Below are 72,089 nucleotides of genomic sequence, written 5' to 3' on the forward strand. Positions count from 1 at the left end.
GCTTTGTCTGATTTTTCACTATAAATCCACCCCCGTCGTTTCCTTAAAACTCACACCTTCTATTCTTCCTCCCTGAACTCATACTTTAAAGCATTCATGAATATGATCCATCCAGTACTGATTTTTGATATACCCCTAACTTTCGTATCTATCGTTCTTCTTTTTCATCTACCACCGAAGGAAATTATTTTCTTCTACCATTACCTTGGGGTTATAGTGTTTTTAATTCTCCCGTGTCTTTACGTTGCGATACGTATTGATATACACGGTTTGTAATTTAGATGTTGTTGTCGAGCTTTATATTTTCTTTTATTACTCACAGCTCTTTGCCTTTTTATCCTCTTCTCGACTCTAAGTACTACAAGTAATGGTCCAGAATTCGTAGGTATGGAGTTTCGAATGAACATGACTAATTTTCTATGAGAGAGATTGTTATAGTACGATCTTGGTTGGTTAAATTACCAGGATTCAAGGAAAAAAAGATAGAACTATCAAGAAGATATATCCTTGATATGTTTGGAGATTAGATAGAATGTAAGAGTCGTGTAACATGGCACATGATGATGGTACTGTGAATCATCACATTCCATTAGAAACTCAGCATGAATTACTGTAATATAATGACGTTGATCAAGTGTCATTATTTTATACTAACTCACGCATCAATTCCCAACACTTCTTCAACAACATTCATAATTTAAACTCAAATTTTAAAGAAATTTAGAAACTAAAGTAGTTTCCTTTATGATGTAATATAGATAGCACGAAGAGATAAATAATTTCGGACGAGAATATTTATGAAAATATCCTTAGAAATATCGAAGATATTTATGATGATATAGTTCGATGGTTGATGGAGAAAGATTTTCCGCAAGATTTTCACATGACTTCGGAGCAAGATATTCTCTAAAGATTTCAACGGATCCAGAATTACCAGAATCCTTTGAATATAGGGTTTGGTCCTTGTATTTGTCCTTGGTCTTCTTCATGGTTAGCTCAATTTGTTTTTCAGTACCAAATTTTTATCGAGCGTTCCCAACACTCCTTTCTTTATCATCAAACTTTTGACGGTTTAGACCACTTAAAATTTTTCTGTTTCCTCTGCATTTAATGCTACGATGTCTGAATCATCGGTTATCAATCCGAGGTGGTTTCAAATGAATTGTGTTTTTAGGTGTTTAAACGCCGATGGTAATATGGTGGAATATAAAAGGTTCTCCGGTAACGATAAAAGAGCACGCATAAATATCAAGGTTATAATAAGGTTGTTTCGTACAAAAAGTCAAAGTTGTCTTGCTGGAGCTGTGACAAAAACTGGCTATCTCGAACAGCAGATGCAAAATTATTTTCGGTAGTAATAACGCTAAAGGAACTAGCACAGCTACGTGTTAAACGTTTACTCAGGTTCCGAGTGTTTTCAGGTGCATAACTATATGCATCAATCTTTTCTCCTGTAAATGAAGTGTGGTTGGTTCATCCTATCGATTGAGGTGTTTTCAAGAATCATGAAAGGTTTGAACACAGAATGTAATCGTCGAGATACAATGAGGTTTAAGATGAAATTAAGTGGCAACTTGAAGAATTGTTTAGTTTCATATGTTATAATCAATATTTTAATTCATTTTAATTGTCCAATGTTGGTAGACCTCAGTCGATAATTCACAGTTAACAGTTCAAAAATTTATATATAATTTAATATATAATATTCGAATTAATTAATACGTGTCGTGACCCGTATATGTCTCAGACTCGATCACAACTCAAAGTACATATATTATTATAGAATAAACCTCAACCCTGTATGGAGAACTCGATCATTACTGCATATAGAGTGTATATGGTTATTCCAAATAATATACATAGATGCGTCGATATGATATGTCAAAACCTTGAATACGTGTCCCGATATTTAAAGTGCGTAAAATAAATACAGAAATTAAATGACAATTAATAAAATGCGTAAAGTAAATAACAGAAATTAAATGACGATAAATAAAATTGCGAGAATGTAAATAGCGATAATTAAATTACGATAAATAAAGTGCAATCAGTTAGCTGGGAACAATTAGCTAGGAACAGTTAGCGTGAATTCTTAACAAAATTTCTCATAGCTAATTTGTTTGTTTCTAACAAATTTTATTATGTCAAATGTTTTCTTCATTATGCCACTTGTTGGATTATGATAGGTCAAAATCCAAATATGAAATTGAATGAAAATGGTTATTCTGTGGTGAACAGATTCGTATATCTGTGGATGTAAGTAGAATAGTAAATAACTTTTGAAACATATTCGAAGAACGTACAATGTAACTTATTAATGTGAAATTTAAATAGTCCTCGGGTATTACCTACCCGTTAAAATATTTTCACCATTAACAGTTTGTACAAGAGAATTTTTAATTACAATCTTTATGAAAACATATGTACATATATATTTTCTTCAGATGTATTCATGGATTTAATGAGTTACTATGATATTAAACTCATTTGCTTTTCGGTTGGAACTGGAATAAATAATCTTTAAAACTTTAGAGATTACATATTCGCCATGTCGAACGAAGATAAATGAGGTAGAACGATACGTAGAATGAAGATCATACTCAAAGTACATATGATGATATTGAAGCATGGATTGTTGATGGTACTGGTGCTGTTATTGATTGTACTATTGGTGCCGGTGATGTTGCTGAAGCTGGTACATTTTGCACCATATTCTCCGAATTGATTATTCGAGTGCGAAGTTCGTTGACTCATTACTCCAGGACGATTGTCGGTCGAAACGAGCGGATGAATAAGGTTCAGAATTGTGGATTGAATATAATCTTGTCGAGTTACCCTGGAAATGAGACTGAAAATGGTGTTTCGAACAGGTTCGTCGGTAAACGCTTCAGGTTCATTGTCAAGAGATGAATTCGGTTGGTGGAAGGGATTGCGTTCTGCGCGTTTCCATTAATTAAGTCGACTACGAACCCATCAGATGAATTGATAATGGCTGATTGGTTGATTCATGCCGATGACGCTGTTTTCGGACCTTAGGTGAACATCTATGTCGGAATAGCTGTCGGAATAACTATCGGAATAGCTATCGGAGTCTGAGGGACTCGAACTGGTTGCAGGATTCATCTCGTACGATCAGATGAAGGATTTTCGATAAGAAATAGATTATAGGATGTAGATTAGTACCCTGCAATACATAATTTACATATGCATATATAATACTAAAATCCCATAAGTTACGGAGGAATCTACGGAATATGTCAGTCAAAGTTACAGTAACAGATACGCTAAGATATGAATTTTGTCTATACACTATTTATGCAGTCAAGGCAGTAAAACGTGTCTAGACTAAGAATGATAAGCAAGTGATTCTCTAAGAATGATAAGCAGATAATTTTCGACACGAAATGATAAGCAAAACTTTTGACATGCAGACACGGTCGAAGTCCAGACTCGCTACTGCATCCTAACGACTACTAGTTAGACATACTAATGCAAGACCTGGTTCGCTAAGACCACCGCTCTGATACCAACTGAAAAGACTCGTCCTAATCCGTCCGGACGAAGTCCATATCGATTATAAACGATTCACAACAGTTGATTACATCGCGAGGTATTTGACCTCTATATGATACATTTTACAAACATTGCATTCGTTTTTGAAAAGAGAATCTTTCATTACATCGAAAGTTGACAACATGCATACCATTTTGTAATATATCTTAGTATAATTGACTTAATAATAATCTTGATGAACTCAACGACTCGAATGCAACATTTTTTGAAATATGTCATGAATGACTCCAAGTAATATCTATAAGATGAGCAAATGCACAGCGGAAGATTTCTTTCGTACCTGAGAATAAACATGCTTTAAAGTGTCAACCAAAAGGTTGGTGAGTTCATTAGTTTAACATAAATAATCATTTCATAATTTTAATAGACCACAAGATTTCATATTTCCATTTCTCATAAACATACGTCCCATGCATAGAGATAAAAATATCATTCATATGGATTGAACACCTGGTAACCGACATTCACAATATGCATATAAGAATATTCCCATCATTCCGGGATCCTCCTTCGGACATGATATAAATTTCGAAGTACTAAAGCATCCGGTACTTTGGATGGGACTTGTTGGGCCCGATAGATCTATCTTTAGAGTTCGCGTCAATTAGGGTTTCTGTTCCCTAATTCTTAGATTACCAGACTATATAAAAAGGGGCATATTCGATTTCGATAATTCAACCATATAATGTAGTTTCAAACACTTGTGTCCATTTCGTAAAACATTTATAAAAAACAGCGCATGCATTCTCAGTCCCAAAAATATATATTGCAAAAGCATTTAAAAAGGGATTAATGAAACTCACGCATATAAATATTGTAAAACAGTTAATAAAGCATTTGCATGTATTCTCAGCCCAAAAATGTAATGAGTAAAAAGGGAGTAAATGAACTCACCATACTGTATTTTGTAGTAAAAATACATATAACATCACTGAATAAGTGTAAGGTTGGCCTCGGATTCACGAACCTATAGTAATTATATGTATATTAACACATATAATGAAATTCGAACAAATTTAGGTATTATTATTAATTATTATTTAATAACTTCTACGATTCATTAATAACTAAATTAATTATATTTATTCTTTATATACAATAAATAGATAATTAATATTTATTACAAACATTTTTCATATAGTTATGTTTTATGTAAATAATATATTTTTTATATAGAAAATCTTTATTTGATATATTAATAATTAATAACACTAATAGTAATAATGATAAGAATAATAATATTAGTGTTAGAAATAATAAAAATGATAATAAAAATAATAATGATAAAAATAATGATAATTCTAATAATAATAATAATAATGATAGTTCTAATAATAAAAAATGATAATTTTTATATAAAAATTTAGTTTCAATAATAATACTACATACTTTAAAAATGATAATAATAATAATAATAATAATAATAATAATAATAATAATAATAATAATAATAATAATAATAATAATAATGATAATAAAAATGAGTAATAAGTAAACTGAAAGAGCCCTTAAAAATAATGCCCAAGTCCGGGTTTGAACCCGCGACATCCCGTTAACCCGATAACACCCAAACCATGGATCCGTCATTATCATAATCCCTTTGTCATCTCACTTATTATCATCACCTAGTTCATCATTTTCACTATCGTCAAACATAATTCATTATGATCATTATGATCTTACCTCACTACCATCATCTATTCACATCATCATAACACTATTATCATCATCATCCTAATCATACGTAACGATTACCATAACGAATTTCTTTTCGTCATAATAAATATCATCACCATCTCGCTATACATCATGTCATACCCATTTCATTATCAATATCACAACCATGATACGCATCATCATCGTTCCCATCATTTCATCAATATTATCCTAATTTTATATATGAACAACACTATAAAATCATAATCTTAATATTGTCTAACATCATCAAATCATCGATTATGGTTTCGTACAACAAGCGTGTTCAATTGAATGATGTGTGGGTTTTGTATATTGATTAGTCCAAACTTAAATGAACCCATTTAATAGTCCATTAGTTTAAATAATTGGATCCACCATCTATCCCAAGAGTAGCCCAACACCATAAAAGACTTCGGCCCATATTCCATGTTTAGATCATGCAGAAACAAAAAATATATATATATATATATAGTTCAGTATTACTCTAAACCCAACGGCCCCAAATAGTTTCGCAAGTCCCACATGATCGATGCAATTTGCTGGCAATTAAAGTTACTTGACAAGATGTGGTGGGTGGGGTTTCTTGTGGAACAAATAAACATGTATCAATAATTTCAATCACTTAATATATTATTACTATAATCACACATGTCTTCCACATTTAACTAATTATTGTTGCAGAGAAAAAGAGAAATGGGTAGATGAAGTCCGATGGTTGTTGGAAGCTAAACAGAAGCAAAACTAGCGACAATAATGGTGTGGTGGTATATCTGGATCGAAATAGAAAAATACTGCAGCAGTATAATGGAGGGTGAGGGTTCTTCAGTTTTGCTCGACATCAACAGAAACAGAAACAGAAAGTTAAAGCGAGTAAAGATAAATGATTCAAGTAAAACGATTTTATATGTTTTGGGTTTGGTTCTCTAAACCGAATAGAAAGATTGTGCAGGTTTTGGTGTTTTGCTCGATGAAACATGAAAGAACAGAATTTAGTATATATGATGGCGAAAAAAAATTATTGTCGTTCTTGGTTTTGGGATTCATCGAAGGCATTAAACAGTAACGAAGGTAGTTCTAAGGGATTTCAAGGGTATTAGTTGTGGTGGTTATTTGATGATGTATTAGTGTGGATGGTGACTGTTATGGGTTCGAACAAGATATAAAAATGCAAGTGGTTTTCAGTTGTTAATCGAATGGGTGGTCTAGTGATGGTGGGTTTCGAACGTGATCATGTTTTGTGGTTCGAGGTGATGACAGTTGGCGAATAGAAGGAGGAAGAAGATGAATAATAAGCTACAATTATTGTAAAAATAGATACAATAAAAACTGTTGAGGTAACATATATTTGATACCTTATGTATTTTGAAGTAGCTAAGTTTGATATAGGTGGCTCGATGGATGTATATGAGAGTAATTATATGTGTTGGTCGAATATGAACACGAACAGAAACAAAGGACAGCTGCAAAGCAACCAGTTGACTTCTGTGATGGGTTTGATGATGACTCTTGGTGATTCGAAGGTTGAAACAAAAAGAAAGACAAAAGGAGGTGATGGAGATATGATAGTTGAGGGCTGTAGTGATGGTTTGATGAACCGAATGTGCTGTGTTGTGGTTGTAGTTTTGACGAATCATTAGAACAAAATAGAAGTAGGTTTACTTTGATTATGTTAGTGGTCTTGTAGAACACTAAATAGAAATAGAGATATAGTTAAAGACATATAGATTATAGAAAAATAGAGAATAGATAGATAATGATAGATGTACATAGCTAACAGAAAGTAGAAGAGTAATTCACTTGATTTCCTCTTTGTCAATATTAGTCACAAGTGGAATAGGAAGAAGAAAACGATTTAAAGGTTGATAATGAAAGGAAACAGATTCCACATATTTATTTATCTTTATAATTTATATTTAATTTATATTATTAATTTATAAATACATTAATAATAATAATAAAGATACTAATAATAGTAATATAAGTAATGATATTAATAATAGTAGTAATAACAATAATAATTAATATTAATATTACTAATATTAACATTAACAATAATAACGAAAATAGTAATAATAATATTAGTGTTAATACAACTATATTTGTAATTATTTACATATAACTAAATATTATAAATTTCTACATATAACGTTTATTACATTTATGTTTAGAAATTGTAAGTTTGAATTAAACTGATTAAGTATCAATCGAAACGACACCCGAGTATTATATTCATTCAATATTTATTTATTTTTTAATATACTCTATTAATTATATATATATATATTAAAATATATATGTGTCTCTTTATTTACAAGTAATAGTTCGTGAATCGTCGAGAATAGTCGAAGGTCAAATGTATATATTAAACATAGTTCAAAGTTTTTAAGATTTCAACATTACAGACTCTGCTTATCGTGTCAAAATATTAAATCGTATCGAGAGTTTGGTTTAAAATTAGTCGAAATTTTCCGGGTCACTACAGACATCTTGAAATTAAGGTAGATTTAGTAAAGATTCGATATTACACAAATCTAGGATGAAAAATCACAATAATCTAACAAAAATGTCAGATTCGGTATCTGATTCGGTACTGTAGCAGATTCGGTAGATATTCGGTAAACCAGATTCTGTATCAGAAACTGATCAGTAACATAAGTAACACACCCAGATTCTGTATGGATTCGGTAACCACAAGATTTAAAGCCTTAGAACACTTAAAACCAATGAATTAAGTGATACCGAGACTCTGGTTTGGTATTTGACTCGGTAGTCAAATTCTGTATGATTTTGAATGTAAACACTATCCAATTTTTTTGAATTAGATTCGGTAACCTTGCTGCACAAGGAAACAATTTAGTATCACACAAAATATTAAAGATACCGAATGTATTAGATACCGAATGTCAACTGTAGCAGTTGACAATACCGAGTCTAAGTATGAAAACTTAGAAATTCAATCAAATCCTTTCTCAAACCACACCAATTAGCTGCGTATGATCAAACCGAATGTGATAGAATCACAAACACACCACAATCTGCAACACTTAATGAGAATTAACAACTTTGAAGCAGATCCGGTATGGCAGTTACGATACCGAATGTAGATCAACTCTTCAAAACTTGAAGAATCGATGAAATTAAACCGTCAGAAATGTGATTAAACACCTCACGATCACAACTGAAACCTCAAACCTTTACTAAAATACAGAATCAAGCTGGAATTGATCAATACCGAGAGTTTTAGCCACGAACTCTAAAAATCAACTTGATTCTTCATGATTGATGTTAAAAAGCTGTAATGATGATCGAAACTCTTTCTAACCAACCTAATACACCTTCGCTGAACTTATCACAAGAATCTGAACGCCAGATTATCAGATTCGAATATACCGAATCTAATTCAATATACCGAGAGTGCTCAGATTTTGTAATCTTCAATCTCTTGATCAATCTAGTGATGTAATATCACTCCCTAGAAGCTCTGATACCATATAATAGGTCAGATCATGTTGAGATTAGAAGAAAAGAAAAGTTAGAATGAGATTCGGTAAAAGTGAAAGAGACTCGGTATGAGAGAGAATCAACAAGATTTACATTCCACAGCTTCTAGAACTCATTTACAATGCAATGGCTATCTAATTAGGACTACTTAGGTTCCGTATATAGCCCTCTTCTAAGGAACCTTCATTTAAGCATATTTTACATTAACACTATACAACTTCGGGGTCCTAACAGTTTTACATGTTTTTAACTCGGGTCCATAGAGGTATTGCTTCCGCGTTGCTAAAGTTGTTATGCTTGTTAGCTGCTAGTACTGGATGATGTCTAGCATGTTTTTCCATTATGTCTTATTTCAAGAACATATATTCTCATTGAAAACCGTCATTTCAAATATTATTTTGAGTTTACTTATGTTGGATGATTATCTCAACTGCTTTTAAGGATTTATTTCTTTTATAAATGACTTTTTTTTTTGAAACTTAATGCGAATACTTTTCGAAAACGTCTCATATAGAGGGCGTGACCGTTAACTATGGAATCAGAGTTAATACGTTGTTGGAGATAAAGTGTAGTGACCCGAACTTTTCCATGTTTATATATATATTAAATGAAATTGTTATTTACATGATTAAGTGTTTCCAACATGTTAAGCAATCAAACTTGTTAAGACTTGATTAATTGAAATAGGTTTCATATAGACAATTGATCACCCAAGTTGACCGGTGATTCACGAATGTTAAAACTTGTAAAAACTATACGATGACATATATATGGTTATATATATAGTTAACATGATTTTATTATAAGTATGTATCTCATTAGGTATTTTAACAATGAGTTATATACATAAAAATGAGACTATTAATTTAAGAAACTCGAAAACGATATATATAACGATTATCGTTATAACAACGTCTTACTAGGTACATATGAATCATATTAAGATATTGATACACTTGGTTAATTATGTTAAATGATAAGTAAATATATTAAAAAGTGTATTAACAATGAAATACATATGTAAAAATAAGACTACTAACTTAATGATTTCGAAACGAGACATATATGTAACGATTATCGTTGTAACAACATTTAACTGTATATATATCATACTAAGATATATTATATATCATAATATCATGATAATATAACAATTTAACATCTCATTTGTTATAATAAATAATGGGTTAACAACATTCAACAAGATCGTTAACCTAAAGGTTTCAAAACAACGTTTACATGTAACGACTAACGATGACTTAAGGACTCAGTTAAAATGTATATACATGTAGTGTTTTAATATGTATTCATACACTTTTGAAAGACTTCAAGAACTTATCAAAATACTTCTACTTAACAAAAATGCTTACAATTACATCCTCGTTCAGTTTCATCAACAATTCTACCCGTATGCACCCGTATTCGTACTCGTACAATACACAGCTTTTAGATGTATGTACTATTGGTATATACACTCCAATGATCAGCTCTTAGCAGCCCATGTGAGTCACCTAACACATGTGGGAACCATCATTTGGCAACTAGCATGAAATATCTCATAAAATTACAAAAATATGAGTAATCATTCATGACTTATTTACATGAAAACAAAATTACATATCCTTTATATCTAATCCATACACCAACGACCAAAAACACCTACAAACACTTTCATTCTTCAATTTTATTCATATAATTGATCTCTCTCAAGTTCTATCTTCAAGTTCTAAGTGTTCTTCATAAATTCCAAAAGTTCTAGTTTCATAAAATCAAGAATACTTCCAAGATTGCAAGTTTACTTCCAAGTTTTCTAAATCCATTCCAAGTAATCATTCAAGATCAAGAAAACTTTGTTACTTATGGTAGGTTATCTTTTTAATACAAGGTAATAATCATATTCAAACTTTAATTCAATTTCTATAACTATAACAATCTTATTTCGAGTGGAAATCTTACTTGAAATTGTTTTCGTGTCATGATTCTGCTTCAAGAACTTTCAAGCCATCCAAGGATCCTTTGAAGCTAGATCTATTTTTCTCATTTCCAGTAGGTTTATTCAAGGAACTTGAGGTAGTAATGATGTTCATAACATCATTCGATTCATACATATAAAGCTATCTTATTCGAAGGTTTAAACTTGTAATCACTAGAACATAGTTTAGTTAATTCTAAACTTGTTCGCAAACAAAAGTTAATCCTTCTAACTTGACTTTTAAAATCAACTAAACACATGTTCTATATCTATATGATATGCTAACTTAATGATTTAAAACCTGTAAACACGAAAAACACCGTAAAATCGGATTTACGCCGTCGTAGTAACACCGCGGGCTGTTTTGGGTTAGTTAATTAAAAACTATGATAAACTTTGATTTAAAAGTTGTTATTCTGTAAAAATGATTTTTATTATGAACATAAAACTATATCCAAAAATTATGGTTAAACTCAAAGTGGAAGTATGTTTTCTAAAATGGTCATCCAGACGTCGTTCTTTCGACTGAAATGACTACCTTTACAAAAACGACTTGTAACTTATTTTTCTGACTATAAACCTATACTTTTTCTATTTAGATTCATAAAATAGAGTTCAATATGAAACCATAGCAATTTAATTCACTCAAAACGGATTTAAAATGAAGAAGTTATGGGTAAAACAAGATTGGATAATTTTTCTCATTTTAGCTACGTGAAAATTGGTAACAAATCTATTCCAACCATAAATTAATCAACTTGTATTGTATATTATGTAGTCTTGAGATACCATAGACACGTATACAATGTTTTGACCTATCATGTCGACACATCTATATATATTTCCGAACAACCATAGACACTCTATATGTGAATGTTGGAGTTAGCTATACAGGGTTGAGGTTGATTCCAAAATATATATAGTTTGAGTTGTAATCAATACTGAGATACGTATACACTGGGTCGTGGATTGATTCAAGATAATATTTATCGATTTATTTCTGTACATCTAACTGTGGACAACTAGTTGTAGGTTACTAACGAGGACAGCTGACTTAATAAACTTAAAACATCAAAATATATTAAAAGTGTTGTAAATATATTTTTAACGTACTTTGATATATATGTATATATTGTTATAGGTTCGTGAATCAACCAGTGGCCAAGTCTTACTTCTCGACGAAGTAAAAATCTGTGAAAGTGAGTTATAGTCTCACTTTTAAAATCTAATATTTTTGGGATGAGAATACATGCAGGTTTTATAAATGATTTACAAAATAGACACAAGTACGTGAAACTACATTCTATGGTTGAATTATCGAAATCGAATATGCCCCTTTTTATTAAGTCTGGTAATCTAAGAATTAGGGAACAGACACCCTAATTGACGCGAATCCTAAAGATAGATCTATTGGGCCTAACAAACCCCATCCAAAGTACTGGATGCTTTAGTACTTCGAAATTTATATCATATCCGAAGGGTGTCCCGGAATGATGGGGATATTCTTATATATGCATCTTGTTAATGTCGGTTACCAGGTGTTCACCATATGAATGATTTTTATCTCTATGTATGGGATGTGTATTGAAATATGAAATCTTGTGGTCTATTGTTACGATTTGATATATATAGGTTAAACCTATAACTCACCAACATTTTTGTTGACGTTTAAAGCATGTTTATTCTCAGGTGAATACTAAGAGCTTCCGCTGTTGCATACTAAAATAAGGACAAGATTTGGAGTCCATGTTTGTATGATATTTTGTAAAAACTGCATTCAAGAAACTGATTTCGATGTAACATATTCGTATCGTAAACCATTATGTAATGGTCGTGTGTAAACAGGATATTTTAGATTATCATTATTTGATAATCTACGTAAAGCTTTTTAAACCTTTATTTATGAAATAAAGGTTATGGTTTGTTTTAAAAATGAATGCAGTCTTTGAAAAACGTCTCATATAGAGGTCAAAACCTCGCAACGAAATCAATTAATATGGAACATTTTTAATCAATAAGAACGGGACATTTCAGTTGGTATCCGAGCATTGGTCTTAGAGAACCAGAAAATTTGCATTAGTGTGTCTTATCGAGATTGTTAGGATGCATTAGTGAGTCTGGACTTCGATCGTGTTTTCTTTAAAAATGATTGCTTAACATTTTTGTTGGAAACTATATATTATTAACATGTATATATTATGTGATATATTAATCTCTTAACATATTTGATATTGTGTGATAGATGTCTACCTCTAGCACAAATCCCATTGACTCACCTAATAATAACGAAGAGTCGAATATATATTGGACTGATTCACAAGTTCCAGAAGAAGAACCGGAAGAAGAATCAGAACCGGAAGAGGATGAACCGGAGGAGGAAATAGAACCGGTGGGGGAAATAATAAAACGGTTAAGTAAAAGAAAATCCTCAACCAACCAACCAAGGTTAATTATCGTCAATGGTGTTTCCGCCAAGGAAGCAAAATATTGGGAGGATTACCAATTCTCCGATGAATCGGATTCCGACGAGAATTCCGATGATGTTATAGAAATTACCCCAACTGAATTTAAAAAGGCAAAAGAAAATAATAAGGGAAAGGGCATAAAAATAGAGAAATCTAATTCCAACCCCGATGAACTTTATATGTATCGTCAACCCCCTATGCCCTTAAGTTGTAACAATGACCCGGGAACCTCTAAACCACCAGGTTTTTCTAAACCGTTGTGGAAAACGACAGCTCGTATTAGGGGAACATCATATATCCCTAGAAACTTGGCAAAACGAACCAAAACCGAAGAAGAAGAAACGAGCGAGTCGGAATAAGATAGTTGTATTCGTGTGGTGTAATATATGTAATATAGTGTGCTTATGCTTTATGATGTATGTAAAAATTGCTTCTATTAATAAGTATATTTTTTTTTATGAATCTAAATCTTGTCTATTTTATAGTATAAAAACACAAAATGGATAGACAACCCAATATTTTAAGAGACCTACCCGGAGACATGATTGATGAAATCTTGTCTAGAGTCGGTCAGAATTCTTCGGCACAACTATTTACGGCGAAATTAGTTTGTAAGACATTCGAAGAACGTTCCAAGAATGTCTTGGTTTATAAGAGACTTTCGTTTGAAAGATGGGGGATATCACATTGGGAAACCCATAAGTTACGATGTGTTTACTTTGACGCATATATTGCGGGGAACCCAAATGCTATTTTACGCAACGGGTTAAGAAATTATTTTGACTCAATGTATTCGAATATAGGACTTCATGATTTAGAAAAAGCGGCTAACATGCAACATAAAGAAGCATGCTATGCTTACGGGTTAGTAATGTTCGCTTCTCACCAAAGTGAGAAAAAGAACATCGGGCTACAACTATTAAACAAAACGTTCCCACAAGTGACGAAGTCGGTAATTGGGGTAAGAAATGAGGTTTTTAGGTTATTACGAGACTATTGGTCATTACGTAACCCTCGTCCCTTTGACGACGTTACAACACGCTATCTTATCAACGACCATAACGGTTATGTTCCACAATACCAAGGATAGGAAGTAGTCCTAGTAAAACCAGAATGCATGACTTGTTTCTGGACGTATGAATTACGTGTCTTTATTGCCTTTGCTAAACGACTTGTGTACTAGCTAGAATTATCTTCACAACAATCTTGTATCAAAGTTATTGTGTGCTATATTTCATCCTTTATGTAAAATAAGCGGTATTGTAAGTTTGTAAAATATTGTATAAAAGTTTGAACGCGAAATATTATTATAATCAGTTTTTCATATAGAATTGTAGTAGTTGAATTGTATATTAGCTACTAAGTATGAACTTAACGGGTAGGTACTACCCGAATTTAAACTTATAAAACGCTAATATGAAGAAAAAGCTTTTATAAATGAGTTCATATTATGCTACGAAATACTATTAACTACTCTTAATATTCTGTATGATTAACTTGTTCCATTTGACTATTTTGAAGGAAATGGCACCAACTACTCGACACACCGTGAATATGAATGAAGAGGAATTCCGTACTTTTCTAGCTTCAAACATAGCCGCAGTACAGGCTGCGCTACATACCAACAATAACCTTGGATCTAGCAGTACAGGAAATCGTGTAGGATGCACCTACAAAGAATTTACTGCTTGCAGACCTTTGGAATTTGATGGAACCGAAGGACCGATCGGATTGAAACGGTGGACTGAGAAAGTCAAATCGGTGTTTGCCATAAGTAAGTGTACTGAAGAGGACAAAGTGAAGTACGCTACGCATACCTTCACAGGTTCTGCGTTAACATGGTGGAATACCTATCTAGAGCAAGTGGGACAAGATGATGCGTACGCACTACCGTGGTCAGCATTCAAGCACTTGATGAACGATAATTACCGTCCTAGAACCGAGGTCAATAAGCTCAAGACAGAACTTAGAGGGTTATGAACCCAAGGATTTGATATTACCACGTACGAAAGACGATTCACAGAATTGTGCCTATTGTGTCCGGGAGCGTTCGAAGATGAGGAAGAGAAGATCGACGCGTTTGTGAAAGGATTACCAGAAAGAATCCAAGAAGATATAAGTTCACACGAGCCCGCCTCCATGCAATAGGCATGTAGAATGGCTCACAAACTAGTGAACCAGATTGAGGAAAGAATTAAAGAACAGACGGCTGAAGAGGCCAATGTGAAGCAAGTCAAAAGAAAGTGGGAGGAAAACGGTGATAAGAATCACCAATACAACAACAACAGCAATTACAATAATAATCGCAACAATTATCCCAAAAATCGCAACATCAATCGCAACTACAACAAACGGCCCAACAACAACAACAACTACAACAATCATCCCAACAACAATAACAACCGCAACAACAACAACAATCAGAAGCAGCTATGCCAAAGGTGTGAAAAGTATCACTCGGGGTTCTGCACCAAATTTTGCAACAAGTGTAAAAGAAATGGTCATAGCGCGGCGAAGTGTGAAGTCTACGGACCAGGAGTTAACAGAACGAAAAGAACAAATGGTGTCGGAACAAGTAATGGCGGAGCAAGTAGTGTCGGAGCAAGTTATGCCAATGTAGTTTGTTATAAATGTGGAAAACCGGGCCACATTATTAGAAATTGCAAGAACCAGGAGAACACGAATGGACAAGGCCACAGAAGAGTTTTCAATATTAATGCGGCAGAGGCACAGGAAGACCCGGAGCTTGTTACGGGTACGTTTCTTATTGACAATAAATCTGCTTACGTTTTATTTGATTCGGGTGCGGATAGAAGCTATATGAGTAGAGATTTTTGTGCTAAATTAAGTTGTCCATTGACGCCGTTGAATAGTAAATTTTTACTCGAATTAGCAAACGGTAAATTAATTTCAGCAGATAATATATGCCGGAATCGAGAAATTAAACTGGGTAGCGAAATATTTAAGATTGATTTGATACCAGTAGAGTTAGGGAGTTTTGATGTAATAGTTGGCATGGACTGGCTGAAGAAGGTGAAAGCAGAGATCGTATGTTATAAAAATGCAATTCGCATTGTACGAGAAGAAGGAGAACCCTTAATGGTGTACGGAGAAAAGGGCAACATGAAGCTACATCTTATTAGTAATTTGAAGGCACAAAAACTAATAAGAAAAGGTTGCTATGCTGTTCTAGCACACGTCGAGAAAGTACAAACTGAAGAAAAGAGCATCAATGATGTTCCCGTCGCAAAAGAATTTCCCGATGTATTTCCGAAAGAATTACCGGGACTACCTCCACATCGATCTGTTGAATTTCAAATAGATCTTGTACCAGGAGCTGCACCAATAGCTCGTGCTACTTATAGACTCGCACCCAGCGAGATGAAAGAACTGCAAAGCCAACTGCAAGAACTATTAGAACGTGGTTTCATTCGACCAAGCACATCACCATGGGGAGCTCCTGTTTTGTTTGTCAAGAAGAAAGATGGTACATTCAGGTTGTGTATCGACTACCGAGAGTTGAACAAACTTACCATCAAGAACCGCTACCCACTACCGAGAATCGACGACTTATTTGATCAACTAAAAGTCTCGTCGGTTTATTCGAAGATCGATTTACGTTCTGGATATCATCAAATGCGAGTAAAGGAGGATGATATTCCAAAAACTGGTTTTAGGACGCGTTATGGTCATTACGAGTTTATGGTTATGCCATTTGGATTGACTAACGCACCAGCTGTGTTCATGGACCTTATGAACCGAGTGTGTGGGCCATATCTTGACAAGTTTGTCATTGTTTTCATCGATGACATACTTATTTACTCAAAGAATGATCAAGAGCACGAAGAACATTTGAGAAAAGTGCTAGAAGTATTGTGGAAAGAAAAATTGTACGCTAAATTTTCAAAGTGTGCATTTTGGTTGGAAGAAGTTCAATTCATCGGTCACATAGTGAACAAAGAAGGTATCCAGGTGGACCCGGCAAAGATCGAAACCGTTGAAAAGTGGGAAACCCCAAAAACTCCGAAGCATATACGTCAATTTTTAGGATTGGCTGGTTACTACAGAAGATTCATCCAAGATTTCTCCAAAATAGCAAAACCCTTGACTGCATTAATGCATAAAGGGAAGAAATTTGAATGGAAGGATGAACAAGAAAAGGCATTTCAATTATTGAAGAAAAAGCTAACTACGGCACCTATATTGTCATTGCCTGAAGGGAATGATGATTTTGTGATTTATTGTGACGCATCAAAGCAAGGTCTCGGTTGTGTATTAATGCAACAGACGAAGGTAATTGCTTATGCGTCTAGACAATTGAAGATTCACGAGCAAAATTATACGACGCATGATTTGGAATTAGGCGCGGTTGTTTTTGCGTTAAAGACTTGGAGGCACTACTTATATGGGGTCAAAAGTATTATATATACCGACCACAAAAGTCTTCAACACATATTTAATCAGAAACAACTGAATATGAGGCAGCGTAGGTGGATTGAATTGTTGAATGATTACGACTTTGAGATTCGTTACCACCTGAGGAAGGCAAATGTGGTAGCCGACACCTTGAGCAGAAAGGACAGAGAACCCATTCGAGTAAAATCTATGAATATAATGATTCACACTAACCTTACTACTCAAATAAAGGAGGCGCAACAAGGAGTTTTAAAAGAGGGAAATTTAAAGGATGAAATACCCAAAGGATCAGAGAAGCATCTTAATATTCGGGAAGACGGAACCCGGTATAGGGCTGAAAGAATTTGGGTACCAAAATTTGGAGATATGAGAGAAATGGTACTTAGAGAAGCTCATAAAACCAGATACTCAATACATCCTGGAACGGGGAAGATGTACAAGGATCTTAAGAAACATTTTTGGTGGCCAGGTATGAAAGCCGATATTGCTAAATATGTAGGAGAATGTTTGACGTGTTCTAAGGTCAAAGCTAAACATCAGAAACCATCAGGTCTACTACAACAACCTGAAATCTCGGAATGGAAATGGGAAAACATTACCATGGATTTCATTACTAAATTGCCAAGGACTGCAAGTGGTTATGATACTATTTGGGTAATAGTTGATCGTCTCACCAAGTCAGCACACTTCCTGCCAATAAGAGAAGATGACAAGATGGAGAAGTTAGCACGACTGTATTTGAAGGAAGTCATCTCTAGACATGGAATACAAATCTCTATTATCTCTGATAGGGATAGCAGATTTATTTCAAGATTCTGGCAGACATTACAGCAAGCATTGGGAACTCGTCTAGACATGAGTACTGCCTATCATCCACAAACTGATGGGCAGAGCAAAAGGACGATACAAAAGCTTGAAGACATGCTACGAGCTTGTGTTATTGATTTTGGAAACAGTTGGGATCGACATCTACCGTTAGCAGAATTTTCCTACAACAACAGCTACCATTCAAGCATTGAGATGGCGCCTTTTGAATCACTTTATGGTAGAAAGTGCAGGTCTCTGATTTGTTGGAGTGAAGTGGGGGATAGACAGATTACGGGTCCGGAGATAATACAAGAAACTACCGAGAAAATCATCCAAATTCAACAAAGATTGAAAACTGCCCAGAGTCGATAAAAGAGCTACGCGGACCGTAAAAGAAAAGATATAGAGTTTGAAATTGGAGAAATAGTCATGCTTAAGGTTTCACCTTGGAAAGGCGTTGTTCGATTTGGTAAACGGGGGAAACTAAATCCAAGGTACATTGGACCATTCAAGATTATAGATCAGTCGGACCAGTAGCTTACCAACTGGAGCTACCTCAACAACTCGCGACTGTACATAACACTTTCCACGTCTCAAATTTGAAGAATGTTTTGCTAAAGAAGATCTCACTATTCCGTTGGACGAAATCCAAATCAATGAAAAACTTCAATTCATTGAAGAACCAGTCGAAATAATGGATCGTGAGGTTAAGAGACTTAAACAAAACAAGATACCGATTGTTAAGGTTCGATGGAATGCTCGTAGAGGACCCGAGTTCACCTGGGAGCGTGAAGATCAGATGAAGAAGAAATACCCGCATTTATTTCCAGAAGATACGTCAACACCTCCAACTGCTTAAAATTTCGGGACGAAATTTATTTAACGGGTAGGTACTGTAGTGACCCGAACTTTTCCATGTTTATATATATATTAAATGAAATTGTTATTTACATGATTAAGTGTTTCCAACATGTTAAGCAATCAAACTTGTTAAGACTTGATTAATTGAAATAGGTTTCATATAGACAATCGACCACCCAAGTTGACCGGTGATTCACGAACGTTAAAACTTGTAAAAACTATACGATGACATATATATGGTTATATATATAGTTAACATGATTTTATTATAAGTATGTATCTCATTAGGTATTTTAACAATGAGTTATATACATAAAAATGAGACTATTAATTTAAGAAAGTCGAAAACGATATATATAACGATTATCGTTATAACAACGTCTTACTAGGTACATATGAATCATATTAAGATATTGATACACTTGGTTAATTATGTTAAATGATAATTAAATATATTATTAAGTGTATTAACAATGAAATACATATGTAAAAATAAGACTACTAACTTAATGATTTCGAAACAAGACATATATGTAACGATTATCGTTGTAACAACATTTAACTGTATATATGTCATACAAAGATATATTATATATCATAATATCATGATAATATAACAATTTAACATCTCATTTGTTATAATAAACAATGGGTTAACAACATTCAACAAGATCGTTAACCTAAAGGTTTCAAAACAACGTTTACATGTAACGACTAACGATGACTTAACGACTCAGTTAAAATGTATATACATGTAGTGTTTTAATATGTATTCATACACTTTTGAAAGACTTCAAGAACTTATCAAAACACTTCTACTTAACAAAAATGCTTACAATTACATCCTCGTTCAGTTTCATCAACAATTCTATCCGTATGCACCCGTATTCGTACTCGTACAATACACACCTTTTAGATGTATGTACTATTGGTATATACACTCCAATGATCAGCTCTTAGCAGCCCATGTGAGTCACCTAACACATGTGGGAACCATCATTTGGCAATAGCATGAAATATCTCATAAAATTACAAAAAAATGAGTAATCATTCATGACTTATTTACATGAAAACAAAATTACATATCCTTTATATCTAATCCATACACCAACGACCAAAAACACCTACAAAAACTTTCATTCTTCAATTTTATTCATCTAATTGATCTCTCTCAAGTTCTATCTTCAAGTTCTAAGTGTTCTTCATAAATTCCAAAAGTTCTAGTTTCATAAAATCAAGAATACTTCCAAGATTGCAAGTTTACTTCCAAGTTTTCTAAATCCATTCCAAGTAATCATCCAAGATCAAGAAACCTTTGTTACTTACAGTAGGTTATCTTTCTAATACAAGGTAATAATCATATTCAAACTTTAATTCAATTTCTATAACTATAACAATCTTATTTCGAGTGGAAATCTTACTTGAAATTGTTTTCGTGTCATGATTCTGCTTCAAGAACTTTCAAGCCATCCAAGGATCCTTTGAAGCTAGATCTATTTTTCTCATTTCCAGTAGGTTTATCCAAGGAACTTGAGGTAGTAATGATGTTCATAACATCATTCCATTCATACATATAAAGCTATCTTATTCGAAGGTTTAAACTTGTAATCACTAGAACATAGTTTAGTTAATTCTAAACTTGTTCGCAAACAAAAGTTAATCCTTCTAACTTGACTTTTAAAATCAACTAAACACATGTTCTATATCTATATGATATGCTAACTTAATGATTTAAAATCTGGAAACACGAAAAACACCGTAAAATCGGATTTACGCCGTCGTAGTAACACCGCGGGCTGTTTTGGGTTAGTTAATTAAAAACTATGATAAACTTTGATTTAAAAGTTGTTATTCTTGAAAAATGATTTTTATTATGAACATGAAACTATATCCAAAAATTATGGTTAAACTCAAAGTGGAAGTATGTTTTCTAATATGGTCATCTCGACGTCGTTCTTTCGACTGAAATGACTACCTTTACAAAAATGACTTGTAACTTATTTTTCTGACTATAAACCTATACTTTTTCTGTTTAGATTCATAAAATAGAGTTCAATATGAAACCATAGCAATTTAATTCACTCAAAACGGATTTAAAATGAAGAAGTTATGGGTAAAACAAGATTGGATAATTTTTCTCATTTTAGCTACGTGAAAATTGGTAACAAATCTATTCCAACCATAACTTAATCAACTTGTATTGTATATTATGTAGTCTTGAGATACCATAGACACTTATACAATGTTTCGACCTATCATGTCGACACATCTATATATATTTCGGAACAACCATAGACACTCTATATGTGAATGTTGGAGTTAGCTATACAGGGTTTAGGTTGATTCCAAAATATATATAGTTTGAGTTGTGATCAATACTGAGATACGTATACACTGGGTTGTGGATTGATTCAAGATAATATTTATCGATTTATTTCTGTACATCTAACTGTGGACAACTAGTTGTACGTTACTAACGAGGACAGCTGACTTAATAAACTTAAAACATCAAAATATATTAAAAGTGTTGTAAATATATTTTGAACATACTTTGATATATATGTATATATTGTTATAGGTTCGTGAATCAACCAGTGGCCAAGTCTTACTTCCCGACGAAGTAAAAATCTGTGAAAGTGAGTTATAGTCCCACTTTTAAAATTTAATATTTTTGGGATGAGAATACATGCAGGTTTTATAAATGATTTACAAAATAGACACAAGTACGTGAAACTACATTCTATGGTTGAATTATTGAAATCGAATATGCCCCTTTTTATTAAGTCTGGTAATCTAAGAATTAGAGAACAGACACCCTAATTGACGCGAATCCTAAAGATATATCTATTGGGCCTAACAAACCCCATCCAAAGTACTGGATGCTTTAGTACTTCGAAATTTATATCATATCCGAAGGGTGTCCTGGAATGATGGGGATATTCTTATATATGCATCTTGTTAATGTCGGTTACCAGGTGTTCACCATATGAATGATTTTTATCTCTATGTATGGGATTTGTATTGAAATATGAAATCTTGTGGTCTATTGTTACGATTTAATATATATAGGTTAAACCTATAACTCACCAACATTTTTGTTGACGTTTAAAGCATGTTTATTCTCAGGTGAATACTAAGAGCTTCCGCTGTTGCATACTAAAATAAGGACAAGATTTGGAGTCCATGTTTGTATGATATTGTGTAAAAACTGCATTCAAGAAACTGATTTCGATGTAACATATTTGTATTGTAAACCATTATGTAATGGTCGTGTGTAAACAGGATATTTTAGATTATCATTATTTGATAATCTACGTAAAGCTTTTAAAACCTTTATTTATGAAATAAAGGTTATGGTTTGTTTTAAAAATGAATGCAGTCTTTGAAAAACGTCTCATATAGAGGTCAAAACCTCGCAACGAAATTAATTAATATGGAACGTTTTTAATCAATAAGAACGGGACATTTCATAAAGTTATGCTCAAAGTATCACCCTGGAAGGGTGTAGTACGTTTTGATAAAAGAGGCAAGCTAAGTCCGAGATATATTGGACCATTTGAGACTACCGAGAGAATTGGACCGGTAGCGTACAGACTGAAACTACCGCAGGAACTCAGCGAAATTCATGACACTTTCCATGTTTCTAACTTGAAGAAGTGCTTATCAGATGAAAGTTTGGTAATTCCTTTGGATGAAATACAAGTTGATCCTAAGCTTCATTTTGTTGAAGAACCTGTTGAGATTTTGGGTCGTGAGATCAAGCAGTTAAAGCAAAGCAGAATCCCGATAGTTAAAGTTCGATGGAATGCCCGTAAAGGACCAGAATTCACGTGGGAGCGTGAAGACCAGATGAGAATAAAGTATCCGCAACTGTTTCCTGAGGAGACTACTATGACGGATGTGAAATAAAATTTCGGGACGAAATTTTTCATAATAGGGGGTGATGTAACAACCTGACTTTTTCCGTCACTATCGTTACTTGTCCGTTAAATATTTAACGGTGATTACTTATACTTTATGTGTTTAACAGAATTAAATGCATACATGATCCTATTGGATTACTTGAATTAATATGTTATATTAATTTATGAACTTATTTCGGATAGCGAAATAACTAGAAAACGATACGATTAAGTTAATCGTCTAGAAAGCTTTTTAGTTTACGGAACCCAGAAAAAAGAGAAAATAATTATTATTAATAATTATTTATTTTAAGAAAAACTTATTTAATTTATTATTTATTTAGTGAATTAAACCTGGTGATTTTGTTTCAACGACTAGTTAACGTTCCGGAGTCCCGGTACGGTTAACGGCACTCGAAACGGACCACGCGTGTATGAGTATTTAAGAAAAACCGAGCCCAGGACACCCCTTAAAGGGCCATTCGGCCGAACCCTCACCCAAACCCCCTTAGTGGACTTGTTTTGGCTAATGGGTCACTAGTTAGGTAATTTAAGGCCCTAAACCATATATATATAAAGCTAGACAACTTGAGAAACCCCCATTCTATTTTTTCTTGGTCGATTGTTCTTCTCGCGTCCCCCTTGTGCTCGTCAATCAGCCCCATCACCAAAACACCATCATCAAGTTGCAATTAGATCAAACCTTGTGCATAAAGATCGTTGCTCTCGTCGTTCTACACACATACGTATAAGCAATTTGATACTCTAAGGTATATTTGCAAACCCTAACATTTATTAATAAGTTTTTTTTGTCAATTACATAGTGTAATCAAGTATAGTGCTCAATTGATGGTGTATAGAGTTGTCGTTTATCGTTTAATTGCTCGATTGATATTGTTTGCATGAAAAACGAATTTGAATCTTCTAAATCTGATAAAATTGACTTGTGGACTGAACTTTTAATGTGTTTATATGAAAAGGTATCGAAAAACTATTGAATTTGGACTTTGATTTCGCTTGATTTCGTTACCGTATGCTCAAGTTATGTGTAATCGAAGTTTTCGCTAGGGTTTACATGATATACCAATTTTTTGAGTTATGTACTTTATGATTTGACTAATGAAAAGTGTACCACTGTAATCTTTGTGAAAAATCATGCATGTTAGACTTAAGATTTGCGTCAAAAGCTTTTGTAATGCTCTCGGTGCGTCAAAACGAAGATTCGTGTTTTATAGTGTGTTGCATCTGTTTTCAAAGTTAAACAAAAATTGCTAAAGTGAACTAGAAATTGATTGAGGATTTGATATTCTAGAATATGTTAGTTTATATGTTCATTGATGTACTTCATTTGTATGCTAATTTCTGAAAACATGATTTGCCATGAGTTATAAGCTTGACCAAATGATATGTCTTGTTTGTTGACTAAACCTGAAGGGTCTGTAAAGATTGGCTAAATTGTACGAGTTGGCTAAATGGATGTCTTTGATTATTTTATCACTAAAACTTTGGGATGTTTGGAGTAATATCCAATTGGCCGTTCATAAAAGTCTATTTTCAATATTTTATGACAAATGTTTCACAAATGACGCGTGTGAAGAAACTGATTTGGTAAACTGTAACTAAACCATTTCTGAAACCCGACTTATAGACATTGTATGAGGCCTTGGATGGACTTTTTGAAATAGATTTTGAGTCTAGTTGTGATCTGGAGTTTTCCATATTTATATTGATTATGTGCTAAGAGTTGTACTCGTGTTTTTCTATGATGCGCGTATATTAAGGACATGCGATAAACTGCGAATGTGCAAAATACTAAACTATGAACTGTAACATGTTGTTTGACTTAGGTTTGACATGTTGACCATGATTTCATGACCTACTGAGATGTTTGACTTTAGTTGACCACTTTGACCTATTTGACTTTTGGTTTTACTTTGGTTGACTTTTGTTGATTTGCTTGGACTAGTTGACTTTTACATGCATATTGAGTCAGTCTGAGCACTAGGACTTTGCGTACACTATGAGTTGACATATTGTGACCTATGTATATACTTAAGATGACCTATTTGACTAGGTTGCGTTTTTCGGTGGAGATTGTTCGACTATAATACGATTTTCCTAAGACATTTTAGTGCTTTTGCTAAGGTGAGTTTACAGTCCCTACTACATTTTTACAGGGATGAGATGACATGATTTTTACAACTGTTTTACATATTAGGCACAAGTAACTTAAACATATATATATGAGTTCATATCAAAAATCCCTTGGCTTGATTATATTAATTACTTTACGTAAGCTCGACTTATAGGGACGGTACCGTTAGGTTTGACGAACCTTGCCTCAACCTACGAGGTGCTTATTCTATTGTTAGTTGTACACTTGATCGATGTATGCTTAGAAAGGGAAAAGGGAAGACGTGTAGCGCTTTAGCTATCCGCGGGTTAATGTTTTATAATCAAGTGCTCATGCTAATGTATAATTTTTAAGATGTTTTTCAGAAATCTTGTGGCCTAACTTACGAAATGCTTTACTAAACCTGTAGATTCACTCAATATTTTTCATTGACGTTTTGCATGTTTTTATCTCAGGTCCATAGAGGTATTACTTCCTCGTTGCTAAAGTTGTCATGCTTGTTAGCTGCTAGTACTGGATGTTGTCAAGCATGTTTTTCCGTTATCTCTTATTTCAAGAACATATATTCGCATTGAAAACAGTCGTTTCAAATATTGTTTTGAGTTTACTTATGTTGGATGATTATGTTAACTGCTTTTAAGGATTTATTTCTTTAATAAATGACTTTTGTTTTGAAACTTAATGCGAATACTTTTCGGAAACGTCTCATATAGAGGGCATGACCGTTAAATGTGGGACCATAGCTAATACGCCGTTAGTGGATTCTGAAGGGGTATTACAATAGGATGGAGGGAATAAAAATAATAGAATATATTTTGTTTTATACATAAAAAGAATAATTAAGTTTGTTACAAACTAATGATTAAATAAAATCAATTGTTATAAATTTTTAAATTAATGGTTGATTTTAAAGTGAGACAAATAAACATTACCATTTAAATCCACTATTGAAATTCATAGTTACGAACTAGCATTTAATTCAATATTTTAATAATGGATTATATAGTTTTAACTTTTATTTAATTTTTATATAAGAAGATTCGATATCTTCAATGCTTTTAAATGGCCAATAAATGATGTCATAAATAAGTCATTTTCTTTGTTAAAAAAATCAAAAAAATAAAAAGAAAAAATCTAAACATGATAAGTGATGTCATTAAAAACGATTTAGTGATTTAAATAAAAATTAAATAATTCAATAAAAAATTAACAATCATTCAAAAAAGGAAAAAAAAAAACACGCGTGATTGTAGGCACCATGGACCACCATAGCTTCTGTCGGATTTTTATGAAGGGTTTAAGCTGCTCAATAGCCATATACTTTTTTTGTTCCAATGTAAGCTATATACCCCAAAAAACACTAATGTAGGTCACATACTTTCAAAAGGTGTATCGATGTAAACACAAGGTATCCTGTTTAGCCGGTAACAGGTTACCTTTTGTTTACATTGATACACTTTTTGAAAGTATGTGACCCACGTTAGTATTTTTTGGGGTATATAACTTACATTGGAACAAAAAAAAGTATATGACTATTATGCAGCTTAAACCCATTAAAAACGATGTTAGAATATATCATACTCACTTCGCCCAAATTTTGTAGTTCTTTTAGGACATTAAATGAACCGAGCTACTCGCGTTCTACTCAACCTCGACTAGTTAAAAGTTCGATTTGAGCCAAGTCTAAACGAGCTTGACCTGAGCGTGAACTTAATGTAAAGCTCGTTTAGTAAACGAGCTCGAGTTTCGTATCTCGTGCTCGAACAGGCACGCGAGCCTAAACGAGCTTTTCATTTATATACATCAAAATATATTTTTTACTAAAACAGTATATAAATATAAATTTATAATTATTTAATAATTACTATTATATCAATAATAGTTGAAAGAATAATAGAAAATGTCGTTAAATATATGGTTAACATTCTAAACATATATATGTATATATGTTATGAACTTGGATTATAAATAAACTTTTGTGCCTGAAACGGAACCGACTCCGTATTGATCTTTGAATCGTGTGATCACTTTCCTAATCGAATATTTCAACCCAATTAGCCACGGGTTACACGAAGTTTCGATTGGGATAAGACAAAGACTAGATTGTTGTCGTGGCTAAAAGAAAACAATCAAAACAATTGCAGAGATTTATCTTCTAAATGTTAAAGTTGAAAGTGTGTGTAAAAGGATAAAATTCTGGAACCTTTTTCAAATACACAAAGAGTGTATTTATAATGGGTCAAAAAGGTTTGATGAAAAGTCACAACCTTTGATTCACACCCATTAATGACTTGGAAGTTTACATTCATGTATTTAGACTTAAAATGATCTAAAAACATGTAAAACGCAGTTTAAATGCCCTGGAACAACCCCAAAACGTTTGGGGTTCGGTCGTGCCTTTTGGGTTGAAAAGGCATATTTTCAGTGAGCCCAGTGTTAAGCCGTGCCGCGGGCCCAAGAGTCGCACCGCGGGTTAATAAAGCACAATACTTGAAATTTTCCAAAAAGCCTCGACCTGAAAACTATGCTTTAAGCCGTGCCGAGGGCTGGAGAGCCGCGCCGCGGTCTAAGTCTGTCCAGCAACTCAATTTTCGATCTCAAGGTTTTTCGCGCGTATGGCATTTTCAAGTCTCGTTTCGCAAGTTCCAAATATTATTTCCAAGTCCAAAACAATACCTCAAACCATCTCACGTTTTACGAACGTGTACTCCACACTCTCCGAATTTGTGTAACGTATCAATGGTTCGAAAACACTTTCAACATAGTAATCCAATCCCTAAAATGAATGTTGAATCATGCTAAAATTACCAACAAATCCCCCCATTTTAGTATGATCCTTGATTACTAAAATACCAACAATTAGAAACTAATGCATAAGTGTAAATGTCACATGGATTGAATTTACACATAGTATATTACACGTGCAAGAATTCAAAAATCAGAGAGCTCTAATAGTTTGAACCCATCATATCATTTGAGAACCTGTCGATAATATACACACTAGTTCCATAATCTCTAACAATACAAACTTGACAGTATTAGGAGCCATGTGTCCCAATCCAATCATGAACATATAGAAAACGAAGTCCAAAGCTTTCTTGAAGCGGCTCAACTTCATGTCCACTTAGGTAGGTCTCTTCAATCTTGCTCATACAATGCAATTTTTCAAGGGAAACTATTAAGAAGTCATAAACTTCAACCTCACTTTATTTTGTGGGTCCGAACACATACCTTTGGGATTATATGAAAATATGTGTTCCAATCTTCTCAAAATAGGCCTTCCTCATTGAATTCAGCTCCTAGCGTTGTAGTAGAAGGGAATTCAGTATCCCACTTTGAAAGATTTAGATGGACTTCAATCCCACACCAATAGCCGACTTGTGCACCGAGTCCATGGCTAGTCCCTTGGTCAAGTGATCCGCTAGATTTTGTTCCGATCTAACAAAATCAATGGAGATCACTCCATTCGTGATTAATTCACGTACCATGGAATGTCTAACACCCAAGTGTCTAGACTTACCATTATACATGTGACTATAAGCCTTATCCAATGTTGAAGCAATATCATAATGCATACCAATAGGAGGAATGTGCTATGGCCAAAAAGGAATTTCATACACCAAATTTCTTAACCACTCGGCTTCATTACCCGCCACAGCCAATGCAACAAATTGCGACTCCATTGTTGAATTTGTAATACATATTTGCTTCTTAGAAGCCCATGAAATTACCCCTCCACCAAGTAGGAATATCCAACCAGTAGTAGAAGAAAGATCTTCCATAATGGTTATCCAACTTGCATCTGAATAACCTTCTAGGATAGAAGGAAAGCCGGTATACGTGATACCAAAGTCCTTGGTTCGCTTCAAGTACTTAAATACTCTATTCACAGCTTGCCAATGGTGAGAACCCAGGTTACTAGTAAATCTACTCAATTTACCCACCGTATAAGCAATATCCGGTATAGTGCAAGTCATTGCATACATTAGACACCCTATAGCACTTGAGTATTTAAGTTGATACACAGCCGAACCCGTATTGGGTAAGAGTTTAAGAGTAGGATCAATGGGAGTACTCACCGGGGAGGTACCCTCAAGATCGAACTTCTTGAGAATCTTTTCAATATAATGAGATTGAGTTATCATGATGCCATTATCACCACAAATGATACTTATCCCTAGAATCACATCCGCAACCCCCATATCCTTCATCGAAAACTTAGATGACAAAAATTATTTGGTCTTATCAACTTGATCTTGGTTAGTACCAAATATCAACATGTCATCCACATACAAGCAAATAATCACACCATTCCCTTTGTGATCAAATTTGCTATACACACACATATCCGATTGGTTGATCATAAAGCCATGAGATAAAATGACATCATCAAACTTTTGATGCCATTGCTTTGGTGCTTGCTTAAGTCCTTACAAAGACTTAATCAACTTGCACACCTTTGTCTCTTGTCCCGGCAACACAAATCCTTCCGGTTGTTTCATGTACACCTCCTCCTCCAAATCACCGTTAACAAAAGTAGTTTTACATCCATTTGGTGGATAACAAGATTGTGAATCGACGTAAGCGAAATCATCAATCTAATGGTGGTGATACGCGCAACCGGAGCATAGGTATCAAAATAGTCAACACCCTCATTTTGCCTAAAGCCTTGTACGAACAAACGTGCTTTGAACTTGTTAACCGATCCATCAACTTTCATCTTCCTTTTGAAGATCCACTTGTTGCTCAAAGGTTTACAACCGGGAGGCAAATCGACTTAAACCCATGTATTGTTTTCCATGATAGAGTTTATCTCGTCACGAATTGCCTCTTTCCAAAAGGCAACATCACCAGACCTCATGGCCTCATCATATGTTCTCGAATCCTCTTCATTATTATAACAATAATGAAGTTGAGATATGACACTATCTCTAGTTCCTTCAACTAAGAATAGTTTAAAATCCCCACCATATGATTTAAGAGTTCTTTTCCTACTCCCTCTTCGTGGCTCATGAGTCTCATTTGAAATTTCTTCCAATTTAGCACCTTGGGAGGTACTTGCAATAGGTGCCATATCCTTTGGTTTAGGTATTGACGAGAACCTAGATTCATCAAATATTGCATCTCTAGATTCAATTACGGTATTACCCAAAATAGCATCATTTTGCTCAATGATAAAGAATCTATACGCCTTGGAATGCTCGGCATATCCAATAAAAATGCAATCAATACCCTTTTCACCCAACGTTTTCCTTTTGGGTTCCGGAAGTCTCACGACTGCCCTACATCCCCAAACTCGCAAGTAATACAAGTTATGACGTTTGTTAAACCAAAGTTCATATGGAGTCTTCTTCCCATTCTCATTGGGAACCCTATTCAAAATGTAACAAGCCGTTAACATGGCTTCCCCCCAAAATCCCTCACTCAAACCAGAATTAGACAACATGGAGTTAACCATCTCTTTAAGTGTCCTATTCTTCCTTTCGGCTATCCCATTTTGTTGTGGTGTATAGGGAGCCGTGGTTTGTTGAATCACTCCTATCGATTGGAAATATTCTGGGTCATAATACTCGCCACCTCGGTCGGTACGCAATGTTTAAATTGAACAATCAAGTTGCAATTCTACTTCAGATTTATAGATTTTGAATTTGTCTAAAGCTTCATCTTTAGAATGCGAAGGATACACATAGCAATACCTAGACGAATCATCTATAAAATTAATCATGTACTTCTCGTTACACATTGAAGGAGTAGCATGAAAATCACATAGATCACTATGAATTAGTTCTAATAATGATGATTTTAGGTTTATGTCTCTAAAAGGTTGTCTAGTGATCTTTGTTAGCATACAAGTTTTACATTTATCTAAATGTTTATCAAAACTTGGTATTAAGTCATCCTTAGACATTTCATACATTCTTTTATAATGTACATGACCTAAACGAGCATGCCATAAACCGGAATCACTTGCACTAGAACTAATCTTGCAAGTAGAATTGATGGCCCTAGGAACATTTTTGAGATTAAGCATGAACATACCATTGTTATAATACTCAAAACCAACAAACACACCACACTTAGACAAAATATATTTGTCACTTTCAAACACTTGTTTATACCCACATTTATTCAACATAGGACTAGATATAAGATTTTTACGCAAGTTAGGTACATATAATACATTATAAAGAGTAATAGTTTTTCCGGAGCTAAACTCCAATATAATATTTCCATAACCAACAACACTAGCAATAGATTCATTGCCCATGTGCAAGACATCCTTTTCCGGTACAAAAGTCTTGAACCATTCACGGTCATTGCAAGCATGGAAAGTTGCACCCGAATCTACCCACCATCTAATTGTATCATCCTGTACATAGAATGTATCAGAAATATGTGAAACATAGTTCTTAATTGGAATGGTCACAAAGTAAGAAATTTAACCTTGATTAGGAGTAGGATCCTTTAATCCTTGGCCCGCACCCGATGTGCTTCCTCCTTCTACCAACTTGACTTTGCAATCCCGCTTATAGTGGCCTGGTTTTCCATATCTCCAACAAGACTTCTTGTCCTTCTTATTGGACGCATTCTTGTTGCAATCAAACTTTCGTTTCTTGTTGTTTGATTTCTTGTTTTATTTATTCCCATGAGATTTATCTTCAATCATGTTAATTGAAGAAGATCCCACTTCTTTACCCTTCCCCTTGCCACTATCTTGTGCCCGAATTGATTCCTCAATTCTCAAGTGACTACCCAACTCATTCAAATTCATATCTTCTTTCTTGTGTTTGAGTGTGTGTTTAAAATCTTGCCATGAAGATGGCAATTTGTCAATGATGGATGAAACCATGAAAGTTTCATCCACACTTATGTTGTGTTGGGTAAATTGCCCCAAGATCCTAAGGATCTCATGGAATTGCTCCATGATGGGCCTAGTATCAACAATCTTGTAATTGTTGAAATTGCTAACAAGGAACTTCTTGCTAGACGCATCCTCGACCATATACTTGGCCTCCAATTTATCCCAAAGTTCCTTTTCCGATTCAACCGAATTGTAAACATCAAATAAAACATCGGACATACCATTTAAAATGTGGCCACGACACATCAAGTCATCGTTGTCCGATTTGCTCCTTAACCGATCATGTTCCATTGTCTAGTCATCCAATTCAGCGTGTCTTGGAGTTGACAACACATAAACTAATTTCAATGTGGTCAAAAGAAATTGCATCTTCTTTTGCCATCTCCTAAAATCTGCCCCTTCAAATTTCTCCAATTTTGCAAACCTTGAAGTCATTTCTTTCACCGTTTCACCGGACATGGTGATCCCAAAATTCAATTAGAATGTTATGAACTTGGATTATAAATAAACCTTCGTGCATGAAATGGAACCGACTCCGGATTAATCTTTGAATCGTGTGATCACTTTTCTAATCGAATATTTTGACCCAATTAGCCACAGGTTGTGATGACCCGGAAATTTCCGACCAAATTTAAACCTAATCTTTATATTATTCCGACACGATAAGCAAAGTTTGTTAAGTTGAATCTCAAAAATTTTAAACTGTCTTCATACCTTTGACTATTCCCGACGATTCACGAACGATTTGCTTGTAAATAAATATGTAATTATATATATATATATATATATATATATATATATATATATATATATATATATATATATATATATATATATATATATATGTTTATATAATAAATTGAAATAATAAAATACAATTCAATCAATTGATTTAATTATGTAGAATATTACACAAGATAAAAAGTTGTTATTTAAAATGAAGCTATATGTAAATATATATATATAATTTCTATGTATAATTATTATTATATTGTAAAATATATAAATTGTATAAATAATAATTACTAAATAAAAGTTATTATATAATATAAGTATAATACATATATGATATAAAAGTAAATATAGTTGTTATAAAATTGTTATTACTTTTGATATCAATACTAGCATTATTAATATTATTTTAAATATATATAATCTATAGATGTGAATTTGATATATATATATATATATATATATGGATTGTTATAGTATTGTTATTACTAATATCATTATTATTATTGGTATTATTATTATTGTTATTAATATTAACTACAGTATTATTAAAAATTATTAATTTTATTTTTAATTGAAATATATGATTTATTATATTTAGTATTATAAGTAATGATAATGTTGTTATTATTATTTCTTTGTGTTAATATTGTTATTAATTGAAATGTCCCGTTCTTATTGATTAAAAACGTTCCATATTAATTGATTTCGTTGCGAGGTTTTGACCTCTATATGAGACGTTTTTCAAAGACTGCATTCATTTTAAAATAAACCATAACCTTTATTTCATCAATAAAGGTTTAAAAAGCATTACGTAGATTATCAAATAATGATAATCTAAAATATCCTGTTTACACACGACCATTACATAATGGTTTACAATACAAATATGTTACAACAAAATAAGTTTCTTGAATGCAGTTTTTAAACAATATCATACAAGCATGGACTCCAAATCTTGTCCTTATTTAAGTATGCGACAGCGGAAGCTCTTAATAATCACCTGAGAATAAACATGCTTAAAACGTCAACAAAAATGTTGGTGAGTTATAGGTTTAACCTATATATATCAAATCGTAACAATAGACCACAAGATTTCATATTTCAATACACATCCCATACATAGAGATAAAAATCATTCATATGGTGAACACCTGGTAACCGACATTAACAAGATGCATATATTTAAGAATATCCCCATCATTCCGGGACACCCTTCGGATATGATATAAATTTCGAAGTACTAAATCATCCGGTACTTTGGATGGGGTTTGTTAGGCCCAATAGATCTATCTTTAGGATTCGCGTCAATTAGGGTGTCTGTTCCCTAATTCTTAGATTACCAGACTTAATAAAAAGGGGCATATTCGATTTCGATAATTCAACCATAGAATGTAGTTTCACGTACTTGTGTCTATTTTGTAAATCATTTATAAAACCTGCATGTATTCTCATCCCAAAAATATTAGATTTTAAAAGTGGGACTATAACTCACTTTCACAGATTTTTACTTCGTTGAGAAGTAAGACTTGGCCACTGGTTGATTCACGAACCTATAACAATATATACATATATATCAAAGTATGTTCAAAATATATTTACAACACTTTTAATATATTTTGATGTTTTAAGTTTATTAAGTCAGCTGTCCTCGTTAGTAACCTACAACTAGTTGTCCACAGTTAGATATACAGAAATAAATCGATAAATATTATCTTGAATCAATCCACGACCCAGTGTATACGTATCTCAGTATTGATCACAACTCAAACTATACATATTTTGGAATCAACCTCAACCCTGTATAGCTAACTCCAACATTCACATATAGAGTGTCTATGGTTGTTCCGAAATATATATAGATGTGTCAACATGATAGGTCAAAACATTGTATACGTGTCTATGGTATCTCAAGATTACATAATATACAATACAAGTTGATTAATTTATGGTTGGAATATATTTGTTACCAATTTTCATGTAGCTAAAATGAGAAAAATTATCCAATCTTGTTTTACCCATAACTTCTTCATTTTAAATCCGTTTTGAGTGAATCAAATTGCTATGGTTTCATATTGAACTCTATTTTATGAATCTAAATAGAAAAAGTATAGGTTTATAGTCGAAAAAATAAGTTACAAGTCGTTTTTGTAAAGGTAGTCATTTCAGTCGAAAGAACGACGTCTAGATGACCATTTTAGAAAACATACTTCCACTTTGAGTTTAACCATAATTTTTGGATATAGTTACATGTTCATAATAAAAATCATTTTCTCAGAATAACAACTTTTAAATCAAAGTTTATCATAGTTTTTAATTAACTAACCCAAAACAGCCCGCGGTGTTACTACGACGGCGTAAATCCGGTTTTACGGTGTTTTTCGTGTTTCCAGGTTTTAAATCATTAAGTTAGCATATCATATAGATATAGAATATGTGTTTAGTTGATTTTAAAAATCAAGTTAGAAGGATTAACTTTTGTTTGCGAACAAGTTTAGAATTAACTAAACTATGTTCCAGTGATTACAAGTTTAAACCTTCGAATAAGATAGCTTTATATATATGAATCGAATGATGTTATGAACATAATTACTACCTTAAGTTCCTTGGATAAACCTACTGGAAAATAGAAAAATGGATCTAGCTTCAACGGATCCTTGGATGGCTCGAAGTTCTTGAAGCAGAATCATGACACGAAAACAAGTTCAAGTAAGATCATCACTTGAAATAAGATTGTTATAGTTATAGAAATTGAACCAAAGTTTGAATATGATTATTACCTTGTATTAGAATGATAACCTACTTTAAGAAACAAAGATTTCTTGAGGTTGGATGATCACCTTACAAGATTGGAAGTGAGCTAGCAAACTTGAAAGTATTCTTGATTTTATGTAACTAGAACTTGTAGAATATATGAAGAACACTTAGAACTTGAAGATAGAACTTGAGAGAGATCAATTAGATGAATAAAATTGAAGAATGAAAGTGTTTTTAGGTGTTTTTGGTCGTTGGTGTATGGATTAGATATAAAGGATATGTAATTTTGTTTTCATGTAAATAAGTCATGAATGATTACTCATATTTTTGTAATTTTATGAGATATTTCATGCTAGTTGCCAAATGATGGTTCCCACATGTGTTAGGTGACTCACATGGGCTGCTAAGAGCTGATCATTGGAGTGTATATACCAATAGTACATACATCTAAAAGCTGTGTATTGTACGAGTACGAATACGGGTGCATACGAGTAGAATTGTTGATGAAACTGAACGAGGATGTAATTGTAAGCATTTTTGTTAAGTAGAAGTATTTTGATAAGTGTATTGAATTCTTTCAAAAGTGTATAAATACATATTAAAACACTACATGTATATACATTTTAACTGAGTCGTTAAGTCATCGTTAGTCGTTACATGTAAGTGTTGTTTTGAAACTTTTAGGTTAACGATCTTGTTAAATGTTGTTAACCCAATGTTTATAATATCAAATGAGATTTTAAATTATTATATTATCATGATATTATCATGTATGAATATCTCTTAATATGATATATATACATTAAATATCTTTACAACGATAATCGTTACATATATGTCTCGTTTAAAAATCATTAAGTTAGTAGTCTTGTTTTTACATATGTAGTTCATTGTTAATATACTTAATGATATGTTTACTTATCATAGTATCATGTTAACTATATATATATCCATATATATGTCATCATATAGTTTTTACAAGTTTTAACGTTCGTGAATCACCGGTCAACTTGGGTGGTCAATTGTCTATATGAAACATATTTCAATTAATCAAGTCTTAACAAGTTTGATTGCTTAACATGTTGGAAACATTTAATCATGTAAATATCAATCTCAATTAATATATATAAACATGGAAAAGTTCGGGTCACTACAGTACCTACCCGTTAAATAAATTTCGTCCCGAAATTTTAAGCTGTTGAAGGTGTTGATGAATCTTCTGGAAATAGATGCGGGTATTTCTTCTTCATCTGATCTTCACGCTCCCAGGTGAACTCGGGTCCTCTACGTGCATTCCATCGAACCTTAACAATTGGTATCTTGTTTTGCTTAAGTCTTTTAACCTCACGATCCATTATTTCGACGGGTTCTTCGATGAATTGAAGTTTTTCATTGATTTGGATTTCATCTAACGAAATAGTGAGATCTTCTTTAGCAAAATATTTCTTCAAATTCGAGACGTAGAAAGTGCTATGTACAGCCGAGAGTTGTTGAGGTAACTCAAGTCGGTAAGCTACTGGTCCGACACGATCAATAATCTTGAATGGTCCAATATACCTTGGATTTAATTTCCCTCGTTTACCAAATCGAACAACGCCTTTCCAAGGTGCAACTTTAAGCATGACCATCTCTCCAATTTCAAATTCTATATCTTTTCTTTTAATGTCAGCGTAGCACTTTTGTCGACTTTGGGCGGTTTTCAACCGTTGTTGAATTTGGATGATCTTCTCGGTAGTTTCTTGTATAATCTCCGGACCCGTAATCTGTCTATCCCCCACTTCACTCCAACAAATTGGAGACCTGCACTTTCTACCATAAAGTGCTTCAAACGGCGCCATCTCAATGCTTGAATGGTAGCTGTTGTTGTAGGAAAATTCTGCTAACGGTAGATGTCGATCCCAACTGTTTCCGAAATCAATAACACATGCTCGTAGCATGTCTTCAAGCGTTTGTATCGTCCTTTCACTCTGCCCATCAGTTTGTGGATGATAGGCAGTACTCATGTCTAGACAAGTTCCTAATGCTTGCTGTAATGTCTGCCAGAATCTTGAAATAAATCTGCCATCCCTATCAGAGATAATAGAGATTGGTATTCCATGTCTGGAGACGACTTCCTTCAAATACAGTCGTGCTAACTTCTCCATCTTGTCATCTTCTTTTATTGGTAGAAAGTGTGCTGATTTGGTGAGACGATCAACTATTACCCAAATAGTATCAAAACCACTTGCAGTCCTTGGCAATTTAGTGATGAAATCCAATGTAATGTTTTCCCATTTCCATTCCGGAATTTCGGGTTGTTGAAGTAGACCTGATGGTTTCTGATGCTCAGCTTTGACCTTAGAACACGTCAAACATTCTCCTACGTATTTAGCAACATCGGCTTTCATACCCGGCCACCAAAAATGTTTCTTGAGATCCTTGTACATCTTCCCCGTTCCAGGATGTATTGAGTATCTGGTTTTATGAGCTTCTCAAAGTACCATTTCTCTCATATCTCCAAATTTTGGTACCCAAATCCTTTCAACCTTATACCGGGTTTCGTCTTGCCGAATATTAAGATGCTTCTCCGATCCTTTGGGTATTTCATCCTTTAAATTTCCCTCTTTTAAAACTCCTTGTTGTGCCTCCTTTATTTGAGTAGTAATGTTATTATGAATCATTATATTCATAGATTTTACTCGAATGGGTTCTCTGTCCTTCCTGCTCAAGGCATCGGCTACCACATTTGCCTTCCCCGGGTGGTAACGAATCTCAAAGTCGTAATCATTCAATAATTCAATCCACCTACGCTGCCTCATATTCAGTTGTTTCTGATTAAATATGTTTTGAAGACTTTTGTGGTCGGTATATATAATACTTTTGACCCCATATAAGTAGTGCCTCCAAGTCTTTAATGCAAAAACAACCGCGCCTAATTCCAAATCATGCGTCGTTTAATTTTGTTCGTGAATCTTCAATTGTCTAGACGCATAAGCAATCACCTTCGTTCGTTGCATTAATACACAACCGAGACCTTGCTTTGATGCATCACAATAAATCACAAAATCATCATTCCCTTCTGGCAATGACAATATAGGTGCCGTAGTTAGCTTTTTCTTCATTAACTAAAACGCTTTCTCTTGTTCATCATTCCATTCAAATTTCTTCCCTTTATGCGTTAATCCAGTCAAGGGTTTTGCTATTCTGGAAAAGTCTTGGATGAACCTTTTGTAGTAACCAGCTAGTCCTAAAAACTGGCGTATGTGTTTCGGAGTTTTCGGGGTTTCCCACTTTTCAACAGTTTCTATCTTTGCCGGATCCACCTTAATACCTTCTTTGTTCACTATGTGACCGAGTAATTGAACTTCTTCCAACCAAAATGCACACTTTGAAAACCTAGCGTACAATTCTTCCTTCCTCAATACTTCTAACACCTTTCTCAAATGTTCACCGTGTTCTTGGTCATTCTTTGAGTAAATAAGTATGTCATCAATGAAAACAATGACAAACTTGTCAAGGTATGGTCCACACACTCGGTTCATAAGGTCCATGAACACAGCTGGTGCATTAGTTAAACCAAACGGCATGACCATAAACTCGTAATGACCGTAACGTGTTCTGAAAGCAGTCTTTGGAATATCATCTTCTTTCACCCGCATTTGATGATACCCGGAACGTAAGTCAATCTTTGAATAAATAGACGAGCCTTGTAGTTGATCAAATAAGTCGTCGATTCTCGATAGTGGGTAGCGGTTCTTGATGGTAACTTTGTTCAACTCTCGGTAGTCGATACACAACCTGAATGTACCATATTTCTTCTTGACAAACAAAACAGGAGCTCCCCACGGTGATGTGCTTGGTCGAATGAAACCACGCTCTAAAAGTTCTTGTAATTGGCTTTGCAGTTCTTTCATCTCGCTGGGTGCGAGTCTGTAAGGAGCACGAGCTATTGGTGCAGCTCCTGGTACAAGATCTATTTGAAATTCAACGGATCGATGTGGGGGTAATCCCGGTAATTCTTTCGGAAATACATCGGGAAATTCTTTTGCAATGGGAACATCATTGATGCTCTTTTCTTCAGTTTGTACTTTCTCGACGTGTGCTAGAACAGCATAGCAACCTTTTCTTATTAGTTTTTGTGCCTTCAAATTACTAATAAGATGTAGCTTCGTGTTGCCCTTTTCTCCGTACACCATTAAGGGTTTTCCTTTTTCTCGTATAATGCGAATTGCATTTTTGTAACAAACGATCTCTGCTTTCACTTCTTTCAACCAGTCCATACCGATTATCACATCAAAACTCCCTAACTCTACTGGTATTAAATCAATCTTAAATGTTTCGCTAACCAGTTTAATTTCTCGATTCCGACATATATTATCTGCTGAAATTAATTTACCATTTGCTAATTCGAGTAAAAATTTACTATCCAAAGGCGTCAATGGGCAACTTAATTTAGCACAAAAATCTCTACTCATATAGCTTCTATCCGCACCCGAATCAAATAAAACGTAAGCAGATTTATTGTCAATAAGAAACGTACCCGTAACAAGCTCTGGGTCTTCCTGTGCCTCTGCCGCATTAATATTGAAAACTCTTCCGCGGCCTTGTCCATTCGTGTTCTCCTGGTTCGGGCAATTTCTAATAATGTGGCCCGGTTTTCCACATTTATAACAAACTACATTGGCATAGCTTGCTCCGACACTACTTGCTCCACCATTACTCGTTCCGACACCATTTGTTCCTTTCGTTCTATTAACCCCTGGTCCGTAGACCTCACACTTCGCCGCGCTTTGACCATTTCTTTTACACTTGTTGCAAAATTTGGTGCAGAACCCCGAGTGATACTTTTCACACCTTTGGCATAGCTGTTTCTGATTGTTGTTGTTGTTGTGGTTATTATTGTTGTTGGGATGATTGTTGTAGTTGCTGCTGTTGTTGTTGTTGTTGTTGTTGTTGTTGATGTTGTTGTTGTTGTTGTTGGGCCGTTTGTTGTAGTTGCGATTGATGTTGCGATTGTTGGGATAATTGTTGCGATTGCTGTTGTTGTTGTATTGGTGATTCTTATCACCATTTTCCTCCCACTTTCTTTTGACTTGCTTCACATTGGCCTCTTCAGCAGTCTGTTCTTTAATTCTTTCTTCAATCTGGTTCACTAGTTTGTGAGCCATTCTACATGCCTGTTGTATGGAGGCGGGCTCGTGTGAACTTATATCTTCTTGGATTCTTTCCGGTAATCCTTTCACAAACACGTCGATCTTCTCTTCCTCATCTTCGAATGCTCCCGGACACAATAGGCACAATTCTGTGAATCGTCTTTCGTACGTGGAAAAATCAAATCCTTGGGTTCGTAACCCTCTAAGTTCTGTCTTGAGCTTATTGACCTCGGTTCTGGGACGGTACTTCTCGTTCATCAAGTGCTTGAATGCTGACCACGGTAGTGCGTACGCATCGTCTTGTCCCACTTGCTCTAGATAGGTATTCCACCATGTTAACACAGAACCTGTGAAGGTATGCGTAGCGTACTTCACTTTGTCCTCTTCAGTACACTTACTTATGGCAAACACCGATTCGACCTTCTCGGTCCACCGTTTCAATCCGATCGGTCCTTCGGTTCCATCAAATTCCAAAGGTTTGCAGGCAGTGAATTCTTTGTAGGTGCATCCTACACGATTTCCTGTACTGCTAGATCCAAGGTTATTGTTGGTATGTAGCGCAGCCTCTACTACGGCTATGTTTGAAGCTAGAAAAGTACGGAATTCCTCTTCATTCATATTCACTGTGTGTCGAATAGTCGGTGCCATTTCCTTCAAAATAGTCAAATGGAACAAGTTAATCATACAGAATATTAAGAGTAGTTAATAGTATTTCGTAGCATAATATGAACTCATTTATAAAAGCTTTTTCTTCATATTAGCGTTTTATAAGTTTAAATTCGGGTAGTACCTACCCGTTAAGTTCATACTTAGTAGCTAATATACAATTCAACTACTACAATTCTATATGAAAAACTGATTATAATAATATTTCGCGTTCAAACTTTTACACAATATTTTGCAAACTTACAATACCGCTTATTTTACATATAGCATGAAATATAGCACACAATAAATTTGATACAAGATGGTTGTGAAGATAATTCTAGCTAGTACACAAGTCGTTCAGCAAAGGCAATAAAGACACGTAATTCATACGTCCAGAAACAAGTCATGCATTCTGGTTTTACTAGGATTACTTCCCATCCTTGGTCTTGTGGAACATAACCGTTATGGCCATTGATAAGACAGCGTGTTGTAACGTCGTCAAAGGGACGAGGGTTATGTAATGTCCAACAGTCCCGTAACAATCTAAAAACCTCATTTCTTACCCCAATTACCGACTCCGTCACTTGTGGGAACGTTTTGTTTAATAGTTGTAGCCCGATGTTCTTGTTCTCACTTTGGTGAGAAGCGAACATTACTAATCCGTAAGCATAACATGCTTCTTTATGTTGCATGTTAGCCGCTTTTTCTAAATCACGAAGTCCAATATTCGGATATATTGAGTCAAAATAATTTCTTAACCCATTGCGTAAAATAGCATTTGGGTTCCCCGCAATATATGCGTCAAAGTAAACACATCGTAACTTATGGATTTCCCAATGTGATATCCCCCATCTTTCGAACGAAAGCCTTTTATAAACCAAGGCATTCTTGGAACGTTCTTCGAATGTCTTACAAACTGATCTCGCCTTAAATAGTTGTGCCGAAGAATTCTGACCGACTCTAGACAAGATTTCATCAATCATGTCTCCGGGTAGGTCTCTTAAAATATTGGGTTGTCTATCCATTTTGTGTTTTTATACTGTAAAATAGACAAGAGTTAGATTCATAAAAAAAATACTTATTAATACAAGCATTTTTTACATATATCATAAAGCATAAGCACACTATATTACTTATATTACACCACACGAATACAACTATCTTATTCCGACTCGCTTGTTTCTTCTTCTTCGGTTTTGGTTCGTTTTGCCAAGTTTCTAGGGATATATGATGTTCCCCTAATAGGAGCCGTCGTTATCCACATTGGTTTAGAAAAACCTGGTGGTTTAGAGGTTCCCGGGTCATTGTTACAACTTAAGGACTTCGGGGGTTGACGATACATATAAAGTTCATCTGGGTTGGAATTAGATTTCTCTATTTTTATGCCCTTTCCCTTATTATTTTCTTTTGCCTTTTTAAATTCAGTTGGGGTAATTTCTATAACATCATCGGAATTCTCGTCGGAATCTGATTCATCGGAGAATTGGTAATCCTCCCAATATTTTGCTTCCTTGGCGGAAACACCATTGACCATAATTAACCTTGGTCGGTTGGTTGAGGATTTTCTTTTACTTAACCGTTTTATTATTTCCCCCACCGGTTCTATTTCTTCATCCGGTTCCGATTCTTCTTCCGGTTCCGATTCTTCTTCCGGTTCCGACTCTTCTTCCGGTTCCTCTTCGGGAACTTGTGAATCAGTCCACGAATCATTCCAATTTACATTTGACTCTTCATTATTATTAGGTGAGTCAATGGGACTTGTTCTAGAGGTAGACATCTATCACCTAATATCAAACGCGTTAAGAGATTAATATATCACATAATATTCACATGTTAAAAATATATAGTTTCCAACAAAATTTGTTAAGCAATCATTTTTCAAGTAAACACGGTCGAAGTCCAGACTCACTAATGCATCCTAACAAACTAGATAAGACACACTAATGCAAAATTCTGGTTCTCTAAGACCAACGCTCGGATACCAACTGAAATGTCCCGTTCTTATTGATTAAAAACGTTCCATATTAATTGATTTCGTTGCGAGGTTTTGACCTCTATATGAGACATTTTTCAAAGACTGCATTCATTTTAAAACAAACCATAACCTTTATTTCATCAATAAAGGTTTAAAAAGCTTTACGTAGATTATCAAATAATGATAATCTAAAATATCCTGTTTACACACGACCATTACATAATGGTTTACAATACAAATATGTTACAACAAAATAAGTTTCTTGAATGCAGTTTTTACACAATATCATACAAGCATGGACTCCAAATCTTGTCCTTATTTAAGTATGCGACAGCGGAAGCTCTTAATAATCACCTGAGAATAAACATGCTTAAAATGTCAACAAAAATGTTGGTGAGTTATAGGTTTAACCTATATATATCAAATCGTAACAATAGACCACAAGATTTCATATTTCAATACACATCCCATACATAGAGATAAAAATCATTCATATGGTGAACACCTGGTAACCGACATTAACAAGATGCATATATTTAAGAATATCCCCATCATTCCGGGACACCCTTTGGATATGATATAAATTTCGAAGTACTAAAGCATCCGGTACTTTGGATGGGGTTTGTTAGGCCCAATAGATCTATCTTTAGGATTCGCGTCAATTAGGGTGTCTGTTCCCTAATTCTTAGATTACCAGACTTAATAAAAAGGGGCATATTCGATTTCAATAATTCAACCATAGAATGTAGTTTCACGTACTTGTGTCTATTTTGTAAATCATTTATAAAACCTGCATGTATTCTCATCCCAAAAATATTAGATTTTAAAAGTGGGACTATAACTCACTTTCACAGATTTTTACTTCGTCGAGAAGTAAGACTTGGCCACTGGTTGATTCACGAACCTATAACAATATATACATATATATCAAAGTATGTTCAAAATATATTTACAATACTTTTAATATATTTTTATGTTTTAAGTATATTAAGTCAGCTGTCCTCGTTAGTAACCTACAACTAGTTGTCCACAGTTAGATATACAGAAATAAATCGATAAATATTATCTTGAATCAATCCACGACCCAGTGTATACGTATCTCAGTATTGATCACAACTCAAACTATACATATTTTGGAATCAACCTCAACCCTGTATAGCTAACTCCAACATTCACATATAGAGTGTCTATGGTTGTTCCGAAATATATATAGATGTGTCGACATGATAGGTCGAAACATTGTATACGTGTCTATGGTATCTCAAGATTACATAATATACAATACAAGTTGATTTAGTTATGGTTGGAATATATTTGTTACCAATTTTCACGTAGCTAAAATGAGAAAAATTATCCAATCTTGTTTTACCCATAACTTCTTCATTTTAAATCCGTTTTGAGTGAATCAAATTGCTATGGTTTCATATTGAACTCTATTTTATGAATCTAAACAGAAAAATTATAGGTTTATAGTCGGAAAAATAAGTTACAAGTCGTTTTGGTAAAGGTAGTCATTTCAGTCGAAAGAACGACGTCTAGATGACCATTTTAGAAAACATACTTCCACTTTGAGTTTAACCATAATTTTTGGATATAGTTACATGTTCATAATAAAAATCATTTTCTCAGAATAACAACTTTTAAATCAAAGTTTATCATAGTTTTTAATTAACTAACCCAAAACAGCCCGCGGTGTTACTGCGACGGCGTAAATCCGGTTTTACGGTGTTTTTCGTGTTTCCAGGTTTTAAATCATTAAGTTAGCATATCATATAGATATAGAACATGTGTTTAGTTGATTTTAAAAGTCAAGTTAGAAGGATTAACTTTTGTTTGTGAACAAGTTTAGAATTAACTAAACTATGTTCTAGTGATTACAAGTTTAAACCTTCGAATAAGATAGCTTTATATATATGAATTGAATGATGTTATGAACATAATTACTACCTTAAGTTCCTTGGATAAACCTACTGGAAAATAGAAAAATGGATCTAGCTTCAACGGATCCTTGGATGGCTCGAAGTTCTTGAAGCAGAATCATGACACGAAAACAAGTTCAAGTAAGATCATCACTTGAAATAAGATTGTTATAGTTATAGAAATTGAACCAAAGATTGAATATGATTATTACCTTGTATTAGAATGATAACCTACTATAAGAAACAAAGATTTCTTGAGGTTGGATGATCACCTTACAAGATTGGAAGTGAGCTAGCAAACTTGAAAGTATTCTTGATTTTATGTAACTAGAACTTGTAGAATATATGAAGAACACTTAGAACTTGAAGATAGAACTTGAGAGAGATCAATTAGATGAAGAAAATTGAAGAATGAAAGTGTTTGTAGGTGTTTTTGGTCGTTGGTGTATGGATTAGATATAAAGGATATGTAATTTTGTTTTCATGTAAATAAGTCATGAATGATTACTCATATTTTTGTAATTTTATGAGATATTTCATGCTAGTTGCCAAATTATGGTTCCCACATGTGTTAGGTGACTCACATGGGCTGCTAAGAGCTGATCATTGGAGTGTATATACCAATAGTACATACATCTAAAAGCTGTGTATTGTACGAGTACGAATACGGGTGCATACGAGTAGAATTGTTGATGAAACTGAACGAGGATGTAATTGTAAGCATTTTTGTTAAGTAGAAGTATTTTGATATGTGTATTGAAGTCTTTCAAAAGTGTATAAATACATATTAAAACACTACATGTATATACATTTTAACTGAGTCGTTAAGTCATCGTTAGTCGTTACATGTAAGTGTTGTTTTGAAACTTTTAGGTTAACGATCTTGTTAAATGTTGTTAACCCAATGTTTATAATATCAAATGAGATTTTAAATTATTATATTATCATGATATTATCATGTATTAATATCTCTTAATATGATATATATATATATATACATTAAATATCTTTACAACGATAATCGTTACATATATGTCTCGTTTAAAAATCATTAAGTTAGTAGTCTTGTTTTTACATATGTAGTTCATTGTTAATATACTTAATGATATGTTTACTTATCATAGTATCATGTTAACTATATATATATCCATATATATGTCATCATATAGTTTTTACAAGTGTTAACGTTCGTGAATCACCGGTCAACTTGGGTGGTCAATTGTCTATATGAAACATATTTCAATTAATCAAGTCTTTACAAGTTTGATTGCTTAACATGTTGGAAACATTTAATCATGTAAATATCAATCTCAATTAATATATATAAACATGGAAAAGTTCGGGTCACTACATTAATAATAATATCCTTATTAGTATTATAAATGTTAATACTATTATTATCATTAATACATAGATAACTATTAATATTAGTTAAAATCTAATTTATGTAAACAAATATATAAGATTTCAGTTATATAGAAATACATAAATATATATATATATATATATATATATATATATATATATATATATATATATATATATATATATATATATATATATATATATATATATATATATATATATATATATATATATATATATATATATATATATATATATATATATATATTGATATACAAATACCGTAGTTTGATACAGGTATACATATACACAGATAGAAATTCGATTTCGTAATATATATATTCAACATAAATTAATATTTTTATATAACAAAATGAATAAATGAAACATATATATATATATATATATATATATATATATATATATATATATTCAACATAAAAATAATATAACTAATAAAGTTATATATATAAATTTGATCGATTACGATTATTGATCGATCCTAGATCCGTCTTCCTCACGGAAATTGATCTAGTTTCGAGTGCAATGAGGAGGATTGTGGTGTTGTTGTTTGTTTTGGGCCCCGATGATCGTCTTTCACTTTTGAAATTAAGTGATCAACCACCCCTACCCGGTCTTGATTATTGATTAGCATAATTCACCTTAACACAAGGGCTAGAGCAAATAGTGGAGAATCAACAACCTATAAATGAGAGGCCAAGCTCCCTATTTATAGTATTCAGAATATTCGCGGTGTGCGGAACGCGGATCGTGGATCGCGGATTCTTGCACACTTATGCGGATTGCGGGATCGTGGATCGCGGGATCGCAAATTATTGTGCATTATCGCGGATCACTGCGGATCAGCGTGGATTATCGCGAATCATTACGGATCAGCGCGGATTATCGCGGCTCATTGCGGATCAGCGCGGATTAACGCGAATCATTGCGGATCAGCGCGGATTATCGCGGATCATTGCGGATCAGTGCGGCTAACGCGGCTCATTGCGGATCAGCGCGGATTAACGCGGATCATTGCGGATCAGCGTGAAATGTCCCGTTCTTATTGATTAAAAACGTTCCATATTAATTGATTTCGTTGCGAGGTTTTGACCTCTATATGAGACGTTTCTCAAAGACTGCATTCATTTTAAAACAAACCATAACCTTTATTTCATCAATAAAGGTTTAAAAAGCTTTACTTAGATTATCAAATAATGATAATCTAAAATATCCTGTTTACACACGACCATTACATAATGGTTTACAATACAAATATATTACAACAAAATAAGTTTCTTGAATGCAGTTTTTACACAATATCATACAAGCATGGACTCCAAATCTCGTCCTTATTTAAGTATGCGACAGTGGAAGCTCTTAATAATCACCTGAGAATAAACATGCTTAAAACATCAACAAAAATGTTGGTGAGTTATAGGTTTAACCTATATATATCAAATCATAATAATAGACCACAAGATTTCATATTTCAATACACATCCCATACATAGAGATAAAAATCATTCATATGGTGAACACCTGGTAACCGACATTAACAAGATGCATATATATAAGAATATCCCCATCATTCCGGGACACCCTTCGGATATGATATAAATTTTGAAGTACTAAAGCATCCGGTACTTTGGATGGGGTTTGTTAGGCCCAATAGATCTATCTTTAGGATTCGCGTCAATTAGGGTGTCTGTTCCCTAATTCTTAGATTACCAGACTTAATAAAAAGGGGCATATTCGATTTCGATAATTCAACCATAGAATGTAGTTTCACGTACTTGTGTCTATTTTGTAAATCATTTATAAAACCTGCATGTATTCTCATCCCAAAAATATTAGATTTTAAAAGTGGGACTATAACTCACTTTCACAGATATTTACTTCGTCGGGAAGTAAGACTTGGCCACTGGTTGATTCACGAACCTATAACAATATATACATATATATCAAAGTATGTTCAAAATATATTTACAACACTTTTAATATATTTTGATGTTTTAAGTTTATTAAGTTAGCTGTCCTCGTTAGTAACCTATAACTAGTTGTCCACAGTTAGATATACAGAAATAAATCGATAAATATTATCTTGAATCAATCCACGACCCAGTGTATACGTATCTCAGTATTGATCACAACTCAAACTATACATATTTTGGAATCAACCTCAACCCTGTATATGTAACATCCCAAATATTTAAGGTATTATTTTATGTAAATTTTTTTATTGCTAAGAAATTAAATGGTAAAGGTTATTTTATGTTAAATGGATAAAAGTTAAGTTTATTGGTTAAGTTAGGAAGGAATAAGGGTGAAAAGTTAAGAATAAGGACTTCTCTAACCATAGTTGTGGTGGGGAGGGTAGAAATTGCTAATAAGCCAAAGTTATTTTATATAAAAGGGATTAAAATGCTGGAAAAATAAATTATTAAGTGCAAAATACAGAAAACCTTCCTGGAGTTCTTGTGAGTGTCGACATTTGCAAAGGGAAGAGGAGGATCCATCAATTGTTAAAATTAAACTCATGCAATCTTGAATTAGTGAAATCTAAGACACCCTAATCACTTTAGCAAGCTCTAATCTTCCAATTTCACTCTCTTTGTGCACAATTAGGGTTCTTAAACTCTAAAAGTCAAGGTATGGATTTTGTGTCCAAGTATTGCTTATATGGTGTGTTTATGATGAGTTTTATGCTTAAATAGTTGCTAGTTGTTGAATTGTGCACAATTGTTTGAGTTAGAATGTAATTGTTATTGATTTTGGAAGAGGAATTATGTATAGACTTGCATGATGGATTTTTTGTTATGAATATGGTGAATTTGGTGATGTTCTAGTTAAGTTTCTAGTCATGCACACCAAGTGTTTGTTAAAATGTCTCAAAGAGATGATTATGTGTTCTAGCTAGAAATTGTGATGAAGGATGTTCATGTATGAACTTTTGTTATAGTTGTAAGTTATAGAAATTGATAATTTGATAATTTAATGGTGTTAGTAATGATATTGGATTACTATGCACATTTGATGATTAATGAAAGGATTAAAGAAAAAGTTGCATGATAGAGCTAAAAGGGATGAGTTAGTAATGTACATGATTAAAATGTGATGTTGAATTGGTAACATTGTCATCTTAGGAAAAATGAGATTTTAAGGCTACTTGTATGCTTGTTGTGATTAGGGGGTTAAGTGTGTGTGTAAGTATGAAAAGATGTAATGATTCAAGAAAGTTGTGTTTTTGATTGAGTTATGTGATTAATGGGATTAGCTCATGTATAGGTGCTAATCAAGGAAAAGAGATTTCAAGTGATCAAGGAAATTCAATTAAGCAAGGTGAGTTCATAGGGGGTAATATGGGCGGGTCAAGAGTGGCTTAGTGTTCTCGGATTGCATCCGTGCAAGAGAGAAACGACTAAGTGCACTAGTTATGTAGCTTAGATAGAACTATTGGGTTAACCTAATAGTTGTATCTATGGTTGATGTTTAGCTTAGGCAAGGTTATTACATTGCTAGTAATCTTGCCTATGGTTTGTGTTAGCTTAGACACATTAAGTGTCTATGTATGAGATGATGATAGCTTAGGCATATTTAGTATGTCTATGGTTAGCTTAGGCATGATTACTAGGTTCGGCCTAGTAAGTCATGTCTATGGTATGAATGAATTGGATCCGAATGTATGCAAGCAACCAATGGGTTGAAGGATAAGTGTTATGATTTGTGCCCAAATGTTTTGTGTTTTGTGTTTTATTACTTTCCTATAACTCACTAAGTGCAAAAGCTTACCCCTATGATGTTTTATGTTTTAGGTGCTAAGGTTCATCGTGAAGGTAAGGAGCCCGTGTAAAGAGCTAGAGGAGCATTGGCATAGAGTAAGTGGTATTGCAAGTCCCTTATTGTAAACACACTCCATGGTTACCGCTTATCAACGCCTAGTGTTTTGGTATGAGTCATGTTTGTTGTTGTCAAACTTGGGACCTAATGATGGTTGGAGTATGAAAACATGTTTTGAAGTCTAAATGTTGTTTATGGATGGTCTAAGATATTAGAAACTGAATCTTTATGTTGGTGGATGAATTATGCTGTTTTAAATGTGTTTGAGAATGATGAAATGTGCAAAAGTTGGTTTAAGTAAAATGTTGCAGGTCAGGCACCCGGACCAGAGTTATGTCGCGCCGCGGCTAAGGGCTCCGCGCCGCGGCAATGAACTAAGGTTCAAAACAGAAGTTGGGTTAAGGAGATAAAAATTTTATGTGTTGTGTCGCGCCGCGACAAGGCAGGCCGCGCCGCGGCAAATGCCTTGTCCGGCCAGTAACTTAACTTTTCAAAAAAAAAAAAAAAAAAATTTTACTCGAATCAAGGCGTTAAAAGTTGGTATCAGAGCTGTGGTTTAAGGGACTTGGATAACCCACGATAGGGATTATCTAGGCTTAAACCATTGTTGCGAAAGGATAAGCGGTTTAGGACTTGCATAAGTGTTAAAGTCGTATAGTTGTGCCATGCTCCATAGGGTAGAGTCATTGACAAGACCCATAGTATAATGAATAAGATTACGAATTGGTTTATGTAAGGAGTTTGATACTCGCTAGCCATGATGTCGTGGTAGACTAGATGTGTAATGAAATGGTGTAATAACAACAGGCCATTGCTATTACTTCATTTTAGTACACATGGACGTCTACTATGGTCATGGTGAATCGAGTTAGGAATTCTTTCGGATTGTTTGGTTTTGATGAATAATGGTGTTACCGGTATTTGAACTAATGGGTTGAATGTAATTTTCAGAATGGCTATTGTATCGCCAAACCGAGGTCAAGATGAGGATGATGAGTACGTCCGCACCCCATCCACGGAGTCTATAGAAGACTCTCAAAACGAATCGGAAGAAGTTAACATGCCAAATGACATTTCGGGGCAAATAGGGCAAGCCTTGATACGTTATACCCCAACCTTGTTAGAAAAGATCAAGACGTTGATCAATGATCAATTAGATGAGAAGTTAAAGACTTTTGTTGCCAATAACCCTACCTTAAGAGGTGAAGGGGGAAGTGGGGTAAGGCAAGAAGAGGTAGAAGCCCCTAAAAGAAAGGATGATCGTTTTGAATATAAGAACTTTGCAAATTGCCATCCCCCTGAGTTTCATGGTAAGGTTGACCCTATTGTTAGTCAAAGATGGATTGATGAGATTGAAGAAACTTTTATGCTATGTGAATGCCCCGAGCATTTAAAGGTAATTTACGCGGCACATCAAATGAAGGGTAGTGGTTATGAGTGGTGGAATTTTGTAGTTAAGTCTCATGGGCGAGACGTGGCTACAAGTTTCTCATGGGACAAGTTCCGTGAAATGTTTATGACTCAATTTGCTCCACCCGCTGAGGTTAGTAGGTTGAAATCCGAGTTTATGAATATAGAGCATGGAAGTAAGTCGGTGACCGAGTTTAATGCCGAGTTCAATGATAAGTCTCGATTTTGTCCGGACTTTGTGTCAAGTCCCAAGTTGATGATGGATCATTATCATGAAAAGTTGAATCCCGAGATAAGTGAGTTTATTGACAAGAGCACGTATAAGACTTTGGCCGAAATGATGAATAGAGCACTTGTTAGAGAACACGAACTTAGGAAGAAGGCGGCGTTTAAGCGAAAGTTAGATCAAGACTCCAAGGCAATGCAAAATGTTAGTCCGAAGAAGGGTAAGTTTGGTTCCGAATCCCTGCACAAGTCAAAAGGGGGTTTTGTGCCGGGTAAGAGCGGTGGGAAAGAAGCCAAGTTGTGTACTAGATGTGGTAAAAATCATACGGGTGAATGTAAAGTGGGTACCTCCGATTGTTACTCTTGTGGAAAGCCGGGACATAGGGCCGCCGAATGTCCTAAGAAAGGTAAGCAATGTTATTATAGTTTTGAGAAAGGTCACTTTCAAGCCGAATGTCCGGAATACAAGAAGGATTTAGCTAGTGGTAGTGTTAAGAAAGAGGTTAAGACAGAACCGAAGACTAGTGATAGCCGACCAAGGGCCCGAGCTCATCAGATTACCGCACTCGAAGCGAAGGAGTCCCAAAATGTGGTGTCAGGTACCTTTATTGTAAACTCTTTACCTGCGCATGTTTTGTTTGATTCCGGTGCTACGCGGTCGTTCGTATCATATTCTTTTTGTAAGCATTTTAATATGACCCCTAGTATGTTAGAACACCCATTAGAGGTTGAAATAGCGGATAATAAGACTGTGATGGTGTATAGTATCATTAAAGAAATTAGAAATGCTGGAAATTGAATTTATTCACACAAAAAAAGGTTGTTGAATTAGATGATGTACCAATAGTTAACGAGTTTCCGGATGTGTTTCCAAGTGAATTGCCCGGTGTACCTCCCGAGCGAGAGGTAGAGTTTAGAATAGATTTGATACCCGGGGCCACGCCAATTGCCAAAGCTCCCTATCGATTAGCCCCGTCGGAAATGAGAGAAATGATGACTCAATTACAAGATTTGATAGATAAAGGTTTTATACGTCCTAGTAGTTCACCTTGGGGAGCTCCGGTTTTATTTGTGAAAAAGAAGGATGGAACTATGAGAATGTGTATTGATTATCGAGAATTGAATAAAGTCACTATTAAGAACAAGTACCCGTTGCCAAGGATAGACGATTTGTTTGATCAACTACAAGGTGCTAGTTTCTTTTCAAAGATAGATTTAAGGTCGGGTTACCATCAATTGAAGGTGAGGGAAGAAGATGTCCCTAAAACGGCTTTTCGAACAAGGTATGGTCATTATGAGTTTGTGGTTATGCCGTTTGGATTAACAAATGCTCCGGCCGCGTTTATGGATTTGATGAATAGAGTTTGTCGACCGATGCTTGATAGGTTTGTAATTGTGTTCATTGATGACATTTTGGTATATTCTAAGAGTGAAGAGGAACATACGGTACATTTAAGACAAGTATTAGAGACTTTAAGAAGAGAAAGATTGTTTGCTAAGTTCTCTAAGTGCGAGTTTTGGCTTCGTGAAGTTCAATTTTTGGGCCATGTCATTAACAAGAAGGGTATTTGTGTTGATCCGGTGAAGATAGAGGCAATTATGAGATGGGAACCACCTACGAATCCTACCGAGGTTAGGAGTTTTCTAGGTTTAGCGGGGTATTATCGGCGATTTATACAAGATTTTTCTAGAATAGCCACCCCACTCACCAAGTTGACTCGTAAAAGTGTGCCATGGAGATGGGAAGAAAAGCAAGAACAAGCGTTTCAACTCCTTAAGGAGAAGCTCGTTCAAGCTCCCATATTGGTTTTACCGGAAGGGAATGAGAACATGACGGTTTATTGTGATGCTTCTAAGAAAGGCTTAGGGTGTGTATTGATGCAAAATGGGAAGGTCATAGCTTATGCTTCCCGACAATTGAAGGAACACGAGAAACGCTATCCTACGCATGATTTAGAATTGACGGTCGTGGTTTTTGCTCTAAAGATTTGGCGTCATTATCTTTATGGTGTTAAGTTTTCCATTTATACCGATCATAAGAACTTAAAGTATTTGTTTGATCAAAGGGATTTGAATGATAGGCAAAGGAGAGGTCTCGATTTGGTGAAAGATTATGATTGTGAGATCTTATATCACCCCGGAAAAGCGAATGTAGTAGCGGATGCTCTTAGTAGGAAGTCGAGTCATCAACCAATTAAGATAACAAGTTTGGCTATGGTAATATCGCCTCGAATATTTGATGATATTCATGTTGCACAAGGTGAAGCGTTATCGCCCGAAAACGTGAGAAAAGAAAGGATCAAGGGGCAAGTTGATAATTTTGTGGTAGATTCCCGTGGTTTAAGGCTTAGATATGGGAGGATTTGGGTACCTTTGCAAAGTGGCGTTAGAAGTGAGCTCCTAGACTTAGCTCACAAGTCTAAGTATTCGATTCACCCCGGTGCTACGAAAATGTATAGAGATTTAAGGAAAGACTATTGGTGGCCGGGAATGAAGAGGGATATAGTTAAGTATGTACACAAGTGTCTTACTTGTCTTCAAGTGAAAGCCGATCATCAAATGCCTTACTGTAAGATGCAACCTTTAGAGGTACCGGTTTGGAAATGGGAGCATATTACAATGGATTTAGTGACTAAGTTGCCTAAGACCCCTAGACAACACGATGCAATTTGGGTTATTGTTGATAGATTGACTAAGAGTGCATTATTTTTGGCAATAAGAGAAGCTTCTTCATCGGAAGCAATGTCTAAGTTGTATATGAAGGAAGTTGTTGCAAGGCATGGAGTACCGGTTTCCATAGTTTCGGATCGAGACACTCGATTTACATCTCGATATTGGAGAAAGTTTCAAGAGGAAATGGGTACTAAGTTACATATAAGTACCGCGTTTCACCCACAAACGGATGGTCAAAGTGAACGGACTATACAAACTCTCGAGGATATGTTAAGAGCATGCGGCATCGATTTTGGTGGTAGTTGGGATACTCACTTACCTTTAGTTGAATTTTCGTACAACAATAGTTATCATTCTACAATCGGAATGGCGCCTTATGAGATGTTGTATGGAAGGAGGTGTAGAACCCCGATATGTTGGGGCGAAGTAGGTCAACGGGAATTAGGAAGCACGGAAATAGTACAACAAACCACCGAGATGATTGACCAAATTCGTGAAAGAATAAAGGCGGCACAAGATCGACAAAAGTCTTATGTAGATAAAAGGAGAAAACCGATAGAATTTCAAGTAGGTGATAAAGTGATGCTAAAAGTTTCTCCATGGAAAGGCATCATTCGTTTTAGAAAGAGGGGAAAATTGGGTCCAAGGTTCGTGGGACCATTTGAGATAGTGGCGAAAGTTGGGAAGGTAGCCTACCGTTTGGCTCTACCCGATGAATTGAGTAATATACATGACACTTTTCACGTGTCACAATTGAGGAAATGTTTGGCGGATGAATCAACCTATGTTCCTTTGAATGAAATTGAGGTCGATAATAAGTTAAGGTATGCGGAAAAGCCGATAAAAATTATGGATCAAAAGGTTAGGCACTTGAGGAATAAGTCGGTAATATTATTGAAGGTATTATGGCAATTTAGAAAAGGTTCCGAGTGTACATGGGAACCCGAAGAATGGCTCTTGAAGTATTATCCGTCGTTGCATCAAGAATGGTTCGCGAGGACGCGAACGATCCAAGAGGGGGAGAGTTGTAACATCCCAAATATTTAAGGTATTATTTTATGTAAATTTTTTTATTGCTAAGAAATTAAATGGTAAAGGTTATTTTATGTTAAATGGATAAAAGTTAAGTTTATTGGTTAAGTTAGGAAGGACTAAGGGTGAAAAGTTAAGAATAAGGACTTCTCTAACCATAGTTGTGGTGGGGAGGGTAGAAATTGCTAATAAGCCAAAGTTATTTTATATAAAAGGGATTAAAATGCTGGAAAAATAAATTATTAAGTGCAAAATACAGAAAACCTTCCTGGAGTTCTTGTGAGTGTCGACATTTGCAAAGGGAAGCGGAGGATCCATCAATTGTTAAAATTAAACTCATGCAATCTTGAATTAGTGAAATCTAAGACACCCTAATCACTTTAGCAAGCTCTAATCTTCCAATTTCACTCTCTTTGTGCACAATTAGGGTTCTTAAACTCTAAAAGTCAAGGTATGGATTTTGTGTCCAAGTATTGCTTATATGGTGTGTTTATGATGAGTTTTATGCTTAAATAGTTGCTAGTTGTTGAATTGTGCACAATTGTTTGAGTTAGAATGTAATTGTTATTGATTTTGGAAGAGGAATTATGTATAGACTTGCATGATGGATTTTTTGTTATGAATATGGTGAATTTGGTGATGTTCTAGTTAAGTTTCTAGTCATGCACACTAAGTGTTTGTTAAAATGTCTCAAATAGATGATTATGTGTTCTAGCAAGAAATTGTGATGAAGGATGTTCATGTATGAACTTTTGTTATAGTTGTAAGTTATAGAAATTGATAATTTGATAATTTAATGGTGTTAGTAATGAAATTGGATTACTATGCACATTTGATGATTAATGAAAGGATTAAAGAAAAAGTTGCATGATAGAGCTAAAAGGGATGAGTTAGTAATGTACATGATTAAAATGTGATGTTGAATTGGTAACATTGTCATCTTAGAAAAAATGAGATTTTAAGGCTACTTGTATGCTTGTTGTGATTAGGGGGTTAAGTGTGTGTGTAAGTATGAAAAGATGTAATGATTCAAGAAAGTTGTGTTTTTGATTGAGTTATGTGATTAATGGGATTAGCTCATGTATAGGTGCTAATCAAGGAAAAGAGATTTCAAGTGATCAAGGAAATTCAATTAAGCAAGGTGAGTTCATAGGGGGTAATATGGGCGGGTCAAGAGTGGCTTAGTGTTCTCGGATTGCATCCGTGCAAGAGAGAAACGACTAAGTGCACTAGTTATGTAGCTTAGATAGAACTATTGGGTTAACCTAATAGTTGTATCTATGGTTGATGTTTAGCTTAGGCAAGGTTATTACATTGCTAGTAATCTTGCCTATGGTTTGTGTTAGCTTAGACACATTAAGTGTCTATGTATGAGATGATGATAGCTTAGGCATATTTAGTATGTCTATGGTTAGCTTAGGCATGATTACTAGGTTCGGCCTAGTAAGTCATGTCTATGGTATGAATGAATTGGATCCGAATGTATGCAAGCAACCAATGGGTTGAAGGATAAGTGTTATGATTTGTGCCCAAATGTTTTGTGTTTTGTGTTTTATTACTTTCCTATAACTCACTAAGTGCAAAAGCTTACCCCTATGATGTTTTATGTTTTAGGTGCTAAGGTTCATCGTGAAGGTAAGGAGCCCGTGTAAAGCGCTAGAGGAGCATTGGCATAGAGTAAGTGGTATTGCAAGTCCCTTATTGTAAACACGCTCCATGGTTACCGCTTATCAACGCCTAGTGTTTTGGTATGAGTCATGTTTGTTGTTGTCAAACTTGGGACCTAATGATGGTTGGAGTATGAAAACATGTTTTGAAGTCTAAATGTTGTTTATGGATGGTCTAAGATATTAGAAACTGAATCTTTATGTTGGTGGATGAATTATGCTGTTTTAAATGTGTTTGAGAATGATGAAATGTGCAAAAGTTGGTTTAAGTAAAATGTTGCAGGTCAGGCACCCGGACCAGAGTTATGTCGCGCCGCGGCTAAGGGCTCCGCGCCGCGGCAATGAACTAAGGTTCAAAACAGAAGTTGGGTTAAGGAGATAAAAATTTTATGTGTTGTGTCGCGCCGCGACAAGGCAGGCCGCACCGCGGCAAATGCCTTGTCCGGCCAGTAACTTAACTTTTCAAAAAAAAAAAAAAAAAAAATAATTTTACTCGAATCAAGGCGTTAAAGTATAGCTAACTCCAACATTCCCATATAGAGTGTCTATGGTTGTTCCGAAATATATATAGATGTGTCGATATGATAGGTCAAAACATTGTATACGTGTCTATGGTATCTCAAGATTACATAATATACAATACAAGTTGATTAAGTTATGGTTGGAATATATTTGTTACCAATTTTCACGTAGCTAAAATGAGAAAAATTATCCAATCTTGTTTTACCCATAACTTCTTCATTTTAAATCCGTTTTGAGTGAATCAAATTGCTATGGTTTCATATTGAACTCTATTTTATGAATCTAAACAGAAAACGTATAGGTTTATAGTCGGAAAAATAAGTTACAAGTCATTTTGGTAAAGGTAGTCATTTTAGTCGAAAGAACGACGTCTAGATGACCATTTTAGAAAACATACTTTCACTTTGAGTTTAACCATAATTTTTGGATATAGTTTCATGTTCATAATAAAAATCATTTTCTCAGAATAACAACTTTTAAATCAAAGTTTATCATAGTTTTTAATTAACTAACCCAAAACAGCCCGTGGTGTTACTACGACGGCGTAAATCCGGTTTTACGGTGTTTTTCGTGTTTCCAGGTTTTAAATCATTAAGTTAGCATATCATATAGATATAGAACATGTGTTTAGTTTATTTTAAAAGTCAAGTTAGAAGGATTAACTTTTGTTTGCGAACAATTTTAGAATTAACTAAACTATGTTCTAGTGATTACAAGTTTAAACCTTCGAATAAGATAGCTTTATATGTATGAATCGAATGATGTTATGAACATCATTACTACCTTAAGTTCCTTGGATAAACCTACTGGAAAAGAGAAAAATGGATCTAGCTTCAATGGATCCTTGGATGGCTCGAAGTTCTTGAAGCAGAATCATGACACGAAAACAAGTTCAAGTAAGATCATCACTTAAAATAAGATTGTTATAGTTATAGAAATTGAACCAAAGTTTGAATATGATTATTACCTTGTATTAGAATGATAACCTACTGTAAGAAACAAAGATTTCTTGAGGTTGGATGATCGCCTTACAAGATTGGAAGTGAGCTAGCAAACTTGAAAGTATTCTTGATTTTATGAAACTAGAACTTTTGGAATTTATGAAGAACACTTAGAACTTGAAGATAGAACTTGAGAGAGATCAATTAGATGAAGAAAATTGAAGAATGAAAGTGTTTGTAGGTGTTTTTGGTCGTTGGTGTATGGATTAGATATAAAGGATATGTTATTTTGTTTTCATGTAAATAAGTCATGAATGATTACTCATATTTTTGTAATTTTATGAGATATTTCATGCTAGTTGCCAAATGATGGTTCCCACATGTGTTAGGTGACTCACATGGGCTGCTAAGAGCTGATCATCGGAGTGTATATACCAATAGTACATACATCTAAAAGCTGTGTATTGTACGAGTACGAATACGGGTGCATACGAGTAGAATTGTTGATGAAACTGAACGAGGATGTAATTGTAAGCATTTTTGTTAAGTAGAAGTATTTTGATAAGTGTATTGAAGTCTTTCAAAAGTGTATAAATACATATTAAAACACTACATGTATATACATTTTAACTGAGTCGTTAAGTCATCGTTAGTCGTTACATGTAAGTGTTGTTTTGAAACTTTTAGGTTAACGATCTTGTTAAATGTTGTTAACCCAATGTTTATAATATCAAATGAGATTTTAAATTATTATATTATCATGATATTATCATGTATGAATATCTCTTAATATGATATATATACATTAAATGTCTTTACAACGATAATCGTTACATATATGTCTCGTTTAAAAATCATTAAGTTAGTAGTCTTGTTTTTACATATGTAGTTCATTGTTAATATACTTAATGATATGTTTACTTATCATAGTATCATGTTAACTATATATATATCCATATATATGTCATCATATAGTTTTTACAAGTTTTAACGTTCGTGAATCACCGGTCAACTTGGGTGGTCAATTGTCTATATGAAACATATTTCAATTAATCAAGTCTTAACAAGTTTGATTGCTTAACATGTTGGAAACATTTAATCATGTAAATATCAATCTCAATTAATATATATAAACATGGAAAAGTTCGGGTCACTACAGTACCTACCCGTTAAATAAATTTCGTCCCGAAATTTTAAGCTGTTGAAGGTGTTGATGAATCTTCTGGAAATAGATGCGGGTATTTCTTCTTCATCTGATCTTCACGCTCCCAGGTGAACTCGGGTCCTCTACGAGCATTCCATCGAACCTTAACAATTGGTATCTTGTTTTGCTTAAGTCTTTTAACCTCACGATCCATTATTTCGACGGGTTCTTCGATGAATTGAAGTTTTTCGTTGATTTGGATTTCATCTAACGGAATAGTGAGATCTTTTTTAGCAAAACATTTCTTCAAATTCGAGACGTGGAAAGTGTTATGTACAGCCGCGAGTTGTTGAGGTAACTCAAGTCGGTAAGCTACTGGTCCGACACGATCAATAATCTTGAATGGTCCAATATACCTTGGATTTAATTTCCCTCGTTTACCAAATCGAACAACACCTTTCCAAGGTGCAACTTTAAGCATGACCATCTCTCCAATTTCAAATTCTATATCTTTTCTTTTAATGTCAGCGTAGCTCTTTTGTCGACTTTGGGCAGTTTTCAACCGTTGTTGAATTTGGATGATCTTCTCGGTAGTTTCTTGTATAATCTCCGAACCCGTAATCTGTCTATCCCCCACCTCACTCCAACAAATCGGAGACCTGCACTTTCTACCATAAAGTGCTTCAAACGGCGCCATCTCAATGCTTGAATGGTAGCTGTTGTTGTAGGAAAATTCTGCTAACGGTAGATGTCGATCCCAACTGTTTCTGAAATCAATAACACATGCTCGTAGCATGTCTTCAAGCGTTTGTATCGTCCTTTCACTCTGCCCATCAGTTTGTGGATGATAGGCAGTACTCATGTCTAGACGAGTTCCTAATGCTTGCTGTAATGTCTGCCAGAATCTTGAAATAAATCTGCCATCCTTATCAGAGATAATAGAGATTGGTATTCCATGTCTGGAGATGACTTCCTTCAAATACAGTCGTGCTAACTTCTCCATCTTGTCATCTTCTCTTATTGGTAGGAAGTGTGCGGATTTGGTGAGACGATCAACTATTACCCAAATAGTATCAAAACCACTTGCAGTCCTTGGCAATTTAGTGATGAAATCTATGGTAATGTTTTCCCATTTCCATTCCGGGATTTCGGGTTGTTGAAGTAGACCTGATGGTTTCTGATGCTCAGCTTTGACCTTAGAACACGTCAAACATTCTCCTACGTATTTAGCAACATCGGCTTTCATACCCGACCACCAAAAATGTTTCTTGAGATCCTTGTACATCTTTCCCGTTCCAGGATGTATTGAGTATCTGGTTTTATGAGCTTCTCTAAGTACCATTTCTCTCATATCTCCAAATTTTGGTACCCAAATCCTTTCAGCCCTATACCGGGTTCCGTCTTCCCGAATATTAAGATGCTTCTCCGATCCTTTGGGTATTTCATCCTTTAAATTTCTCTCTTTTAAAACTCCTTGTTGCGCCTCCTTTATTTGAGTAGTAAGGTTATTATGAATCATTATATTCATAGATTTTACTCGAATGGGTTCTCTGTCCTTCCTGCTCAAGGCATCGGCTACCACATTTGCCTTCCCCGGGTGGTAACGAATCTCAAAGTCGTAATCATTCAATAATTCAATCCACCTACGCTGCCTCATATTCAGTTGTTTCTGATTAAATATGTGTTGAAGACTTTTGTGGTCGGTATATATAATACTTTTGACCCCATATAAGTAGTGCCTCCAAGTCTTTAATGCAAAAACAACCGCGCCTAATTCCAAATCATGCGTCGTATAGTTTTGTTCGTGAATCTTCAATTGTCTAGAATCATAAGCAATCACCTTCGTTCGTTGCATTAATACACAACCGAGACCTTGCTTTGATGCGTCACAATAAATCACAAAATCATCATTCCCTTTAGGCAATGACAATATAGGTGCCGTAGTTAGCTTTTTCTTCAATAACTGAAACGCTTTCTCTTGTTCATCATTCCATTCAAATTTCTTCCCTTTATGCGTTAATGCAGTCAAGGGTTTTGCTATTCTGGAAAAGTCTTGGATGAACCTTCTGTAGTAACCAGCTAGTCCTAAAAACTGGCGTATGTGTTTCGGAGTTTTCGGGGTTTCCCACTTTTCAACAGTTTCTATCTTTTCCGGATCCACCTTAATACCTTCTTTGTTCACTATGTGACCGAGGAATTGAACTTCTTCCAACCAAAATGCACACTTTGAAAACTTAGCGTACAATTCTTCCTTTCTCAATGCTTCTAACACCTTTCTCAAATGTTCACCGTGTTCTTGGTCATTCTTTGAGTAAATAAGTATGTCATCAATGAAAACAATGACAAACTTGTCAAGGTATGGTCCACACACTCGGTTCATAAGGTCCATGAACACAGCTGGTGCATTAGTTAAACCAAACGGCATGACCATAAACTCGTAATGACCGTAACGTGTTCTGAAAGCAGTCTTTGGAATATCATCTTCTTTCACCCGCATTTGATGATACCCGGAACGTAAGTCAATCTTTGAATAAACAGACGAGCCTTGTAGTTGATCAAATAAGTCGTCGATTCTCGGTAGTGGGTAGCGGTTCTTGATGGTAAGTTTGTTCAACTCTCGGTAGTCGATACACAACCTGAATGTACCATCTTTCTTCTTGACAAACAAAACAGGAGCTCCCCACGGTGATGTGCTTGGTTGAATGAAACCACGCTCTAAAAGTTCTTGTAATTGGCTTTGCAGTTCTTTCATCTCGCTGGGTGCGAGTCTGTAAGGAGCACGAGCTATTGGTGCAGCTCCTGGTACAAGATCTATTTGAAATTCAACGGATCGATGTGGGGGTAATCCCGGTAATTCTTTCGGAAATACATCAGGAAATTCTTTTGCGACGGGAACATCATTGATGCTCTTTTCTTCAGTTTGTACTTTCTCGACGTGTGCTAGAACAGCATAGCAACCTTTTCTTATTAGTTTTTGTGCCTTCAAATTACTAATAAGATGTAGCTTCGTGTTGCCCTTTTCTCCGTACACCATTAAGGGTTTTCCTTTTTCTCGTATAATGCGAATTGCATTTTTGTAACAAACGATCTCTGCTTTCACTTCTTTCAACCAGTCCATACCGATTATCACATCAAAACTCCCTAACTCTACTGGTATCAAATCAATCTTAAATGTTTCGCTAACCAGTTTAATTTCTCGATTCCGACATATATTATCTGCTGAAATTAATTTACCATTTGCTAATTCGAGTAAAAATTTACTATCCAAAGGCGTCAATGGACAATTAATTTAGCACAAAAATCTCTACTCATATAGCTTCTATCCGCACCCGAATCAAATAAAACGTAAGCAGATTTATTGTCAATAAGAAACGTACCCGTAACAAGCTCCGGGTCTTCCTGTGCCTCTGCCGCATTAATATTGAAAACTCTTCCGCGGCCTTGTCCATTCGTGTTCTCCTGGTTCGGGCAATTTCTAATAATGTGGCCCGGTTTTCCACATTCATAACAAACTACATTGGCATAGCTTGCTCCGACACTACTTGCTCCGCCATTACTCGTTCCGACACCATTTGTTCCTTTCGTTCTATTAACCCCTGGTCCGTAGACCTCACACTTGGCCGCGCTATGACCATTTCTTTTACACTTGTTGCAAAATTTGGTGCAGAACCCCGAGTGATACTTTTCACACCTTTGGCATAGCTGCTTCTGATTGTTGTTGTTGTTGTGGTTATTATTGTTGTTGGGATGATTGTTGTAGTTGCTGATGTTGTTGTTGTTGTTGTTGTTGTTGGGCCGTTTGTTGTAGTTGCGATTGATGTTGCGATTGTTGGGATAATTGTTGCGATTGCTGTTATTGTTGTATTGGTGATTCTTATCACCATTTTCCTCCCACTTTCTTTTGACTTGCTTCACATTGGCCTCTTCAGCAGTCTGTTCTTTAATTCTTTCTTCAATCTGGTTCACTAGTTTGTGAGCCATTCTACATGCTTGTTGTATGGAGGCGGGCTCGTGTGAACTTATATCTTCTTGGATTCTTTCATGTAATCCTTTCACAAACGCGTCGATCTTCTCTTCCTCATCTTCGAATGCTCCCGGACACAATAGGCACAATTCTGTGAATCGTCTTTCATACGTGGTAATATCAAATCCTTGGGTTCGTAACCCTCTAAGTTCTGTCTTGAGCTTATTGACGTACTTCTCGTTCATCAAGTGCTTGAATGCTGACCACGGTAGTGCGTACGCATCGTCTTATCCCACTTGCTCTAGATAGGTATTCCACCATGTTAACGCAGAACCTGTGAAGGTATGCGTAGCGTACTTCACTTTGTCCTCTTCAGTACACTTACTTATGGCAAACACCAATTCGACCTTCTCGGTCCACCGTTTCAATCCGATCGGTCCTTCAGTTCCATCAAATTCTAAAGGTTTGCAGGCAGTGAATTCTTTGTAGGTGCATCCTACACGATTTCCTGTACTGCTAGATCCAAGGTTATTGTTGGTATGTAGCGCAGCCTGTACTGCGGCTATGTTTGAAGCTAGAAAAGTACGGAATTCCTCTTCATTCATATTCACTGTGTGTCGAGTAGTCGGTGCCATTTCCTTCAAAATAGTCAAATGGAACAAGTTAATCATACAGAATATTAAGAGTAGTTAATAGTATTTCGTAGCATAATATGAACTCATTTATAAAAGCTTTTTCTTCATATTAGCGTTTTATAAGTTTAAATTCGGGTAGTACCTACCCGTTAAGTTCATACTTAGTAGCTAATATACAATTCAACTACTACAATTCTATATGAAAAACTGATTATAATAATATTTCGCGTTCAAACTTTTATACAATATTTTACAATAAAGCATGAAATATAGCACACAATAACTTTGATACAAGATAGTTGTGAAGATAATTCTAGCTAGTACACAAGTCGTTCAGCAAAGGCAATAAAGACACGTAATTCATACGTCCAGAAACAAGTCATGCATTCTGGTTTTACTAGGACTACTTCCCATCCTTGGTCTTGTGCAACATAACCGTTATGGCCGTTGATAAGACAGCGTGTTGTAACGTCGTCAAAGGGACGAGGGTTACGTAATGTCCAACAGTCCCGTAACAATCTAAAAACCTCATTTCTTACCCCAATTACCGACTCCGTCACTTGTGGGAACGTTTTGTTTAATAGCTGTAGCCCGATGTTCTTTTTCTCACTTTGGTGAGAAGCGAACATTACTAACCCATAAGCATAGCATGCTTCTTTATGTTGCATGTTAGCCGCTTTTTCTAAATCATGAAGTCCTATATTCAGATACATTGAGTCAAAATAATTTCTTAACCCGTTGCGTAAAATAGCATTTGAGTTCCCCGCAATATATGCATCAAAGTAAACACATCGTAACTTATGGGTTTCCCAATGTGATATCCCCCATCTTTCAAACGAAAGTCTCTTATAAACCAAGACATTCTTGGAACGTTCTTCTAATGTCTTACAAACTGATCTCGCCTTAAATAGTTGTGCTGAGGAATTCTGACCGACTCTAGACAAGATTTCATCAATCATGTCTCCGGGTAGGTCTCTTAAAATATTGGGTTGTCTATCCATTTTGTGTTTTTATACTGTAAAATAGACAAGAGTTAGATTCATAAAAAAAAAATACTTATTAATACAAGCAATTTTTACATATATCATAAAGCATAAGCACACTATATTACATATATTACACCACATGAATACAACTATCTTATTCCGACTCGCTTGTTTCTTCTTCTTTGGTTTTGGTTCGTTTTGCCAAGTTTCTAGGGATATATGATTTTCCCCTAATACGAGCCGTCGTTATCCACATTGGTTTAGAAAAACCTGGTGGTTTAGAGGTTCCCGGGTCATTGTTACAACTTAAGGACTTCGGGGGTTGACGATACATATAAAGTTCATCGGGGTTGGAATTAGATTTCTCTATTTTTATGCCCTTTCCCTTATTATTTTCTTTTGCCTTTTTAAATTCAGTTGGGGTAATTTCTATAACATCATCGGAATTCTCGTCGGAATCCGATTCATCGGAGAATTGGTAATCCTCCCAATATTTTGCTTCCTTGGCGGAAACACCATTGACCATAATTAACCTTGGTCGGTTGGTTGAGGATTTTCTTTTACTTAACCGTTTTATTATTTCCCCCACCGGTTCTATTTCTTCATCCGGTTCCGATTCTTCTTCCGGTTTCGATTCTTCTTCCGGTTCCGACTCTTCTTCTGGTTCCTCTTCGGGAACTTGTGAATCAGTCCACGAATCATTCCAATTTACATTTGACTCTTCATTATTATTAGGTGAGTCAATGGGACTTGTTCTAGAGGTAGACATCTATCACATAATATCAAACACGATAAGAGATTAATATATCACATAATATTCATATGTTAAAAATATATAGTTTCCAACAAAAATGTTAAGCAATCATTTTTAAAGAAAACACGGTCGAAGTCCAGACTCACTAATGCATCCTAACAAACTCGATAAGACACACTAATGCAAATTTTCTGGTTCTCTAAGACCAACGCTCGGATACCAACTGAAATGTCCAGTTCTTATTGATTAAAAACGTTCCATATTAATTGATTTCGTTGCGAGGTTTTGACCTCTATATGAGACGTTTCTCAAAGACTGTATTCATTTTAAAACAAACCATAACCTTTATTTCATCAATAAAGGTTTAAAAAGCTTTACTTAGATTATCAAATAATGATAATCTAAAATATCCTGTTTACACACGACCATTACATAATGGTTTACAATACAAATATGTTACAACAAAATAAGTTTCTTGAATGCAGTTTTTACACAATATCATACAAGCATGGACTCCAAATCTCGTTCGTATTTAAGTATGCGACAGCGGAAGCTCTTAATAATCACCTGAGAATAAACATGCTTAAAACGTCAACAAAAATGTTGGTGAGTTATAGGTTTAACCTATATATATCAAATCATAATAATAGACCACAAGATTTCATATTTCAATACACATCCCATACATAGAGATAAAAATCATTCATATGGTGAACACCTGGTAACCGACATTAACAAGATGCATATATATAAGAATATCCCCATCATTCCGGGACACCCTTCGGATATGATATAAATTTCGAAGTACTAAAGCATCCGGTACTTTGGATGGGGTTTGTTAGGCCCAATAGATCTATCTTTAGGATTCGCGTCAATTAGGGTGTCTGTTCCCTAATTCTTAGATTACCAGACTTAATAAAAAGGGGCATATTCGATTTCGATAATTCAACCATAGAATGTAGTTTCACGTACTTGTGTCTATTTTGTAAATCATTTATAAAACGTGCATGTATTCTCATCCCAAAAATATTAGATTTTAAAAGTGGGACTATAACTCACTTTCACAGATTTTTACTTCATCGGGAAGTAAGACTTGGCCACTGGTTGATTCACGAACCTATAACAATATATATACATATATATCAAAGTATGTTCAAAATATATTTACAACACTTTTAATATATTTTGATGTTTTAAGTTTATTAAGTTAGCTGTCCTCGTTAGTAACCTATAACTAGTTGTCCACAGTTAGATATACAGAAATAAATCGATAAATATTATCTTGAATCAATCCACAACCCAGTGTATACGTATCTCAGTATTGATCACAACTCAAACTATACATATTTTGGAATCAACCTCAACCCTGTATAGCTAACTCCAACATTCACATATAGAGTGTCTATGGTTGTTCCGAAATATATATAGATGTGTCGACATGATAGGTCGAAACATTGTATACGTGTCTATGGTATCTCAAGATTACATAATATACAATACAAGTTGATTAAGTTATGGTTGGAATATATTTGTTACCAATTTTCACGTAGCTAAAATGAGAAAAATTATCCAATCTTGTTTTACCCATAACTTCTTCATTTTAAATCCGTTTTGAGTGAATCAAATTGCTATGGTTTCATATTGAACTCTATTTTATGAATCTAAACAGAAAAAGTATAGGTTTATAGTCGGAAAAATAAGTTACAAGTCGTTTTTGTAAAGGTAGTCATTTCAGTCGAAAGAACGACGTCTAGATGACCATTTTAGAAAACATACTTCCACTTTGAGTTTAACCATAATTTTTGGATATACTTTCATGTTCATAATAAAAATAATTTTCTCAGAATAACAACTTTTAATTCAAAGTTTATCATAGTTTTTAATTAACTAACCCAAAACAGCCCGCGGTGTTACTACGACGGCGTAAATCCGGTTTTACGGTGTTTTTCGTGTTTCCAGGTTTTAAATCATTAAGTTAGCATATCATATAGATATAGAACATGTGTTTAGTTTATTTTAAAAGTCAAGTTAGAAGGATTAACTTTTGTTTGCGAACAAGTTTAGAATTAACTAAACTATATTCTAGTGATTACAAGTTTAAACCTTCGAATAAGATAGCTTTATATGTATGAATCGAATGATGTTATGAACATCATTACTACCTTAAGTTCCTTGGATAAACCTACTGGAAAAGAGAAAAATGGATCTAGCTTCAATGGATCCTTGGATGGCTCGAAGTTCTTGAAGCAGAATCATGACACGAAAACAAGTTCAAGTAAGATCATCACTTAAAATAAGATTGTTATAGTTATAGAAATTGAACCAAAGTTTGAATATGATTATTACCTTGTATTAGAATGATAACCTACTGTAAGAAACAAAGATTTCTTGAGGTTGGATGATCACCTTACAAGATTGGAAGTGAGCTAGCAAACTTGAAAGTATTCTTGATTTTATGAAACTAGAACTTTTGGAATTTATGAAGAACACTTAGAACTTGAAGATAGAACTTGAGAGAGATCAATTAGATGAAGAAAATTGAAGAATGAAAGTGTTTGTAGGTGTTTTTGGTCGTTGGTGTATGGATTAGATATAAAGGATATGTTATTTTGTTTTCATGTAAATAAGTCATGAATGATTACTCATATTTTTGTAATTTTATGAGATATTTCATGCTAGTTGCCAAATGATGGTTCCCACATGTGTTAGGTGACTCACATGGGCTGCTAAGAGCTGATCATCGGAGTGTATATACCAATAGTACATACATCTAAAAGCTGTGTATTGTACGAGTACGAATACGGGTGCATACGAGTAGAATTGTTGATGAAACTGAACGAGGATGTAATTGTAAGCATTTTTGTTAAGTAGAAGTATTTTGATAAGTGTATTGAAGTCTTTCAAAAGTGTATAAATACATATTAAAACACTACATGTATATACATTTTAACTGAGTCGTTAAGTCATCGTTAGTCGTTACATGTAAGTGTTGTTTTGAAACTTTTAGGTTAACGATCTTGTTAAATGTTGTTAACCCAATGTTTATAATATCAAATGAGATTTTAAATTATTATATTATCATGATATTATCATGTATGAATATCTCTTAATATGATATATATACATTAAATGTCTTTACAACGATAATCGTTACATATATGTCTCGTTTAAAAATCATTAAGTTAGTAGTCTTGTTTTTACATATGTAGTTCATTGTTAATATACTTAATGATATGTTTACTTATCATAGTATCATGTTAACTATATATATATCCATATATACGTCATCATATAGTTTTTACAAGTTTTAACGTTCGTGAATCACCGGTCAACTTGGGTGGTCAATTGTCTATATGAAACATATTTCAATTAATCAAGTCTTAACAAGTTTGATTGCTTAACATGTTGGAAACATTTAATCATGTAAATATCAATCTCAATTAATATATATAAACATGGAAAAGTTCGGGTCACTACACAGCGCACTTGTGCATTACGCAAGGTAGTGCTATGTGCACTATCAAGTCCCCCAAGTTCGGTATTATATGTTGAAGATATATAATGACGAACTTGTAAGTATGCAATCATAGAGAATATAGCAATATATACACTGTCAAGTCCCCCCAGTTCGATATTATAAACTGAAAGTATATGATGTCGAACTCTAAGTGTACAATATGCTTTGCTCGTGAAGTTATGCGCAACGCATGGCGCTTGTTTATCAAAGAAAAAATCATGTTGCAACGTTTATTTATATAGCGCTTTGTTATATATTCATAATTTCTAGACTTGTCCTTTGCAATTTCCATGTTTATTATTGTGCACATAATAAACACGTACTTATGCGAAACAATCTTTTATATATTATGAATCTTCTAAGTCCGACAAATCGATCCTTAGGCAATCAATTAGCATTGCGAAGCATCTAAGTATTGGCAAAATCAAATACTTAGGATTTTAAGTTCCTTTCGCAATATTTCGCCAACACATGCAATTTCATGTGATTCATCCAAGCGGGCTTTCTTCATCGCTTAGGCATTCATTGTATTTTCACACGCCAAGTGGTTTTCAATTTGAAAAATCAAAGTACGCGTCCGCACTTGATAAAATTTGACCACGATTTGACGCTTTTTTGCATAGTATAATATTCTTAAGAAATTTGCCAGAAGCATATATGAAGCAAGTCAATTGAAGCTTATGTTAATATAACAAAGAACACATGACGTATTTTAAGCCTATCTCGCCAACGTGCATTTGTATTATAAGAACATATGGTTTTAGCCCTCATGACCACATGCATCGTGTGCAAAATCAATCAATAATTGCGGCCATGCTTTTTAAGCAATGCAACCTCGTGCTTTTAGCACAAACAATAGTATTGTCATGGTCAAATACTCGCAGACTTAAACAATTTTCGCATCGCACAAATGATGATATTGCGATGGCCATATGCTCATGGACTTAGATACTGTTTCCATAGCCATACGATTATGGACTTAATAACATGCCATATGCACAAAAATTTTCAAATCTTACAATTTCAAACTTGCTTAACATCCGCGTAACTTTTAAACTTGCGAGCTTAATCGTGATAGCTTCAAATTTACTCAATGGATCTTTATACGATCCACAAAAAAGTAGAGATGCATGTAATTTTCTCAACTCCATAGCCGCACAATTCATAACTAACTGTTAATGTGCAGCCCAATATCATATATCACATGTGGACATCAACTTGCACTCCATAATAGTATTACACATATAGTAAACTTTGCATGGCCTGAACAATTATGTACCATATATGATACCACGTGGAGTAGCATTATTTTGTGAATTAAACTTGCATTTAAAACGTATTATGCATGCAAACCAATTTGCGCAACGTGGCAACACATTCCATAGTTTAACAGGCAATTTGAGTAAAAATAATCCCTACAGTATACTTTTGCCAAGACATATATATAGATACCCTTTGCAAACAAATATACCTGCACGATCGAAAATTCTTCCGCCAACATTGCTCTTTGCGCATGATCCCAAGAAGTTAGAAACAAAAATTTATTCATCGCGTAATGCAACCTAGCAACGCATGTCACATATCGCGCCTAAACAAGTTACAATCCAACAATACAGATTCTGAGTACGCATTGTTACTAGAGCCGGCTGTTTTTCAAGACCATGCTCGAACCACAAAGTCTGCATACGCCATCTTTGAAAGCTAAATAGGAGCCGTTTACAAGACCATACTCGGGCCGTACAATCGGGCACCGCGAAGTCTTAGTACGCTCATTATCTTTAACGCCAATATTAGGTAACAATTAGATCAGCGTAAATGTCATTGCATCTTATTTTTCACATGCTCATTCCGCAAAAGTCTCAAAATGTGAGCAAAACCTGCGCAATAATATTGCATTTAAATTCCACTGATTGCGCATATGAGCTGCAATCGAGCAACGCCAAGTATGCGTGAAAATTTATTAAGCATAACTCAAGCTATCTCTTCAAGATCACACTCGGAACCTAGTCGGGTAACGCAAATGTTGTTTTCCTAGTACCGCAAAGACTACAATCAGGATT

The 72,089-nt window shown here is 34.5% G+C and overlaps 2 protein-coding genes across 2 annotated transcripts; both read right to left on the minus strand.

Annotated features, from left to right (window-relative positions):
- Positions 1 to 28,596: 28,596 nt before the first annotated feature.
- LOC139888701 (secreted RxLR effector protein 161-like) lies at positions 28,597 to 29,531 on the minus strand. The gene is made up of 3 exons (XM_071871694.1): positions 28,963 to 29,531; positions 28,850 to 28,871; positions 28,597 to 28,767 (listed from the first exon to the last, which is right to left on the minus strand). The coding sequence occupies exons 1-3, from the start codon at positions 29,529 to 29,531 to the stop codon at positions 28,597 to 28,599; spliced, it is 762 nt and encodes a 253-aa protein (XP_071727795.1).
- A 575-nt stretch (positions 29,532 to 30,106) lies between these two features.
- On the minus strand, positions 30,107 to 30,787 carry LOC139888702 (uncharacterized). The gene has a single exon (XM_071871695.1). It carries the CDS (start codon positions 30,785 to 30,787, stop codon positions 30,107 to 30,109), a length of 681 nt encoding a protein of 226 aa, XP_071727796.1.
- Between the last annotated feature and the right edge of the window lie 41,302 nt (positions 30,788 to 72,089).

This window comes from Rutidosis leptorrhynchoides, chromosome 2 (assembly GCF_046630445.1).
Source record: "Rutidosis leptorrhynchoides isolate AG116_Rl617_1_P2 chromosome 2, CSIRO_AGI_Rlap_v1, whole genome shotgun sequence".
NCBI classification, from domain to species: Eukaryota; Viridiplantae; Streptophyta; class Magnoliopsida; order Asterales; family Asteraceae; genus Rutidosis; species Rutidosis leptorrhynchoides.

Coding starts and splice junctions, on each gene's coding strand:
- LOC139888702 (XM_071871695.1), bottom strand. CDS start 30,787: ATGGTTAACTCCATGTTGTCTAATTCTGGTTTGAGTGAGGGATTTTGG.
- LOC139888701 (XM_071871694.1), bottom strand. CDS start 29,531: ATGGGGGTTGCGGATGTGATTCTAGGGATAAGTATCATTTGTGGTGAT. Junction 28,872..28,962: donor GCGGGTAATGAAGCCGAGTG/GTTAAGAAATTT, acceptor ACATTGGATAAG/GCTTATAGTCACATGTATAA. Junction 28,768..28,849: donor TTATAGTCACATGTATAATG/GTAAGTCTAGAC, acceptor TGATTTTGTTAG/ATCGGAACAAAATCTAGCGG.